At 31.4% G+C, this 72,089-nt stretch overlaps 2 protein-coding genes across 8 annotated transcripts in view; one reads left to right on the top strand and one right to left on the bottom strand.

Moving 5' to 3' along the window:
* LOC132723822 (myosin regulatory light chain, smooth muscle) overlaps positions 1-5,006 on the bottom strand; it is a 14,032-nt gene extending 9,026 nt beyond the window's left edge. Inside the window, exons 1-2 of one of the 6 annotated variants that reach the window (XM_060708606.1) lie at positions 4,851-5,006; positions 228-246 (exon numbers count right to left, since the gene is read on the bottom strand). In XM_060708606.1, the coding sequence (XP_060564589.1) occupies positions 228-239 (12 nt within the window). In that variant the 5' untranslated portion in view covers positions 240-246; positions 4,851-5,006. The remainder of the gene's footprint in view (positions 1-227; positions 247-4,850) is intronic. The other 5 variants (XM_060708605.1, XM_060708607.1, XM_060708609.1 and 2 more) reach the window with 5 other exon arrangements.
* A 26,098-nt stretch (positions 5,007-31,104) lies between these two features.
* Positions 31,105-53,015, top strand: LOC132723820 (CDK2-associated and cullin domain-containing protein 1-like). Of its 2 annotated transcripts, none has more exons than XM_060708604.1 (9): positions 31,105-31,211; positions 34,066-34,192; positions 39,447-39,555; positions 40,447-40,542; positions 41,095-41,197; positions 41,977-42,066; positions 46,801-46,942; positions 49,956-50,042; positions 52,318-53,015. In XM_060708604.1, exons 2-8 carry the CDS (start codon positions 34,068-34,070, stop codon positions 50,005-50,007), a joined length of 717 nt encoding a protein of 238 aa, XP_060564587.1. In that variant the 5' UTR covers positions 31,105-31,211; positions 34,066-34,067; the 3' UTR covers positions 50,008-50,042; positions 52,318-53,015. The 2 variants fall into 2 exon arrangements, with proteins under 2 accessions (XP_060564587.1, XP_060564586.1); XM_060708603.1 differs by lacking the exon at positions 31,105-31,211 and adding an exon at positions 31,218-31,425.
* The last annotated feature ends 19,074 nt before the right edge of the window (positions 53,016-72,089 follow it).

Here is a 72,089-nt window from a genome sequence, read left to right as displayed (position 1 = left end):
TTCTGCTTAACTACAAAAAATTGAATAAATTCAAGGTATTAAACAGAAAGTGGTTTTAAACTTAGATTTTAATTCAGACTGATCAGTTAAAATGATATAACTCACAAAGAAGTGTTTGTATATACAGTATACCCATTATTCTAAAATTTCAATGTAATTTGATCTTTACAAATATATTGTGTCTAATCACAAAAACCTGACATTATAAAGAAGGAAATATTACTTACATCGTCGGACATGATGACTCTGAAATATACAAGGAGAAATATGTTAATATTATATTATCCCTATATACAAACATTTTATATACTGTACACGTCATGCACATGTCAAAGGCTGACAATATGAATTCTGATGACTGTACAAAACATAATATATCAGCAAAATTTACATTTGTAAAATTAAAAATTTTACATTTCTAAAGCTTCATTTTGACAATCTATAAAACAATATTTATATAATTACTATAATCTTAAAAAGATTTTACTTTAGCTTTAAAATGAATGAACAATACCGATTTGATTACAAAGCATAACACATTAAAGCATTCTAAACATTACATAACATAACATTTTACTTAATATATTAGTTAGACAATAACAAACAAGGATTCTCTTTCGTTTTTTCTTAACTCTTTAATACAAACTTGATATGTAATGTGATTTATCAAATTATGAATCTGTCATTTAGCAATTGCCTATACGCAAAATAACGTTTTGCCATTTTAAATGCAATTGCGGTGACATGTTGTGGCATTTTTCGTGTAATGTGGCGCATTTTCTGCTAGTTAAGCATTATAAAGGAATTACTTTATGTATGTCATAATAGATGTAAGGTTTCACAGGTAAATTTTTCCTCCCACACATCACTCTTTACCTGGAAGCTGAACACGCAATAAAACCTCAATAAAAAGCACAGTTATATAACCCGACTATAAACTCTAACACACATCTTATCATAACATATCTGAATGGCGGTTTTTTGTACTTATCTGTTATATACGATACAAAATATCATAGTATCATGTCATAGAAAAAAGCATAAAGTTGGAACGCCGAACATTGACTTGAAAAACAAACTTTCTTAACGTGTTTAGTGCCATATTACATTTGATATTAACATTTTCATAAAGTATCTCTTAATTTGCAAATTGGTAATATTAATGTCCTTAACGCTTCGAATTCTGATATATAAAAGAGTTTCAACCAGATGCCATTTTGAACACAAATTACGCTAATTACTTGTATTAATGTAGAGACGAGTTGGCAACTGCACATTGTACATTTTAACTGGATGCCTGTCTTTGAAATACTTTCCAGGTAGTTAACATGATTGATGGCGTATCAGTAAATATATCTGCTCTAATGATCCGTTAAAACTGGTGGTATAGTTACAATAAGGGGAAAACAACATGAGTAGACCTTAGCCTGCTGGATTCTACCTATACTGCCAGAGGAGACCAAAATCAAAAAGAACTGGTCTACACTTACTTATTTTGAAATTACCGGTAACCCCCCCCCCCCCCCCCCCTAAAAAAACCATGGTTTTGCCCAGAGATGATCAAGTCCAATAGTCCATAAGATACTAAGCCCCGTTGTACATGGCAGACTAGTCGAGCTTAGACTTTTCATGACCTGACATTTACAAGTTCAAAGTTTTATTCTCTTTCTTTATATGAACGCTAACACGAAATTAAACGACACAAACAGCCCAACTAAAGCTTTAATTACAGTTCAATTATCATTGTATATTAGTATTCTCTTCTTACAGTACTCAATACCTTGATTACAGATAGAAAATTACGAATTCTTATTTTCAACAAGATTCTACATGATTAGTTGAAGATCGCTCCTTGAAACCGAATAAAGAGCGCATCTTACGTAAATTAGCTCTAGGCAACTAAATAAAGTAGAAAAGAATTACGTTGAAGATTACTTGTATTTTCATCATGAGTTTAAAAGCTTTGTAGATTTGTAATAACAATTAAGAAAACTGTGATTCAGCCAATATCAAATTCAGATCCGGGCTGTAAGAAACGTTAGCAAGTCTTTATAGCCAATAATGAATCAAGAACTGGAAATATCATTTTAGAAAAATACATGCCGTTCAAACTAAAAAGTATTAAAAGTATGTGCCAAGTTTAGATTTAGATAGAATCACAAGTGTTGCAGATAAATTTCTGTAGCCAGGAATAAGGTTTGGAGATTTTCCAGCTTACAAACTAAAGGTATGTCGGATGTAATCTATAGAAGAAACAGTCTTGTGTTTTTATACCTGCTATATTATGATGTTTTCCATACATCCATATTGTCTACTCAGCAGTTCATTTGTATATTATTTGTTCCAACTTGTCAGTTTTATATCAAATATTTCTTTAAACGACCAGACTTTTTTAAAGGCCTAGTTAGCCTGTATGTTAAGTAGCCTGTGTATTAACATTACACAGAAAGTAAGCCACACGACTGCCAAAAGATGAATTTCTTGAAAGAAACCAACATATAGAAAAAACAAAACAGGCGTAGGTTATGATGAGAAATAATTACAGAGGCTGCATAAACATGTGCCTAACACTAATTTTCTTTTACGATTTTTTAAACGTGTACTTTATTGTAATTCACTCTTAGCAGCTCAATAAAAAGTTTGCAGACATACTAATATTTGGTGCTGTTGTCAGCTTATTCTTCATGTAACTACATTTTATATCTAAACGACTGACAAATTATCCTTATTATGAACTGAGTAGATAACAGCACTAATTTCATCTTAGAAGTATTGCCCTCCTTACGTATGTTATATATTTATTTACAATCTATTCTATATTGACATTTCGATGCATTTATTGACAACAAACAAATAATTACACTTGATGAACTTACATGCCTCACAGAGAGGACAAAATCTGTCTGAAATATCATACTGAGATTGTTTCATGCGAACTATATAAACGAAACCCTTATGAGACATTTCAAACTTCATATCACCTTAGTCTTTGCCCTACTTTTAAAATGAAGGTAAAATGCATTTCTATATTATCTTAAACTGCACCTCTCTGTTATGAGAAATATTAGGCATATAAAACGCATACTTTGAAATGGACTATAGCGTACATAATCAGCACCTGGAAAATCAAAAATACTTTGGCAGTACTACTTCGTTGCCAACGTTACGCGGAAAATATACTACACTGCTTGAAACAGCAGGGGCATCGCCATTCAACTACTGTTCTATTTACGAGAGGCCCGTCACCGTGTGAACTTTTATACATAATCACTCATATTGTGGTATCAATAATTTTCCTATATTATGATTTATCAATTATATTTAAAACATAATATGTTGTACACCCTTTAACACACTATGTATCTACTTCTTAATCGGGTGTGTCAACAAACTGAAAGAGTATTTTATTTGCTTCGAATAGAAAGTAACGCTATGACTGATTTTTTTTGTAAAAATAAACACGTTTATTAAAATTTTATGTATCATTTTAAAAACATCAAGACCTGAAGTTTTTAGGATGTAAAACATAGGATATAACCAAAAATCCATACATGAATCGTTAATGTGTGTAAATAATTTAATTTATTCTTTCGTCATTTGATTAGATTCGATTTAGTAATATTTTTATTTTATTATCTTTCTTTCAGCATCAGATCAATTATTGAACATATGTTGGTTAACCAATCGCTATATGATAGACGTGTGATCAATCGATCGCGCAGGAATGTATCCCGCCATATCGCTTATCAGCAAACTAAACAGTTGCAGGCTTTCATTAGCAGACTATCATATTTTTTCTCTATACGCAGGTTTATCATTCCAGGAAAAATCGATAACATGTGTTCTTGATTTACCTATTGTCCCGTAATTACGCACAGGTATATATGTGAGTATATACATTACACCGAACGATCTCGCGAGAGTTCGAAATCTCGTTCTATATTCTTTTTTTAGAACAATGTTACGTGATACCTGTAAATCCGACTGCTTTTCCCAGAATCCCTCATTCATGTTATTTTGCTCAGCGTTTCTTTTTATTACTTTATGTAATAAATTATCACGTATAAGTACAATACAAAGCTGAACTCATTCTTATATCTGTTCTGTAACACTATGAGCCAATTTTGTAGCAAGAAAATCTCGGTCATTAGATTACAGTCATGCTGAATATGATTTATCAACGAGCGCAGTAAATTGTTACAATATGCTACATAACAATGTATCAGTTCAATTTGTTCTATAGATTTATTGTGTCTTAATAACGTTGTGTCTTAAGGAGAGATCGGGCCTCATAATGCACTGCGAGTAGTATATATAATTCCCGACATGCATTGTAAAGTGATCTACCTGCAGTCCGCCATTTTGAATTAATTAAACAGGTGATTGCAGAACATCTATGTTGCTCAGTCATGTATAAGATATAAAAACGATTTACTCGCTCTAAGAATGCATGCTTCCCGAGATGTAAGTAAAATCTAAATAGCTTATGGCAACAGAATTCATAGCATAGGTTACAGTTTTATATCAAACTAAGCGCACTTGTAAACATAAAACGTTTCTTATTTTTAAAGATCATAACTAAATCTCGTGTAAAGATTAACTAAATGTTGATGTTAGTTTAGTCAGTTTCAGCAAAACAAATAAACATATATGTGTTACTATTGTTTCAAAAAGCTTATACATTATACTAATTCATAGATTACCAAAAAGTTACAAAAATAGTCGAGTTCATCTAAGATTTACCATCAATCGACCAGTAAAGAATTTTATACAATAATAACACAAATATATTTAAAAGCAAGTGTCATGTATAAAACAATGTTTTACAGTATTATTATAAATATTCTTACCTTTTGTTTAAGTTACCCTAACAGAAAAACTGACTAACAATCCAAGAGCAGCCTCTCAACTAAACACCTCGACCGAGCTACACGAAGATAACTACGAAAGTGAAACCTACCATCTCATTTATTTGTTGATACCTACCTAGTGTGACGTCACAATACCTACCCCAAGAAGGTTGGCTGGCGCTATCTACATTTACCATATAGGATAAGAGTAATCTCTGTGGGAGTCTGCAAATTGAGGCGCCTGGCAGGGAAACATTATGCACAGCGTCTCACCGGAAGTCAGCTGGTTCACGCGCGTGTGCACAGTAGGACATCTTTTCTGTCGATTATCTATGATTGGGTTAATTAGTTACGTCTTATTGACTACGATTAGCTTAATTGAAATGTTAATCGGACAATTCTTGCATCAGAAACAGATGTAATCTTTAACAATCTGTTCCCCGTTGGACGTCCCATGAAAAGTTCGACTGCAGCCATTTTGAATCACATGTCAGAAATATAGTCTTTTTCAAAGAGAAACGATTCATTGATTAGACTGTCGAGTCGTCTGCTCTACATGTTAAGAGCGTCTGTACTATTAATTAAGCAACACATTAAAATATAGTAAAACAACTTGTTCAAAGTTCACCATTCTTCATATACGAGAATGAAAATGAAAAGAGAACTACGTTTTTCTTACGAAATAAAACAGGTTTTTGGTATCTTAGTTTGTTATAATAAACTTCGCTAATGAAGTCATGACTGACCGTAACCATTTTTTTTTAATTTAGAATATGGCCAAACGTGAACTGTTACAATGAATACTTTTGTAGTACTATTCTTTTAGACGTGTATGTTATTATAAAAATCCGTAAGCCACGACAACATAAACTTGTCCAATCTGTAAGTATATAGATATTTTTTTTTACTTCTGTAAAGGTATTAAATATATGCGTTACTTATTATACATACATAAAGGATAACCCTACTAAAATATAAAAAAATCTAGCCAGAAAATGTGTATTTAATACGATGTATGTATTATTGTATATCATTTCTTTCTTTTTTTAAATTACCGTCATTTACATGTACCTATCATAAGCAAATACTTTTTGAATATAGCTCTGTGACATTATATATTCATTTGTGGTATAAAGCACAAGCAGGTTTCTTTATTTAGATATATGATTGTTTTCTTTAGAATTGTGAATAATCTGCCTATGTTCGCAATCACAAAAGTACACCAAATATTTGTGAATATATTATATCATAAAATAGAACCGTCTGAAATCAAAAGTAGTACTTAATTTCAAGATAACCAGCATAAAATTGATATGATTTTATTCAGTTGAGATTTCATTTTATTAATTTACTTATTAATCACATAAACATATATGTAATGTGACATTGTGATTATGATTCTGTGAACAAGACAGATAGATACTTTTATTTGCAGCTGAATAGCAGATTTTCTATGTACACATTAAATGATAAATTTCTCCTATTTTCTGTTACATCATATTTTGTGCAGATATCGGTTATTACATTTGACAATAAATAATTCTTTTTAATCCAAGGTTAAATCAAAACATCATAAATCAGTTATGATTACTTTATATAAAGCTTTGTTTTCGGCATCCGTGGAATTGTATATATATTTCTTCATTTTTTATTTTCTTCATTTTTTTATTTTAAATTATAACAGGGATGTAGATAACTATGTCTCTGATTATAACAACAGTAGGTAGTATCTCAATACAGATATTTGCATTGCAAATTGATAAAAAGTGACATTTCTAAAACCTGACGTGTTATTTACATGTATATTAGATAATACTCGGTGTGTGTTTAGGTGGCATATATCTGCCTACGGCGTTAATCCCATGATAATTATGACAACTGGACATTGAAATTTGGTACAATAATTTCGGCATTGAAACATAAGTATAAACTCGATGCAGAGATGCTAAATAAAACAAGATCTGTCAAGTCCACAGGTGTCTAGAAATATAATTAAAGCAGCATGTACACAGTAGCCATTTGTGATTTTCAATCATATTTTCTGATCTTATCCTGCCACAAGTGAAAACAGTCGTTTGTCAACGCCGATTCTTTTTACTGATCAACTTCATTGTATAGAATTTCTTCGTTTTTTTGTTTTTTTGTTTGTTGTTGTTGTTGCTGTTATTCTTATTTCATCAATGATTTAAAGTGTATAAAGCTATATATCTGATGCAAAAATTATTGTTAAGATTTAAAAAAAAAGAATGCTTCCAAAATGCTTGTATGAAATATAAATGGCAATAAATTACCTAAAAGCGAATGGCGCGTGCACAAAGTCATGCTAAACGGATAAAGCCCTACTTGAAAAAGCAAAATAATAATTTGTTCCGGAACATTTGAATCTGTTTACGCACATTTTTCATGTGTGTTAAATAACAGAGCCATTCTATGTTACAACTATTTTGGAAATCAACCATATAATAATGGAACCAATATAATTTTACTGTTGATAAATTTTATAAAAAAATTTCATAAGATATAGATTTATACCCTTAATCAGAACAGAAACAAAATGTAGTGTTTTACTGAGCTTAAAGTATTATCATTCTTATCACAACCATGTGGTTTTATGCAAATACGTTTCTTATAGGATATTTTTTGCAAAGAAACCCATTCTGTGCATTGAGAAAATGGGACACATCACGAAGGCACTAACATATATTTTGTAATAATGGAAAATGTAATCTTCGTGTGCAATGTTTTTACTAATTCTCAATAGTTCGTAAAACCTACACGACGTCATAGAAGATGGTTTCTGCTGTGCAGTTATAGGTAGAAAGTAAATATGGAACAAAAAATGGTAACAGAAGATCGACTAAACAGATATCATATCAAGAAAACACATAATTTACATTTGCAGTCGTCAATACACTTCTTTATAGTGGTTGTTATTACATGATATCTCTTTAATGAATGCGCGCGTGGTTTGATACTAATAAAATAAGTGTGCGGGTTGTTACTAATAAAATTGATACGTGATATGTTTCGCGAAAAGATTTAAAGAAGTTCCGCTTTCAGTAGCCACTGAATGGCTACATTTAGTTCTATGATTCCAGTGGCCAAATATAACAATAAAGACTAGATTAAATGAAGGGGAGTCAATGTTTATTTTAATAGTATTTTGCAGGAAGCATAATCTTTATTAATATTTATTATAACAAATTTAGTCCTGATGTATTCACGCATGAAGTATGTTTCCATATTGGCGAATCTTCCTCAAAGGTCAACTTTTAATGATCTTTGCTTCCCCTCCTGCAGCACATGTACGTTTGGGTAGGTAGATAGGTAAACTGTTACATATAAAAACATTTCTGTTACTGAACATAATTATTATATGAATCTGAATTATATGGATTTAAAAAAAATGTGCATGCTTAAAAAATTAAAGCCAAAGTTTCTAAGTTTAATTCAGTTTTTATCCCATCTTGTATATACATGTATATACAATGTAAAAAAAAACATGAGATAGATATAAAGATGGGATTCTGATTGACAAAATCTGCTTCCATGTATAGTAAACAAATAATGATGTTTTGTTGTTGTTGTTGTTGTTGTTTTTGTTTTTTCTTTGCAATGAACTATTTTTGGTAGCAGTGATTTTTGAGGTTAGGTACAGTAGCGAAAGGGGAAACAAACAATATTATATTTTGTGCCCAAAGCATTGTATAACATATTTGGGGCATGTAATGCCTTATGAATGTAAAACCTGGTTTACGAGACAATTAGTGAGAAATTAACAAGTCAAATTTCGTTTATGCACAATACTTAACGATTGAGAATGCTATATGCTTAAAGATACCAGGGGGCATTCACGGTGTACTGCTGGTTATATTGTTTTGTTTATACTAACAAACACTTGTTTTGAAAACATAGACAGGCCTCAACAAATACAAGAAATCATACAAACTATTTACAGAAATTGGTAATTCTGGCAGTGTAAAATGCTTGAATAATGAATTCATGATCACCTTGAAAGGATTGAAGTGTACTGACGTAAGTGCAAAATGCACTATTATATGACGTATCTGTAAGACGATTGACAATATAATGTATATATTTATAATGTTTCTTTCTTTCTTTTCTTTGCTTTTATGTATTTGCTCACTGTATGTATTTGGACTAAAAACTGTTTTCAAAAAATATCAAAAAGGAAAATACACTCCGGCGTTTTCGTTTTAAAGAATAGTGTAAATAAACAAAATAGTAACATAATGTACTTATTTTATTATAATAAATCAAAAGAGCAACAATAACGGTGATACGATGACCATTTAAAAGTTTGTTCAAAGCGACGGCATAATTCAAACAAAAACACTAATATCGTCACTACACGTCATATTACTACATGTTATAACATGTACTACACGTCATTACGCCGAGTACATGTTATTACACGTACTACACGTTATTATTTCGCACATTTTAAAATGTAACCATAAAACTTCAAGAGTTTGCATCATGTGATCTATCAAATTAATTAAATCTTATCGACTAAGCTTCTTTTTCATTTCCAAAAGTCCATTTGATCCATAACAAATAACTTCTGTGCTCCATCTTTTAAATTGATCTATAATCGAAGGTCTGTAATACAATGAATAAATAACATTATAGTATTCAATATTAGAAATGATAACAAATTAAGAAAGAATTATATATGGAAGTTGTTGACAAGACTTTGTGTAAGATACATGATCAGATATAACATATATTTATAAAGCAGATAGATCTACTAAAATGTTTCAGAACAAGATATTATTATTCATCAACTTAAACAAAAGTGTTTTTACAAGCAACAATTTTCTAACAATATCCAAATGATGCATTCTTTTTTCTTTTTGATTTTATTTTTTATTTGTTTGTTATCGATATTCGAAATACATTTGTAAATATGGAAAATGTGCCCATTGAAGACCTATCCACTTAAAATAATTTAATTAAATATTGGATCCAATCTAAATTATTGAGCTATTATTTTTATAAATAACCGACGCAAAGATGAATATAAGTAATTAACTTTGAAGTTTTCTGCATTAATGCGTTCAGGGTATTCAAATTGAAGGAGCCTGATGCATTAGAGTATTTAAATGTGTTTGAAATACTAAAATGGACATATCTATAAAAAGTTGGCTAGCGCAATGATTTAAGAGCTGAACTCCTTATTAGGAGGTTATAAATGCGAGTTATATGGGTCAAATATAAACGCAATAAATGTTTCTGATCATATTCTACTCTTTCATGAATGTGATTTCATGTTATGTCACTCAGAAAAGCATTAATTTGACTTAAAGCAGTAATTTTTTGATACGTAAGACTTGATTTAAAATATTAAGAAACTATTCTGGACGTACAACATTATAATGATTCAAATGTGCACACATGTGTATTAGCATACATGTGTATTAGCCGTCTGTTGGAAGTATCATCAGACGACATTTTTATCAGTTATTTGAACAGCAGGGTGTAAGAGATAAAATTCTATTACCCGTCAATTACATAATATTATATATTTGGTTCCATGCACCTAATTATTTTGTCAATCTGGTATGTGTCTAACATACGGACACGTTTTACTGTTAGTTAAAAATATCATTCAACCGGGACCTGTTATTGCCATGACACATAGTTAATAACGTACATGTAAATTATGAAAACGAAATTTGAATAACTTTTACATATTATCAGTCTTTGGAATTAAATATGTTATATGACAAATTATGTAGTGCGCATTTAGTTTTGAAAATGGTTTACTTAAAGATATATAAAATAATCAAATCGGCCTCTTTTCTTGCTAATAAGTAAAATTCGAGATTTTTCCATGTATATTCCTCACCATATTTTTTTTTTCTATTTCTTTAAAGGCGTTTTATAATAATAATAATAATAATAATAATAATAATAATAATAATAATAATAATAATAATAATAATAATAATAATAATAATAATAACAACAACAACAACAACAATAATAATAATAATAATAACAATAATAATAATAATAATAATAAAATATTGCCGAGTGTTCTTCATCTTTAGTAACACAAAAAAACCTAATTTTATCCCCGACAAACAGTGGTAACTTATAGATGCGCTCCATGCAGTTAACGCACTTTGCATGATTGGTTATACGATATAACTCTGAGCCATTTTCAATAGAAAGCTCTCCGAACTAAGTTACAACATAAATGTATTTTAAATGAAATGATGTGTCATGGTAGTTGTTAACATCTTCTTAGTGCTAGTTACAGTGATCCTATATAAGAATATTTCGCCCACAATCATTTAAAATATTGAAAGAGGCCTATCCAGTAAAGTTATCGTAACTTTTTTCCTGAATCAAACTATGACAAAAACTATCAAATAAGATATTTTTCATGAATATTCAAAAAAAACTTTTAATTAATGCATTTAACTCATAATCAATGTGACCATATTTCAGTCAAACCCAGAGACATAAGCTAACAAAAAATGCTTTTTTTATTGGTGTTCTTTAAACATTAAATTGTGGATACATGTACCTTTACACTTATTTCAACAAATTCAGTTGATAAAACCTCTTTACTTCTAAGATCGTTTCCAGTTTTAATAATAACATATCTAAATAACCACGGATTTATATTACATATAATATAAATCCGTGAAATAACTTAATAGATTTACAAGCTATGTATTTTACCTCATCAGTTACTATAAGGTTCGTCCAGGGTCTCTCATTCTATTTGAAAGACGATCAGCTCAACTGACTAATACACAGGCATATAAGTTTACAAAAATGTTCTTTAGAATACTAGATCATATTTTGGTAGTGAAACAAATAATAAGGAAACTGATAGTGTAAAACAATAAGTTTACACTAAAACAATTATAAGGAAACTGTTAAAATTGTATACTGTTGCTCAGTCTCACAAATGAAAAACACCTTATACCATTGCTTTTTTCAAAACTGCACCATTTTTCAAAACTCATTAAAACTGAACCGTCACTAAAACAGGGCATCCTTTCAAAAATATGATTCGTTAGAATCTAAAACTTACATAGATGGTACCGGTACCGTCATATCATGTGCCACAACCCCCCCCCCCCCCCCCCCAAAAAAAAAAACAACTACAACAACAACTATTTTGTTTATAAAAATGTCGAAAGAATATATTTTATTGTGTTTGAATTGTCTGATAAATATATGTTAAAGAATGTGTTGACGTGATAAGCATCACACTGACATGTAAATTATTTCAATAATTCAATGAGTTCTTTCCTCAGGATGTGAGACGTGTAGATTTGACCTTGTCCGTGCCGCTATCACACTGACATATTGTGTCACTGTTGTTCGTCCGTGGACTGACGAAACTGTTGATGTGCTGGTAACCATTTCTACTTACATAATGGAAAGCAGTTCTAAAACAATTAATACTTATTAACTGTAAAGAAATCAAGTTTAGTATGCACGGATCGCACACATGAGATTTGGGCTTTCGATTCGATAAACGCATAAGTCAATCGTCAATGGATAACGCTGACACTCGCATATATGGAAATCCAGCCTTAGTCTTAGACTATAATCAATGTATTTTATGTACCGTTATGATACTTATGAAGTATTATCAAATTATGATGACGCAACTATAGTTCGTATGTGTAACTATAACGCGCAGTAACAAAAGACATCCGGTTAGGATATTAGTTGAGATAACATAAAAAGGGATGGAAGACGTTGCCATAACAAAATGCTTATCTTTAGAGGCAAAGAAAATTGTGTGATTTCGTGCAATTTAAGGTGTTTATAAACAATCACAAGAAGAAAAAATATCAATGATGTAGTATTCACTGATTAGCGGGGTTTTTAAGCTCGTTTATGTCTGCATTATATGAAACAGTGTATTTGTAATGGAAATACCATTTGTATATCCCTACAAGTATTCTATACACTCATAATTGTTCCATCAGAACGGTCTAATTGCTAGTGCATGTACTGAAAAATTAGATGTTTTTATTTTTTTGTTGTTGATTATATAGATATGTATGTAATGTTGAATATGAATGTTTTTTCCATTAGTTTAGGTGAACCTGCGTCGAATTTATTACAAATCAGCATAATGGCGTCACTTACGTGCCATAGTTGACTGTCGGTGAAGATCTAAAGATGTTAAATTAAATTATAACTTAAAAGATGCATTATGTCAACAGTATATTGTATCCGACATTGAGATTGACAGATTTGTAAATAATTTGTAATAATATCGGTATGTCTATACCTCTTTATGTATCTCTATTGTACAGAGTGACCTTCTCATACAAAGATAAATATAAATATTATATGATTTTTTTTTCTTTCTAAAAGGATTACTGGTAGAATTTGATAGCAAATGACCAGTTACACAAACATTATGTCATGTTAATTTATGATTTAAAAAGACGTTAGATGTGTTGCAGTTTCAAATTATCTCTTAAACAGACTCAATCAAACTTTGTCTGCAATATTCCTAAATGTTTTGTTATTTTCGTTGCTTCTAAGTGACCACCCTTTCCAGAATTTTATAAATTACATTGTTTGTGTGCTGCTGTAAATATCATGAAAAGGGGAAATATATTGTTCCAAAAAACAAAGTGATCCCTCGGAAGCATTAATCACAACAAAATTACAATCTATACCCCTATACATCACCTTATTTTGTATTCTGCACTAATTGCAACTTTATCTCTTGAAGTCCTGTGTAAATGAACGTGTTTCTTTGGGTACGTTATACCTCGGCTGAATTCTGCTTAAGCCGGTGCTAGGGGGCGTGGACGGTAACTTGCACTTTCCAGTACCGTCCATGAACAGGCTCAATCAAACTGAGTCTGCAACATTTTCAATTTTGTCGTGTCGGACTTTCTTTAGCGATTCTGTTTTCTCTATTTGATTACCTGACATTTTATTGACTGAAACTACATAGTTTCGAATTCTCGTCATATACACAAGCATGTTGTAAATACATCAATATATGAATTATTATAAAGTTCATAACTGCTAAATATTCAACAGGTAAAAATTTCACATTCAAATGAGGTCAGTATTTTTCAATAATGACTAGGCAAACTTTTAAAATTTAAATTGAATGCTTATAAACTAATTGATGGTTATCTACAAAATATAGAGGATCTCTTGAAGTCATCTTGCTGAATTTTCGCACAGATCTGCATAGATATCATAATATTTTTGAATTGGAGTCTAGTATTTTATAGGAACTGTGTCTATATCTGTACAGAAAAAAAAACACCATTTCATTGCGTTTATAAATGCATACGCCATCATAATAACCTCTGTGCAGAAATCAATTCAATTTTCTTAATATTAATGCACTTCTTTAAACTGATATACTTTGATTTGATTTGAACGCTTACATTATATCTGATGTTATTGAAATATGCCCAACAAAAGCAATGAAATTTATCTTTTTGTTTTATTTAATCTGATATAAAGATGTTTGTACTGATATATGATAGTTTAATAGTAAAAACAAACTCTTCTCTAAAACAATTTTCATAAACTTAATTTTCCACGTTTTAGATAGAAAAACATAACAGTATATAAACAATATATAAAAACAATGTATAAAACAATAAATAAAAACAATTTATAAAAACAATATCAAAAACGATATATAAAACAATATGTAAAACAATAATTATATAAAACAGTATATAACGACTCGGATATATCCGCCTGCAATGCTGTACTGGTTACATGAACTCGCATATTCTAGTTGTTTTTGTCGATAATATTTTCCAAGAAGATCCTGGTAACCAAATTATTTCTCTGTTAATCAGATACACCTTCTCAAATATTTAAAACTTGTAAAATAAACCTGTTACAATAACATCAAGTATAAAGGTGTTTACTTTTTTCCCCTCAGCATCTACGTACGCTTGTCTTAGCATCAGAATGACGTTGAGGGGAATATCTCACATAGTTTACTTTAACGTCAATGAATTTGCTTACTTATATTTTCAGAACGGATAAACAGCTTATTTTCTATTACTTATATCTTTATTTCCTATCCCTAACAATCGTTACAAGTGAAATAAACTTTCGTCAAAAGGGTAGGAATTTTAATTATATTCTTCCGGCGCTATGAACTGAATTAGATATCCATTATATATCATTATGTGAAATGATTGCTGTGGCGGGTGAAAGATATTTCTTACTAGAATGTAAATTATATGATTAAATAAGACTTTCTCTATTCAGTGACCAGTGGTCTGATAGACATTTTTTCCTATTTAAAGTCGTATCCTACAGTTACATATAGACGTATAGCAGAATGAAAACTACCAAAAAGAATTTATTTAAAAACTTTGCAAGATAATGTCATTTGATAAAAATTGGGACACCGACCTCATTTCTGCCAATTTTGCTTACCGGTATTTCAATGACAGATAATTCATTCACAGGATAAGCAGTCTTATTATTTCCTATTATTCAATTATTTATTTGTTTTCTTTGAATTCTTTATCAGTTACAAATTATTTATCATTTTAGTGTGCTCTGCCTTGTGCCCTGTCCTGTTTTTGTTTGGGGTCTGCCTGGGCTCCCTGCCACTGGTTCTTGTTGTTGGGTCATGTGGGGGTTGCGTTCATTGAACGCCGCCTTTCCTTGTTGATTTTGTTTATCATATTTTTCGCATTAAATGGAATAGTTTCTTAATTTTTCTTTGTTTCTTAAAGCTATGTCATTAACATTTTTTAAAAGAATTTATAGTCTACGTAGTAAGAAATCAGGAGTAATTTTAAATGTTTACTCGGAACTTAACATTTCCATAGCTGTGCATGTATCAGTGGCTCTCTAAATGGAGGTTAGAAAGTAGAAAGACAATTTTTGACATCTGCTAGTTATTTTCAAGAAATTTTAAACATAATATGACTGACAGTTTATTAGGCGTTTTTGTAATTGTAAGTGATTCTACAGTGGGTTGGTATATTATTTAGATGATTTTACCGAATTCTAGAGTATTGTGCATAAAGTTCATATTGTTATGCTTGGATGGGTGTAATGTCATTTTTTTTGTATTTGAACTCTGTTTTCGGTCACTCGTACTGACTTAAAAATCGTTAGCTCCAACAAATGCGAAATACTTTAAGTTTGTTTCCAGTTAGGAAACAGTTAAGCCGAACCGTTTTCTTCAACTTCATGTTTATTTCAATATCAAAATTTACTAAGTACCCACGATCTGTATACCAAATTTTATTTAATGCTAGTTTGAATACGTCTAACATTTAGTTGTTTTTTTATGTGTATAGTATGCGTAAGGTTTCAGACCTTTACCTTCCTGCATCGAGGGAGGGACAGTCACGCCGTATCATTCACTATTTGAAGTCCTTTCCTCAAGTGAGAAGCATGGTTTGATAATTGTGAATGTATATAGGAAAATAGATTTGTATATGCAAACATATGGAAACAATAGCGAGAAATAATATTTACAAAACCTCATCATTCCTGGTATGTACAAACGATAATTTTCTGCGGGTAAATGTTCTCTTTCTTCCAGTACGCCAAGGTAATTAAGTTGTTATTAGGTTGACTACTTTACTGTTCGTTACAAAGGTTAAACTGTATTCTGAAGTGGGATACCCAATTACATATCATTTGTCTTTAATGCTAGTTTTAGAGTTACCTTTTCTAACCTAAATATCTCATGCACTTCTCCGTCTTTCAATTGGGACAAAACCATTCATCACTTTGGAAGAAAAGCTTTAGAATATGTAATATGTATTGAAAGGTACAGACCATGACCAGACAGCACGGATGTGTGCCGGTTGATCTTGGTCTGTACATATCGCTAGGGTAGAATCAGGTGCTGCCCAGTAGGTTGAAGGATAAATAGTAGTCTCTAACTTTCTAAACCATCATATACAAGTTATAAGGTTACCTGTCAAAATACATTACTAGTACATGTATTACAAATTAGCATCGTAAAATCAGATTTAGCTGTAACATGCACGACATAATTTTGTTCACTTTAACACGGACTATATTTTTATCGTTGCGATTATTATGACCTGGCCATAGTTCAATTACTTCTACTTTATTGCATTTTTAATCTATTTGTTAAAATGTATACGTCATCTATTTTATTCCCGAAATAAAGTATATAAAGTACTAGCGCACACATACGTGTATAAACAAACTTGATTTGACTTTGAAATTCGCTGGTAGTCTGTGATAAGAAACCAATTTTAACCCCTGAATGAGGAGGTGAGGTCAAATATTCGGATTTTTGTATCGTTATATTAAAAAAAATCTTGAATTTCGTGTTTAAAAAAATTATTTGGCTGAATTCGGGTCATTTACCAGGGGCTGCTATTTTTTGACCAGATTTATGTTAAAAGCTTCTAATAGTACGATCTATTAGTATATCATTCTGATTGTACGTTTTTTATCGTTACATTAAATAGTTACCGCATTCCAAAATATGTTATGAATAAACTATATTTATTGCATTGTACAATTATTACTTAACAAAGGGCCATTCAACTCAACATTACTTTACTTTTTCTGTCCCATATTTTATATTCTCTCAAAAACTTAAACGTGCAAGTATATGAGGATAACCATTGCCATGTTGTAGATTTGTATATGTAACAATTACGGCACTTTGTATATGTATGTAACATCAATCAGCTTATGCCATTCCCACGTAAATGTTACAACTTCGTTACGATACAATTAAGAACAATTTTATATTGGCGAAGTGATCCGAAGACTTGGCAAGTTAGTTATTAAATCTTACACTTTATCCTGTGATAATGCACGAGCAAATCGTTCACAATAACCATGACAACATTTACAAGAAAAGAGTTGTTTATTTCAAAGGGAATATTCCAGGAGTGTGATTTTTTTTTATAGTTTCTCGTTGTTTTTGTTGTTGTTTTTTTTTCGCTCGAGTTGATTGTGCAAAGTTGTACAATTCCGAAAAATAGCAAAATTCATGCATTTTTCCGTTTGTTATTATACATCCCTTTTAAAACAATAAATTTTTTAATAAACAGAAGGGATTATTTTCGTATTAATATAACGTCAATACACATTCGTGACGTCAATTTCCGATCAATACGTGTTGAATACCAATACGGAAAACTGGCCGCATATTCATTAGAAGCTTATTCATTTTTTTATTTTATTTATTTATTTTTTTTTTTTTGAATTTTCTATATATTATACTGAGAAATGAGAAAATAACAATAATTTTGAGAGTGGATAGAATCATTATATATTGCGGCGTTATGCTGAAGCAATGATATTTAAATTGAGAAACATGCAAATAAGAAAAATGCAATTACATGTATTATCATAATGTATGTTTGTTAATCTAAATGCAGGTCAAAAAGCTACATAAGTCACAATGATAGATATACTGTGAGTGAAAAGGATTTTATTTCGCGAATATAATCCAGTATTTTACTGGTAGGCAATAATGAAAGGTAAAGCCATAATTGTATTGAAGGAATACGTCCAAATAAAGACCACAATGGAAAACAAGTCACTAATGACCGCCATTGTTCACAGTTAGTTACCTTTTTTTAATAGACACGTCAATATAGTAATCCGTCATCTTTAAAATATCCCAAGCCTGGTCATCACTTACGGGTTCAACTGTATATTGCAATGAATATCACGCCTGTAAGCTTTATGTGATTGATATAAAAATATTTTACTTTCATCCGTAATCTATATATCTGTATGAAGTATATGCAAAATATTTAAACAAAAATAAACATTTAATGTTACAGCTTTAAGGAACTTCTCTATAATTGACAGATGGGAATAAATCTAAGAGAGAGGGAGAGGTGATTTCTTGGAAACCTATATTATTTCAGCATAATTACAGCTGTAAATTTACATTGGGAAATATGCAATAACATGAACACTATTTTCGGTCGGCTGTTGTTCTCGCTTCCCTTAAAAGACAATAATGTGACCCACTTCGTAATTAAGTACTATGCAATACATATACATTGTACTATAATAATGAATGAATGTTCAGGAAATCATAATTTCTCTTAACCAGTTCTTATCTAGTATAAATAACACGCTGAATGTCATTCCATGGTTTTCAGAAATTGTATTCATCTCCGTTATTAATGACTTTACATAAAATACGAAATTGCCGTTTATTTACGCAAGTCGCTGATCGGAAATATCAAGCAGGACTATCTACTGTGTACATCTAGATGGAAGGTAGAAATTCCTCGTTGTCGATAGTTTTTACATCTGATATCAATTATATACACAATCCAGCTCTTCATGATTTATCTCTGTAGATATTTGTGGTAATAAAAACCTAATGTTTCATATTATATATAACATATTCTCAGCAATATATGTATAAGGCCAAAGAAAAAAAATCAAACATTTCTTCCTTTTTTGTAATGGACCAGCTTTGGCAAAAATAGAATAAAGTTAAATGACTTTTGAAACGATGGCAATTAAAGAAAATTAAGTAAATACAATGTACATATCTTTTGGTCATTTTAAGGAATAAAATGTATTCCTTGTGTGTGTGTGTGTGTGTTTTTTTTTGTTGTTGTTTTTTGTTATCGGAACAGATGTTTCTTTTTCCCCCTAAGTCTTAAAAAAGGGCATTCAACAGAACCTGTAACATCTTTTCTCTAGTCAAAACTACACAAAGACTATAGATTTGAGAGAATGGATAAAAAATGAAGATATTGCATGAAAACCAAAGATTTCCGAATGCATTGCCTTGGCTGTTTGATCAGTGATTGATGCCTGAGAATGCAGAACAACTAGCATAGTAAATAGTTTTGATAGTAGGGGTAATTAAACGTACAACTACGTATTCTTTGACGGCGTTCCATAGTATGATATATGTTGGTAAGTAAAAATTATTCAACCGTTGAACGGGTAAGTGGGTCGTTCCAAAATAACGTAGTCTTACTTTGTAATTTTAGTATTACGTAATATTTTTTAAAAAAGTTAAACAATTAAATGCTACAAACATTTTTCAGCATGTATGTATATTACGTGTGTTAGGGAAATAGTCAGTACTCAAAGAGATATAATCAAAGCACAGAAGGCGCTGAATTTGTTTGGGTCTCAGAATGTCAGAAAGGTGAAGGTTGTGAGATTATAAACCAATTTGTTTTTGTATAGTGCCACCAATGCTTTCCTGCCCTCAAATTGTAGTAAATTGGCTATAAAACTAATTGCAACACTGATATTCAATTCAATGTTTGTTTGACTTAAACAATTTGAAAAAAATGAGTTGCCTTAACTGGGATTTGAACTCCAGACATCTTGCTTTCTAAGCGAGGGCGCAAACCCCTCGACCACGATGAAGTTATATATTAACGGCCTGAAGAAAATCATATTAATACACTTGTTACTATATATAGTAACAAAATTGCCTATGACTTCAACTGATTATGAGTGTCACATGACCTATTATGAGTTTGCGGCCCGGGGCCGAGAACTAGTTATCAGCCCGCAGAACATGTGCATGTGTACAAACTGAAACAATGACGTCATATTTTACGTCATGAAACAGTTAACTGTAAAAGTGAAAGTAGGTTGTCAGCACGAATCGCTTTATTTTTATTATGAGAGCTTAAAAGCGTATTTAGTACAAACACATTTTTGTTACTATTGAAATTTGAAGAAATAATACGACAAATTCATTCCAAAAAAAAAAAAATGAAAATAAAACTTGCTTCTAGATTCTACTGCTTTGAACACACAAACAGTAAACATCTCTGTACAGAACAGTAGAAGAGTAGACAAGAATTTTGAAACGAAAGAACTTTGTTGTTGGTTTTTTTTTTTTTTTTTTTTTTAAATGCTACTGTTAGATCTACCAAGTGTATTAAAGACATTAATACACGTCAGAGTAGGGCCGGAAGCTGATAATCGGCCCGCAAAATGAATAATGGACCCGAGGGCTTAAAGACATTAATACACGTTTAACCTCTTATTATTCTAAATTAGGGTTTGTAACGACGCTAACTGTTGTTTAACACATATGTAAATAATCATGGAACTTACTATAAGCATGTATATCTATAAAGAATAAAACAATATAAGAAATCTTCGACCATTCGGGAACTATTTTGCTTGAAAATAAATGCGCCTGTCATTTGACCATCTTTACGCAGTGATCTCCCCTGAATTTTTCGGCGTTAGTGTACATATAAAGGGAAGTAACCGCTTCAAAAAAGCGGACTACTTTCGGCATTTGCAATTAACAGTATCAGAGTCTGAAATTTCGCTATCAATATTTGTTTGGTCTGACGACCCAAACAAATAGTAAAACCTCTACAAGACTAGATTATGGATACTGTCAAACTTCTCCAAAATTCAACGCTCCTCAAATTTCAACGCTCCAATCAGCAAAAGAAAAGAAGAACTTTTGAGAAATTATGTATAAGAGGGACGGTTCAATTATCTATTTGTTGTATTAATATATTAATGGCATACAGTTTCTAACAACGCTCTATTTTGACGGTAGTCACACATTATGAAATTGATATGTTTTTATCCTAATGGTGATAAGAACTTACATTTGACTTCCAGAAGGTATACGGTAGTTTTAAAGTGTTGAAGGAAACTGACAAATTGTATGGCGTAAGTGAATGTATGTTTTTTGAAACAACCCTCGTAGGAAATTTACATGTCATTGTAGATCTTCAAAATGTTACACTAAGAGTGTATACCACACATGTAAACACTTTGTTTTAAGTGACATTATGCCCATGTTAGGTTATATAGTGAGTAAACTGGTGAAAGTAAAAAAAAGTTTACATTTTACCATAATTCCTTTCAGTTTTATTATTAACTTTGCAAGATAGATAACTGACGTGGCCCAAGGAAATGTCTTTAAATAACCATCGGAATTTACTTGTAACGTTCAAAGGCAGTCTTTTTATATTTTGGCAGATTTATATTCTATCCGTAACATTTTCCATTACTAGTATTAGCTGTTGGTCAATTACCATTATATCAATCAAGACAGTGAAAAAAGCATAAAGTCACTTAAAATAAAAATAAAAATGCATATGAACTCAAAATAATGTAAGAACTATTCCGTAAGATTTCATTGACAAAGTAGATAAAAGAGGCTATGTATAGTTATGTTAACACTTATGTATAAGGGACAATGAAATAATTCAATATACAGAACAGAACAAATATTTTATTTGGCACAAACATATACATGTTCATCGCCAATACGTTGTGACAATGTATGGCGGTAAAGAGTAACATAATCATGAGAAAAGTATGACATAATTTATCACATCAATATAAAACATTCGAAAAGCTGTTAACAAATTTATATATACAAACTATAATACGGGGCATACATTACATATGTTAATTACCAGTATATACATGTACATACACATGTAAGTTTGACAACAAGGCTAGACTGTATACATATTGTATCAATATAGGTATTGAAGGGGGACACAGGTAGACCTGAAATCTATTCAGATAAAAACATTGCACCCTATTACCCGTGCATATCTTTATTGATCTCGCACATACGTGTCATCAATTAACACGTGCAGAGCTATAGTTATGTTTGACTGTTCATATAGTGATAATATCTATAAGTGTCGAGTTCGATAGATAAAACATATAAAAAAACATCTCGGTCATTATAAACGGTCATACAATCCAGGAAATATACTATGCCAGGTGGCTTATAATTATATTAACATTGTTTTATTCTTTGGAGATATCATTAAAATTAATGTGGTATCGTTATCATTATTCCTTTTATCTTATTAAAAACTTATTACATTTAAGGCATAAACCCATATATTAATTCGGAATATTGTTTCATTTAAATATTGATACCATTACGGTTACATTAATTATACAATGTTGAGACACATATATAATCATAGTTATAAGCACAATGTTGTCGGAATTCCCAACACATATAAATAAAACAAATTCGGCATTATAAATGTAAATGTAAGCATTATAAATTATTATACTTAAAGAACGGTTGAGATATCGTCATATATAGTGTAAATAAAATCTACAGAACAGAATAGAACATGATTTTATTACATAATACATCACCATACACAGTTCATCAAATCCTTGCCCCCCCCCCCCCCCCCGTCCCCTTGTTGTATACCTTCTGTTAAAGATATATTATGTTCAGATTTGATATTTGAAAATATTGAAAATTGCTTCAATGTCTTTTTGTAAATATTACATTAACATGTTTCTACTTTACACAAAGTATATATGTTATGTTTTAAACTCTACTATAGGAGGCCACAATATGAATACTAGTATATAGACTTATTAAAACAAACTGCCAGTATTCTAAAGGACCAACAACACTTGACCTGTAATAGGGAATGCAGTTTCCAATAGATAGTTTGTACATTCTTTTATTCAAATAAGACTTATTCAGTAAGAATTTCATAGATTTCAATAAATTATTTTTATTGAAAGATTAGCATAGTAAACTTGTTCAATCTAATGTCGTTATGTATTAGTTTCAGAGTTTTAAATACAAATGAGAACCACTACGAGCGTACAGTTTTGTCTAATTATTATTCTTTAAAGATGAAATCTGGCAAATTCCATCTCACCATCTCAAAATTACATGTTTTTTTCTTTGGCGGGGTGGGGGAATATAATTTATTTTACACATTGTTATACATTCACAAACTTGTGCATGTCACTGGATTGAATATGTAAAAAAGAACACAGAAAAGGCAACGAAAATGAAAATGTATTAATCATTTTAGTTCTTCAAATTTTAAATGTCGTCACGTAACAAAGGAACGAAAAAGACATGCTCAGAAATTTAATTTATTATAACTAAAATATACTTCTATGTATTATAGCCTTCAAATCAAAAGTGTGTTATGTGAATAATTACTAAGACAATAAAAGGAAAAGAAAAAAGATATGTATTTTTTATACGAGTTCAAAATGATTTATAAAAAAATAATATTTTTACGGACATATCGCTGTGTTTTAAGACATTTTTAAAAGCTAATCATACATGAAAAAACTAGCAAGAATGACTTGCTTTAAAGTTTGCTACGGAACGCTTTTAAAATGTCTGATGTATTAATATAACGGTCAGTCTTCAACTAAATTGCACACTCTATTTTATTAAAATAATAGGCCGGCCACCAGTAAAGTAAACAGTTTTGACACCTACTGTGTATGCTTGTTGATCAAGAATAAGAGCGGACATCATTCCATTATTTTGTCCGACATGGAAATAAATATAATTCTATAGGAAGGAAATATTCAGCAGGGTACCGGTAATAGACAATTGGGAAAAATGTCAAAAATTCAGTAATAACTTATCTATTGTCAATGAAATGAGCCGCGTCACGACAAAACCAACATAGTGCGTTTGCGACCAGCATGGATCCATACCAGCCTGCGCATCCGCGCAGTCTGATCAGGATCCATGCTGTTCGCTATCAGTTTCTCTACTTGTAATAGGGTTGGTAAGCGAACAGCATGGATCCTGATCAGACTGCGCGGATGCTCAGACTGGTCTGGATCCATGCTGGTCGCAAACCCATTATGTTGGTTTTGTCGTGACGCGGCTCATATCTAGTGACAGAATATTATACAAAGGTTTCTCGTAGTGTTTCAATGTCCAACAAATGTAAAATAACAAAACAGATGTTTTGACATGGTTGAAAGAAAAGCGTATTATAGTCATCAGAACGAAGATTGATTCTCATCTGTTAAGGAAATTATATATTTTGCATAACTATGACTATAACTATCTCTCAAGACATTTTATGCATATATGTGTTGTGTCTTGTTTTACAAAAATTAATTTTTAATATATTAACCAAATAATATACGTGAGATGCACTTTTCTGTTCAGTAATTTGCTAATTTGTTTTTTCTTCAGAATAAAAATTACGCCATTAGATTTGTTGTCCTATTTTATTGCTTTAAATAAAAACTTTCAACAACAACAACAAAAGCAGGGTGTAGTCGTTATGAATATGAATTTTGTAACATGTACAGTACTATTTTGGCCACCATTTCAGAAAAAAATATTTTATCACATTAACACATTATCTACCTACCTACTTATGAGTGGCAACAGATGCCTAGATAATTACCATATTATGTAATTATCATGAAGCCGTATGTCTATCCTAGCATGACATATGACCTCCAGCATCAGCATCTATGTATCCAGTCACGTGATATATAAGTCAACGGTTACTAGTACTATGATCTTATCATTATACTATTACAGCTTTGATTATCATATCATGATTAGACTATTGGAACATGGAAAGCGATTGTCTGGACAAACGTCAGGGAAAAACACAAGATTCAATGGGATATCAGGTGATTAGATAAAAAAGGAAATGTTTTAAGTCGAAACTGATTAATACTACGCTGTTTTTAAAAGAAAATAGAATTATTCAGAAGTCTGTAGGATAATTTTTCATTTGGATATTTACATTTATAAAAGTATATGTCAGTCCTGTTATAAGCAGGAAATTTTCAATTAAAAAGCTGGGTAATCCTCTTTGAAGTCATTTTGGAAAAAAATAAATGAGTGGCTTCCCTCTATATAACAAAGATCATTATATGTTGGGCATTTCATTCTTTAAGAAAAAAATCACCCCTATAGCTCGAACACTCAATTTTACGGTATTTTTACAGACCATTATTATGCGGAATTCAATACGTTAGCCTAACCAATCATAGCCGATGTTGGACGAAGGACAAATAATTCTCGATGAATTATTTATCGAAATTGCATTTACAAATTAGAAAAGTGTTGTGGTTCTGGGGAAATTATGGACATATCAATACAGACCCTTCTATATAACCTATTATAAATGTGCTCTAAACTTTAATTGAATTACTGATTGCTTAAAATTATTACTTTCCTCTCTCAGTTTTAAAGATGGTTTCTGATTTAAACATATTAATTTATTGATATTTTCTGGGACAAAATATAATATATAGCAGTATACTAGTATTATCATAACATTAAGATACAATTAAGTAGGGAGAGGGTTGAACCATGAGTTCTTACAACATCAAAAAATCCTTCTTTAAATTTCCTGTAATATCGAAAAGACTCTAGTTCAATAAGACAGTTATATTCACTCTTTCCCATCCCCCACCCCATAAGAAAGATAAAAACAAGAGGGCCATGATGGCCCTGAGTCGCCCATCAGAAACAACTGCTTTTCAGTAAGATGTTTAAACGTATTTCTATTTTTAATTTTAGAAGCCCCTAAAAGGGGCTAATCAAATAAATATGAGCAAACTTAATAAAAAACAACCCAATAATGCTACAGACAAAGTTTGGTGATCATCCATCTATCAGTTCTGTAGCAATAGACATTTAAATGTATATCTATTTTTAATTTCAGCGGCCCCTAAAACGGGGCCAATCAAAATAATATGAGCAATCTTGATAAAATACTACCCAACAATGCTTCAGACAAAGTTTGGGGATCATCCATCCATTAGTTCTGTAGAAATAGACATTTAACGGTATTTCTATTTTTAGCTTAAGCGGCCCCTAAAAGGGGCCAATCAAATTCATATGAGCAAACTTGATAAAAGACTACCCAAGAATGCTACAGACAAAGTTTGGTGATCATCCATCAATTAGATCTCTAGAAATAGACATTTAACGGTATTTCTATTTTTAGCTATAGAGACCCCTAAAAGGGGCTTATCAAATTAATATGAGCAAACTTGATAAAAGACTACCCAAGAATGCTACAGACAAAGTTTGGTGATCATCCATCAATTAGTTCTCTAGAAATAGACATTCAACGGTATTTCTATTTTTAGCTTTAGCGGCCCCTTAAAGGGGCCAATCAAATTCATATGAGCAAACTTGATAAAGACTACCCAAGAATGCTACAGACAAAGTTTGGTGATCATCCATCCATTAGTTCTGTAGAAGAAGATGTTTAAAGGTTTTTCTATTTGTAGCCCTAGAGACCCCTAAAAGGGGCCAATCAAATTAATATGAGCAAACTTGATAAAAGACTACCCAAGAATGCTACAGACAAAGTGTGGTGATCATCCATCAATTAGTTCTGTAGAAGAAGATGTTTAAAGGTTTTTCTATTTTTAGCTCTGCTGACCCCTAAAAGGGGCCAATTGGAATGACATGAGCAAATTCAAGTGTGACTGTCACAAGGATGTTTCAGACCAAATTTGAAGTAAATCTGCTACGTAGTGTCAGAGAAGAAGACGATTGTTGACGCATGACGACGGACGACGGAGCATCCCCCTTTGATACTAATAGCTCACCCTGAGCCTTCGGCTCTGGTGAGCTAAAAAGAGCACTATGGGAGAATTATGCATTTAAATTGTGTAAAAATAAAATATTTAAAGATACAGTTCAATTTCTATGGACATCTGTGCATACTAGTTGTTGTATCCACGGTATATATCAAATACGAAGGAGGTCAGAATAAATATTGGAACACTTTTTGGAGTTTTTCCCATTGAAGAATAATTTTTATCTTTTCCAAATGTATAAATACAATGTATTGACAATCCAGGTGGAAAAAATTGACATAAATAACTATTTTGATAATTATATGTCTGAGTAATGGCTAAGTAATTTTGTCGTAAGTAAATACCCTACGAAACATTCTGACAGACAACATTTTTATAAATTTGAAGTTATTATAAAAAATAACATGGATATGGAATAGTTTAAAGTTTTCACTGTAAGCCACATTGAATTTACCAGAGAACAAACAGTTCAGCCACCGCATCTTTCCTGGGCAGGTTGTCAAGCAGTTTCACTGTTGTACAGTATTACTAAAACATCGAAAACGAAAGTAAAAGGTTAGTTGATGTATGACCACTATGACACATAGTACTGGAAAGTCTATACAGAAAATGCGTTTTGCGTTTTGGACTTGATTAAATGTCAAAATCGCTAGCAAATTTCAACAAAAACGCTACTACAATTTATCGCCAAGTTAACAAAAAGTATTCAATCTGCAGAAAAAAACTCTGCTCTAAAATTGTTTTGTTTGGGAAAATCGATTAAGTTATGATGTAGAACTACGTTGATGTAGAACTACGTTAAAGCATTACCACGCCCGTTTAACTCACAACGAGTGTAAAATGTCCATCGGTAAAAATATTGTGAGCAACTTCCGTTCCTCGTTGTGAGCACCCATCTATGACGTGTGACACGATAAACAAGGTGAGTTTTTCATAATTTTTGAAGATTACAGACATTTATGTAAAAATATCGGAATGCAGTTAGCTAGCGATGTGTTTTCCGAGTATGCACATGTAAATTTATTGCCTGTTGGTGGACAATTTGATGGAAATACCGTGCGACGCAGTCACTCGGGGTAGCTGGAAAACTGGAGACAACTTCTCTCCGGACCAAATTTAACATTGAAAACGTCAATTCTGGTGACGTTTTGTGCATTCTAACAAAACAGATGCCCACAAGTCTTCAGCGTAAATAATTACCTGAAAATCTTCATAGAAACGAAGATATAGGTACCATTTTTGCTTTAATCCTCGTTGTGAGCACCATAACCTTGTTGTGAGCAAGACAAGTGCAGTGCTTGTCTGGTTTTAATATGTAATTCAGATGGTGAAAATATAATTTTCTATCTACCAAAGCAATTAAAACGTTTTTGCACAGCAGCATTTCTTTGCAAGACGTAGTGCATACCCCGAAGAGAGACATATTAGTTTTGAACTGTCCGTCCGTCAGTCCGTCAATCCGTCCGAAAACTTTAACATTGGCCATAACTTCCTTTTTAGTTAACGGATTTGATTCATATTTGAACACAACATCCCTTAGCACAAGACCTGTATTTTTTACCTTGACCCCTGAATGGCCTTTACCTTGAAGGTCAAATTGTCCAAAAACATTTAAGTTTGGCCATAATATCCTTATTAGTAAATCAATTTAATTCATATTTAGGCACAAAACCTTTTTGGACAAGGCCTTCCAACTGACCTATATTCTTTTGACATTGACCCCTGAATGACCTTCACCTTGAAGGTCAAATTGTCCAAAAACTTAAAAATTGGTCATAACTTCCTTATTATTATACGGATTCTACTCATATACCTACGATTTTGCAAATGTTTTGCTGTTCGTGCAAATGGTGGTGAACTAATAAGGGGAGGTAAATTATGTATTTAATTGCATATACTCCGTGTTGCCAGAGTTAACATCGAGGGCAGTCTGTGTGATATAAACATGCATGTATTTATCCTGAGCTTCATTCATGTTAGACTGGCCAAGTTATGTAGAAAAAGAAGAACTATTGCAAAGAAAAACTATTGTGCAAAAACGTTTTGATTGCTTTTGGTAGATTGAAAATTGTATTCTCGCCATTTGAATTACATACAAATGTATTAAAACCAGACAAGCACTGCGCTTGTCTTGCTCACAACGAGGTTATGGTGCTCACAACGAGGATTAAAGCAAAAAAGGGTATATCTTCGTTTCTATGAAGACTTTCAGATAATGATTTACTCTGAATTCTTGTGGGCATCTGTTTTAGGTTAGAATGCACAAAACGTCACCAGAATCGACGTTTTCCATGTTAAATTTGGTCCGAGGAGAAGTTGTCTCCAGTTTTCCAGCTACCCCGAGTGACTGCGTCGCACGGTATTTCCATCAACTTGTCCACCAACAGGCAATAAATTTACATGTGCATACTCGGAAAACACATCGCTAGCTAACTGCATTCCGATATTTTTACATAAATGTCTGTAATCTTCAAAAATTATGAAAAACTCACCTTGCTTATCGTGTCACACGTCATAGATGGGTGCTCACAACGAGGAACGGAAGTTGCTCACAACATTTTTACCGATGGACATTTTACACTCGTTGTGAGTTAAACGGGCGTGATTACCCTGGGACATACGATAAGAATATGTTATCGTATATCCCAGCTTAGGTGAACTCGACATAAACCTTTTTTTAAATTTCTATGTTTTGAGGGGCTATTTCCAGTGAACGCTGTATCTTCTGTACATGCCAGCGCAGAGGTACAGTGCGAATGACCGTAGAAAGGATTTCATGATCAATCACAACGAAAATGACCTGCACCGTCCGGGAATTTAACCGGGTCGCCCGATTCACAGTCCAACGCTCTACCTACTGAGCTAACCGGACGACTTTGAAGAGTACAGTCACTGCTTATAGAGTGGTAGTGTTGGTAGTTTCATTCTGGATCAAGGCAGTAAGCCACATTGAATTTGAATTCACCAAAGCACAGTTCAGCCACCGCATCCTGCGTAAAAAACATATCTATAGACTTTATTTTTATATTCAGAACTAATTAATGGTGGTCAGACAAATCACCCTTTGTACAATTCCCTAGTGTATATTTTGGCTGATTTTTGTTATCCAATTCCCCATTCACAGGACTGACAATTCAAAAATAAAACTACAAACAACATCGAGATGAAGTACACGTAATACACTAGTTTCTTGCGGAGAATAGAGCGTTTTTTTTTTTGGAATTGTCCGGTGTGAGAAAATAACAGGCAGGGTATTGTCTTACCTAAACAAATAACGGGAAGGGAATTGTCCGAGGTTATAAAAAGAAAAACCTGTGTATAGATCTCCGTTGCGGAATATAATATATTCGTTCTACATATAGATCTTTTTTTGATTAATTAAACTTTCAATCTAATGAACAAGTCGTTGTTGATAACAAAGATTAACCTTGCTGTGCTGTATACTAATAAACATGTCAAATGTCATTATTGTCCAATACACAGTGTCAGCTATAATTAATGCACGGTTATAGACAACATAAATTGTATGCAGGGTGATAGAAAATGTATATTGAATTCTGAAAGAAAACTACTAAGAATACTATCCTTTTTGGTATTATCTCTTTTTTTCAGTACACCGTAATTTTACCGATTTTTAAATTAGCAGATTATAATAGTACCATAGGGGACCATCCTATATGAGATTACGTGATATTTTTAAAGACCGCACACTCGGATTTCAGATGTCGGACAAACAATGAGGTGAGTAGTTTTGGGCGAATCGTCAGCGGGGCGAATAGTATATTATTACCGGACACTGTAGGGCCGGTACGATGACGGAAATATGCGGGGCAGTCTGCGGTCCAATTCTAAAAATATATATATATTTTTATATCTTGTCGATGTTATTTTAGAAGAAATGAATATGCAACAAATTGTAAATGGTCATTTGAAGTGTTTTTCAGTACAAATGGTATTATCAAATTAATGTACCAGTTTAAAATACGGAATGAAGCGGACGGAATTTATTGTGTAGATGCCGTAAAACTTATCGTAAGTTAATCTGTCTACTTCCGGTTTAAATTTTTTATTTTCTTCGCAGAGTTTTAAACTTTTGCGTACAATAAAGTTATTGTTGACATTGTAAATGCAGTAATGGATGAACCAATGGAAGAAACGTGTGAGGTTGATTCCACTCAGCCTGACATTGAAGTTGAACAGGCGAAAAATCAGCCTACAAACCCCTTGTTGCGTCCTGGTAGTATGGGTAACCAACTTTTGCTTTGATTTTTACAATGTGTTTAATAATTTTTCCAGAATATTATGCTTGCGTTATTGGAAATTAAAAAAAAAAATCTTCTAAGACTGTCAGATTAGTTCTGCTACAGTTTTTGAATGATAGTCATATTTTTTTTAATTTTAGGAAGTGGCTAGCCGTACGGGCCCGTACGGCTAGCCAAAAGTTCTAGCCGTACGTGAGTCACGTACGACTAGCCTGGACACACTGTATTGGCTAGCCGTACGGCACTTTTCAAAATTATATGGAAGTCGAAAATGCATATGTTATTTTGTGTCTTAACAACGAGTTTAATCAAATCTCCGCATTTGTCCTAGTAAGTTCACTTTAATAAAGATACTCTGCAATTTTGCACACACAAAAATGAATACGAGTAAGCGTTGTATAATATATCTTAATAAAATTAAGTGTCAAAGTTGCATGTTATAACGTCCTTAATTTTCATGCTTATGATTGTATGAAAGATGAATTGTTCAAGCTGTTAATTAAGCACATGGATCGAATAAATAATGATCGGAGGGGAATAAATAAATAAATAAAAAGAATATTAAAAAAAAAGTGAAAAGGAAAAATAATTTAATAATGCAAACTTTTAATAATGGACGATGGACAAACTTCTATACCGTCGGTAATTGGCGCAATTATCAGAGCCCAACAACAATTATTTTCGGTGTTTTTTGGGGTTGTTTTTTTTCAATTTAAAAATTAAACTTAATTAAACAAAAAATGATTATTATCAAAATTTTGTAAACTATTTCAAGTGATGTTATTTAACTGCAACCAAACGCTATTTTTTCTCGACGTCTTGAGATGACAAAGTAAATTCTTTACTGTAGCCAACACGTCGATTAATCTCTAAAAAGCAACCATTCTTGACTAAAATCCTCGCTTAAAGTCATTATCAACATATGCACTTAATTTCGCCTTCCATATATTTTTGAAAAGCGCCGTACTGCTAGCCAGTACAGTGTGTCGTGGCTAGTCGTACGTGACTCACGTACGGCTAGAACTTTTGGCTAGCAGTACGGGCCCGTACGGCTAGCCACAGTTTAAGTAGCTAGCTGTATCAGTGTATGGGACGTTCTGCCAGCTAAAAGCTTTAGCTGTAGTCTATAGCTGGGCAAGCCAAAGACCGGGCCCGCATCACGGACCCGGCCTTTGACTTCATGATATAGATTTTATTACAAATGTAATATGAAAAGGGCAAAGCCTCAAAGCGAGCTCGGTGAAATAATATAAAAAATAATCGTTCATTTTTATTTTACATTTTCTGTTTAAAAATTGTCATTCGGTATTTTATACACTGCTTCTGTTTATTCTGGTTCCCTGTCCTATGGTTCCCACATTAGTGTGCAGGACACCAGTCTACGCTTGCGTCTTCAATCAAAATACCTCCAGTTTTTATCATTATCCTGTAATTCGAAAAGTTGCGATGTGTCAATTCATTACTTCGGACAAAAGTTTTCAAAACCATCACTATCTAGCAGGTACTCACGTTACCGTAAAGCTAGCTTTGCGAGCAGGCCCTTTGAGCCAGCTTTGAGCTCACTATTACATAGATCTATATTGTCCATAGAAATAATTAAATAATGTTAAAGTTTATAAATTTCTCTTTGAATTTTCAGAAGAAAAGAAAACTTCTGACCATCAAAACGCTAAAAACTTTTAGATCTACATGTACTCATGGACTTTAATTACAATTAAAAGTCTGTGATCTACAGTCTACTGTAATTGATAAGTTTTCATGCTATAATATCTTTTTTGTTTTGTAAACATGAAAGTAGGCAAAGGCCAAAGGGAAGTCAAGTAAACTGAAATTCAAGGGATTGACTTTTTTTCTTAGGTTTTAACACATTACCGTAGAATTCAAATTGAACATTAAATTTGTAATTTGATTGTTGTTGTTTATGGACACAGTGTGTTCGAAGGGAACTGTCCCTGATCTCTTAATTTAAATGGTCTATTTCTGACTAATCAAATACCTTTATCAAGTATATTTTGAACTCAGAAAATTTCAATTTTTCTTAATAACCTTAGACCCAGAAGTGTGTATTTCAATGTGTATTTTTTCAAGTAGATCATTAGGGCCCATCATCAGGCTATAATTTTCACATGTTTTGTGCCATTTATTTGCCAATGCATAACCTACAAAGCTATATTTTCTGATAATCTCCAACATTTTGCTCCAGCATTTCAGTAATGAGAATATAAATAGTGTGCAGCATTTAACTCCCAATATCCCTTTATTAGAATAGTAGTGCAACATTACATAGTTTCAGTGAAACCAGATTGTAGAATCAAGATGCTTTATTGCATAAGTTTATTCAGACCAATTTACCTCCTAAAAATGAAAGGATAATTAATATAAAACATTTTTGGTGAAGTTTCATGAATAGGTCTCTACCCTAATTGAAAGATTATTTTGATTACTGAAACAAAGTTTTGTTCCGGTATATATTGCCCCCCTTTGTAGTGCTCTTGTTGTTTTTTGTTGTTGTTTCAATTTTAAATACTTCATAAGAGCATACCTTGAAAACTATATAGATAAATATATTAAATATGATATGATACTATATGATATTCAAGGATATGTTAATCAATTGTTTTCAGTGATGATGACCATAACAGTTGAAGATTATGAGACAATGTATTGGCCAAAACTTGAACAAGCTATAAATCAACTGCTTACCATGACACCGGGACAGTATATTCCTATCTCATATGAACAGATGTACAGGTAAATTTATAAATGATAAGAGTTATGCCCCATTTATATGCAAATTTTCTGTGAAAGTATTGCTTCGCTTAAATTTGGCAGGATTACTTGTTGAAAATTTTAATGGATCTATTATATAAAATGTGTTATATATCACAACACAGGTTAAGACTGATTTTATCAACTGATGATTGATATACATGTATTTAATCTTTTTTTATTCAAATTTTAGAGCTGTGAAATATTTTTGACTTAAGCGTTATGGCACTTTATGCCATTGTACCTTTTGAAAGATTGCATGTTTGAATCATTCATATATATTACTGTGTAAATGAGTAATGTTAAAGGATGTGCTTTTCTTAAGGTCAAATAGCCCTGACTGAAAGTTTTATATGCCTGTTAAAAAGGGATGTATAATAGTAATTTCCCTTGGTGGATGGACGGGTGGGCAAGCAGGGGGCATTTACACAGCATTTCATTTTGTCTGGGGCATATCAATTGCAAGCATTAAAGGATTTTAATATTGCATTATGCAAATGTAGGTAGGTATTCATGAGATGCGTTGTTACAGACATGAACCAGGTCTCTAGATCAAAGGTCAAGATCACACTTATAGGTCATAGAAGAATACTTGTCTGGAGCAAAACTTCTATTTGCTTTGAGATATTTTAATATGATATTGCTTAAATGTTCACCAGTGTGAGGGGTTGGATGGCACTTAAAATTCAGGTCCCAGTGGCAAAGGTCAACGTCACACTTACAAGTGAAAGGTTTGATTAAAATATGAAAATGTGTTTATGGACAATTTATTAATCTTGAACTGAAAAGAATACTATAAGAAATGTTCACAATTATTAGACCTAGTATTGTCAGCATAATTCAGGTTAATGTATGCAAGATCAAGGTCACCATATATGATTTATGTAAATTTGTTGTCTGAAGCATATCTCCTACATGTACATGAATGATGGAGGGATCTTAGTATTACACTATACAAATGTACATGTAATTGTTCACCACCATGAGACATTGTTTTTCACACATGAAGCAGGGATCTAGGTAAAAAATCATGATGTTGAGTGAAACATTCTGGTCCCTTTAGCCAAGGTCAATGTCACGAAGGTCAGATTAGAAAATGAAAATGTGAACTGATCATAATGTCAATCATAAATTGTGGGATTTTAATGTAAATTCTTACTTCTATGAGATAAAGTGAGCATTTTTGATGGGAATACTTTGTGACAAATTGGCACTCTTGTTTTTCAGTTATTTCTCTTTTTGACTTTTCTCTAAAACTGACCAAAGATATTCACTTCAGACTTGAGACACATGTTTACTATGAAATTTTTATCCCATTTCAAAGGACAGGTGGTCCTTTACATTTTTTTTTACTCTGACATTTATTGCAGATTTTTTTTTACTTTTACAAAAAATGTTATAAATATCTCAAAAACCATTGAAGACATTCATTTTAGATATAAAATACTTCATTGATGGTCAGGACTTAAGTTTTCTTCTTAGATATACATTGTATTAAAATCTGATTGTCCTGTTACATCTTTCTATTGCCAAAGCACTGTGTATAGATTTTCTGTTGAAGTGAATATATTCCAATACTATCAAAGTTAATCAAATATTTCATAATTTTGTCTATGTATCAAATGTATTATGTCTATGATGGCTTGTGTCTTTAGACAAGGGCAGGTAAATTTACCAAGCATGTTTTAAGAGTTAGGCCCTCTTTCCACTTCACTTTAATTATCATGTCTAACACTAACAAAGTTGAGAGGAATGTTTTATTTTATAAAGTACAAAATTAATGATTATAATGATAATAATAAGAAGGAAGCAAAAACAAGAAGCTGTTTTCATGATTTATTCTATGCACACATTTTGTTGGTGGAACATTTGGCAGTTTTGTTGTTGAAAAATTCTTTAAAAATAATTTATGCTGAAATAAGTGTAGCTTTTACTTCACATACTGACAATTAGTAAAGAAAAAAACAACACTTTTTGTCATCTAGAATGCCTAATTTCATTACCACAGGTAACTTTGTAGATTGTTGTTTTACTATTTTTGACACTTCGAAGTGTTTTGGAATGTAAAATTTATTGCATATTAAGTATATTACAAATTATTTTCAAAAAATAATTTACCACCTAGAATAACACTGCTGAAGGTTGTGTATACATTCTGATTCTCTTTATTCTATTAAGTAATTCCGGCCCTGTGAACACTTGTACTGGTTCTTTGGTGATTAAGAATTTCTACAAATCTTTAAGATTTGGAAATTAAGTGATCTCAAAATGTGTATACCTTCTCTGGGGGTTGGAATGGGAAGGGGGTTGGGGACTTATTTGCCCTTGTCTTGCTCTCATGCCTGTGGACTGATTAAACTGTAGAATATTGGGGCATCTGTATCCTATGTACAAACTTCTAGATCTGTTATAACTTATAAGTGAATTTTCATGATTTTTTCCCCCATTTCATTTGTTAAAAAATCTGTGAGAGATAGTTACATTAGTATGAAATATAAATTCAAATAAATACTAAAAGTCCCTCTCTTTTAGCTCACCTGTCACAAAGTGAGTCATAGTGACATGGTGATGTTTTGTGATCGCTTTTCATCTGGCGTCCGTCCTTCGTCCGTTCATCCGTCCGTAAACTTTTACTTTAAACGACATATCCTCATAAAACACGAAGCCAATTTCATCCAAACTTCACAGGAATGTTCCTTTGGTAGTCAACTTTAAAAAATTGTTCAAAGAATTTAATTCCATGCAGAATTCTGGTTGTCATGGCAACCGAAAGATAAAACCTAAAATATCTTCTTTTAAAAAAACGAAAGAGCTAGAGCTTAAATATTTGGCATGAAACATCATCTAGTCAGTTTCTACCAAGTTTGTTCAAATAAATGCCTTAGGGTCAAAAGTGGCCCCGCCCGGGGGGTCATTGATTTTCTTTATTTTTATATACTATAGTAAAATCTTAAAAAATCTTCTTTTAAAAAACTTTAATAGCTGGAGCTTAGATATTTGGCATGAAACATCTTCTAGTGGGTGTTTACCAAGTTTGTTCAAATAAAAGCCCTGGGGTCAAAATTGGTCCGGCCCGGGGGGATGGGAGGGGGGGGGGCATTGATTTTCCTTATTAGTATATAGTAAAAACTTAAAAAATCTTCTTTTTTAAAACCCAAATAGCTTGAGCTTAAATATTAAGCATGAAACATCTTTTAGTGGGTGTATACCAAGTTTGTTCAAATAAAAGCCCTTGGGTCAAAATTGGCCCCGCCCCAGGGGTCATTGTTTTTCCCTTGATGTATATAATAATCACTTAAAAAATCTTCTTTTAAAAAAACCCCAAGAGCTAGAGCTAAGATAATTAGCATGAAACATCTTCTAGTGAGTGTCTACCAAGTTTGTTCAAATAAAAGCCCTTGGGTTAAAATTGTCCCCGCCCCTTGGTCATTGATTTTACTTAGATGTGTATAGTAAAAACTTATAAAAAATCTTCTTATAAAAAACCCAAAGCGCTAGAGTTAAGATACTTAGCATGAAATATCTTCTAGTAAGTGTCTATCAAGTTTGTTCAAATAAAAGCCCTTGGGTTAAAATTGGCCAAGGCCAGGGTGGGTCATTGTTTTTCCCTATATTTGATAGTAAAAACTTTAAAAATTTCTTGTAAAAACCCCTGAGAGCTAGAGTTTAGATGTTTATCAGGAAACATCTTCTAATGCAGTGTTTTTTTTCTCCAAAATATTAGGGGAAATTCGGCCCCATTCCTCCTCAAAATAGTATGTTCTTTCCCCCCTCAAAGCCTAAATTTCCCCCTATATGGCAGCCCGAATTTGCCTGCAATAAATATTATTTTTTTTTGCAACTAACTGCTGAAAAATGTTTTATTTAATGCCTGTAAGAGTTACTGTTAAGCAAGGTTGTTTACAAATCGTTCTCTGGTAGGTAAGGAGAGCTACTCCCAGGGTCCCAACAAGTTTAACATGCGACACATCAAATTTTAGATCCATATATTAAGAAAAAGAGACATATTTTAAACTTGTGTTGCAAGAGTTGCTCCCCTTTTCAGTCGCAAAGAAAACAATATAAAATAAGTAAACAAATAAAATCCCCCTCCTATTGCATTTTTCCCCCTCCAAAGGGCACCGACCCCCTTCCCCCAAAAGTGAAAAAAACACTGTAATGGGTGTCTACCAAGTTTGTTCAAATAAAAGCCCCTGGGTTAAAATTTGCATATGCCCCGGGGGCCTATATACAGGTGAGGGATTTCAGGGCCATCATAGCGTTCTTAATTGTCTTAATTATGCTGCTACAATATGTTAAATTATAATCAATGTGTTCCTATTTATCTTCTAGATACAATATAATTGTTTCAAGGACATACATAAGGAAGTTTTATACTACACAAGTGTAATTTTATGGGGCTTTCGCTGTAATACTGTCTAAAATAATTCTATGTTAATGACAACAACTCTTGAATAAAATGAGATAATGGAAATTAAAAACGCATCCTTCATTGTATACAAGTGTGTAAAGTATTAAACAGGTGCACTTAAGTGGTGTTTCTTTTAGAAAAAAAAATCAATTTTTTTATTGCAAAATTCTGTAACTGTGCATTAATGATAATTTTATATTTTTGTTTTAGTGCTTGCAGAAATTAATGAAAATTCCATTCCATCCTGCTTTTCTTTAGAAACATATTTAGATTTAAGATTATTAAAGAAATGATTTTGGTATTGATAAAACATCTTTCTTTTCTCCATAAAAGAATGAATGCATAAAGAATGTCACATTTTGTTCTGTCATCAAGCATTTTACATGTTTTTAAGCAGCAACATTTTTTTAACATTTTATAATTGTATTAATCAATAACTCTGTAACATCTATGCATATAAAGAACCAGTGCTTGTTGTTTCCCTTATACCATGGTTATAATTATGTCATTCTTTCATATATTCTTTTTTCAATCTCTTTGTAACTTATTTAGCAAATTTACAAACAGTGTCTGTTTTTAGTACAACAATAAGAGGTATCTGGTAACAAGGTTGGGTCATGTCATGTTCTACTATATATCAGAAATTTTATAAACCACATGTTTCAACAGCAGCTGTTTACTTGACCAAAGTAAAAATAACGAGTATAATAAGACTTAGAGATGCATATAATTAATTAGTTGATAGAATTAAATATTATAGTTGTTCAGATATTGTTGTTTGTACATGATACTTTTCACTGAAATAATTGTTTCTTATATTTACAGTTGTGTATACAAGTGTGTTTGTAAACAGTTTTCAGAGAGGTTATACCAAGATCTCCTAACTTATATGTCCAATCACCTAGCTTCCATCTCAAATGAGTTACAGAGCTTAGTATGTACTGATATACTTATATATTTCTTATTATATTATTTGATCAGAAATTTAAAGCTAAGACTAGTAAATCATGTTCCATCTGATGAATGGACCTTTCCAGTGTTTACAGTTTTATGTAAATTGGCTAATTTGTTATCCAATTGAAACACTGAGATAATACATAGTCACTGGTTGACCTGGTTTGCACAAAAGAACACATGGTTCTGTTTGTGATACTGTTTGTGAGCAGTTGACCTAGCAATGAATGGAAAAGGTGTGGCTACATGTTCCGCTACGAAAAACCGGAAAGGTCCATTAGTGGCAATGCAAGCCCAAATTTAATTAAGAACAATAATCTATAAAATCAAAATTTGTCAATTTAGGTAATGTAAAAGAGCTACTGTTGTAACATTTAAACTAACACATGCTATCAATAAAAAGTGGCTGATATTTTTCAACATTCTTGCGTCAGTTTTTAATGTCTAATAAAGACCTTAGTGTGCTATTAGAATTAACATTTCTAAGATATATATAAATTAAAATTTTATTAACAGTGTGTAAATCATTTCAAAAATGATCACCAGGTTTAGTTTTTTAATTGTTTTCCATAACAACACATGTATTGCAATATGTATTGGAAGATGGGCTGTAATGCTATACAGGTTTACTGCATTAAAATGCTTCTTAACTTTATTGTAATATAGTTTATCTGTATTGCAATATGGATTGATTGTAGTCAATATAGGTTAAATGTATTTGTTGACTGTATTGCAATATTAGTTTACTGTTTTGCAAGAAGTAGCAAATTATTACTTTCTTATGAACACTAATGTAAAACATGTAGCAGTCTTCATGTTTCTTTCAATATATCATTAAAGATATTCACATAAATTACATTATGTGTTTCAGGTGCCATCTCCAAACATGTTTATTGAAAAGTTCTCATATATATTAAACCAGTATATTCAAGCCTTGGGTGGAATAGTACCAATATTTAATTACATGGTATGTATAACTTGTTAAATCTACATGTATTGAATCAAATAGTATTTGTCACCATTACAGAGCCAGGTCTGCTTGCAAATCCATGTGGTCATTCCAGGCTCTGCATGATGGGCTGACTTACTTCAAATTTTCACCTTGGTATCCCCAAAATTAATAAATAATGTGGAAAGCTGGACAAGTCTTGTCATGAAATTTAGTAGATTTAAGGTTGATTAGAAAAAAGTTTAGATGAGCAATAAGAAATATTATCAGTGTAAGGGAAATCTTCATTAACAATTTTTAAGAAATTTATTAGAAATTTAAACTAATCTATGAAATATATATATCAGGGTAGTTAATAAGAATGTCTATTATCCTAATTGATTATTAAAGGCCGATATGTTGATGTAATGTATTTAATTGCTAGCCATCATTTTAAAACCATGACAATGAATTTATTGATTAACCTTTTCCTGTGACATGAAAGACAATAATTTATTGAAGGACAAATTATATCCTGTGTTTTAAATGATACTGTGCTAATCATTTGTCTATTTTTGATTGTGTTTACAGAACAGATTTTATGTAGAAACAAAATTAAAAACAGATCTGAATGAAGAGTTGTTAAAGTTGTTTCGGACCAATGTTGTAGATACACAGATAACATTTTTATTATGTAAGTAAAAAATATGATCTTACAGTTCATTGCTGGTATGTTCTTTGTACATGTGTGAATGCAGATGAGCACAAACCTCTTACTTGTTGTACTTGATCACATGTTAATATTCAGTTAATTTTTCTGTTAGAATTATTTGGAAGCCTCCAAGGTCATTAAATTTGAACTCCTATGAGAAAGATGTCCAGCTACTCCATGGAAAGTTGGTGGTTATACTCGGATGTTTGTTTGTGCCTGAAATAATGCACTTGGTGCTTGTGAGATTTTTCTCTAGAATAAAAACCTAGAAAGTCACCACATGATATTAACATTGTTCATGTGACATTGTTAGTTTGATTTAATGGCAATCAACTCAATTTAGGCAAATTAGGGCATCATTCTTAAAGCTATGCCCCTTTTTAACTTGGAATTTTGTTTGAATGGTTATTGAGAGACAGTACCATTTACAAATGTGTGTTAACACTGCATTAGGTTCTTGTTATAGTTTTATATTTTCTAATTTTCTAAAAAAATTAAGATATTAATAATTAAAACTTGAAATACTTGTTATCAAAGGCAGTTTTGCATTCTTATTTGCTTTTATTTTACTATTAAGCTCAGAGAGAAGTAAAACATGTAGCTACTGAGACAGCTCTTGTTTAAAAACTCTTGTTTGATAAATATTAATGAAAAAATCAATCAAGCTTATAAAATAAATAATTTGCTCACAATATAGTTAAACTTATATTTACCTCTATCCATATTTGATATATTATTGTGAACATTTAGTTTTATTGCAGCATTATTAGAAGAAGCCAATGCCAATCCATTTACAGTGTCTCCCCCTGTCATGTCCTGTCTGATAAAGAATTTACATTCACTTAATAAAGGTAATCTTGTTTTATAAATGATGTATAATCCAAAGTGTTAGGAAATTATTTTATCTTAAAGGGACTCCACTGAGGTTTTTTGGCATGATGATGATGGGAATGAAAATATTTTTTCCAGATGAATGTACCATTTGATGTAGGTTTAGACCACAAATCTTTCTGCAAAGTTTCAGATCATTTGCGCACTTCATTTTTCCAGAATATTTATTCAAATTGTAAAAAAATGACGCAAAATGAAAAGCGTTCAAACACTTTTCACTCAAATTGGGCTAAGAAAAGCATAAAGATATGATTTGCAATTTATTTCAAAGTATATTTCTTAACTATCTTTGCATATATTTCTGTTTAAAGTGCCCCATCTCATTTATGTAAGAAATTCAAATGTTGCGTTTTTAGGCTTTTAAACCTCAGTGGAGTCCCTTTAAAGGAGTTCCACTGAGGTCAAAATGCATAAAAATATAATTTGAAATTCTTACGTAGACCAAGACTAGTGAATCTCTTAAAAATGAAAACTCTGGAAAGGATGATAATGAAATATGCCCAGAATTTATTTGAATATCAATTTCTTGTGTTATTTTTAGCCCGATTTGTGTAAAAGGCATTGCTTTTGATTTTTCGGTCATTTTGCATAATTAAAATGATTATTTTGGGGAAAAAAAGGTGATTGAATGATCTAAAAAATTTGCACACAAGTTATTGGTCCAGATCTTCATCAAACAGTACATGAATCTCGGGGGAAACTATTTTTCTGGACCGTCATGTCTAGAAACCTCAGTGGAGTCCCTTTAACTGAAGTTAAATTAAAAAATATTTTCACTAATTCAAGTGAGTCCTTACAACTCTTCCACTCTTCCATGTTTCAATATAATTAGGAATTATGGTAAACAATTTTATACATGTATGGATAAAACTGTAGCAATATAAATACTAGTTCATTTTCAAATGTAGCAAGTTTAAATGAAGTATATGCTCGCACATATGGTTCATACCAGTGGCAAGTGTGAATAAACCACACAAACAAGGAAAGAAAAAAAAACAGGAAAATGAAAGATGCTTCAAGTTAATTAGGAATGGCTTAGTAAATAAACAGTGTGTGGGATGATGATAATGTCACTTAAATATAAATTGTCTTATATTGATTTAATTTATTTATTTACACCATATGTTCCCAAATGAAAATACTGCCATTTTTTTGAGGGCCAGTCAGTTAATTGTTGGATAATTAATAAAAATGTCTTCAGTGACAAGGTATTAGAAAAAACCTGTTTCAGATTAAATTTCTAAGAAAATTCACATGTACGAGGGATGATCCGAAATAACATAGATATTTGCTGCTTCTATTATATACAACAATTTATCTAGCACTAAATAATATCAACATAAATGGGAATATGTTCAACATATATTTATAAAATGTTAAATAGAAAATAATCATTCTTTGAGAAACTACACACAAAACAAAATTGACCCTGTTTTCTCTCTGAATCATGGCTGTGCTAATTTCATTACAAATTATTTATGTCATCAACTAACTACATGTGATACATGTATGTGCAAGATAACTACCTGTTTACCTTTTGTTAAAATAATGTCCCTTTTACATCATCATTAATGACAAATCAGTTAATGAAAATGTCATCACACCACTGTAAGTCTAACTTAACTACAATCCTGGCTGCTTGTAGTTATCTAAACAGAATGGCATTCCTTTTAGTAACTTTTTTACGTGTAGAAATTTGGTAAAACCCATCAGGGCTAAGTTGAATTCAGGTTTTATGTTATATATTATGCTTTCATAAATTGTTTGTGTGTTGGAACTAAAGGTAAACTATCACGAGTATAGATTCAGGCGAGGTCCAGCCGCACTTATATATATACAGTATAACCACACTTGATACTGTTAAATGAAGAAATTGATTATGAACATTTGTGAAAAATGAAACCTCAGCTAATCTATTAAAGAAATACAACAGTATAAAAGGGTTAATATGTCTCATTTAAATTATTACTGTCTAATACAATTATTTACCGATAGTGACATACCAATCATATATAAGATGATAAATTCTTGTGACTTAAGAGCAGTAATTATGGGCTGTAGAAAGCTCTACAGAAAGCTTCAAACATGGTACATATCTCATTATTATCTTTCTTAATATTTAAAATTTTCTTGAAATAAGGTGCACAAACCTTGGTTACAAAAAATACTAGTACTCTTTACTCAGTTGTTACTGACTTTGTATAAAGCAAGCCACTTACTATGATTTTCCTTAATCTTTTTTCTACTGATTTACTTTTACCATGATTGTGCACTTTTTTCAAAATTTTCCATTGGCTAAAACAGTTTGGAATACAATAGCATAATAGAGAAGACGTTTATGCCAAACATTACTACTTCCTACGTTAGGATTTATGAATTTAATTTGAAAAATTCTTCTCAATACTGAAAAAGATGTTCTCATATATTGCCACCCTTGGCAAACTTACCAGGAATTTTATAACTAGCCCATATATTAGAAAATTTAATTTCTTTAACAGTCTTACTTAATGCATTTGAATTTCCTTATTGGTTTAACAATAATACAGTAATTTAAGGTTCCAATTACATTTTGTTACAGATATTTAATGTCATATAGTTATTAACAGTGAAAGGTAGCAGATGTTATTATACTGAGGCACCAATTGTCTGGTTGTACTTAAATTTGAAAAGATAGAAAAACCTGAAAATGACATGAACTGTAATTGGAAAAAAAATATGTTATACAAATTGTGACCATACATCCATATATGTATATATAATAATATAATTATAAGATACAAATTGATTTTAGGTTTACGTTTTATTTTTTTCAATGGTATACAATATTTTATATGTAAACAAAGTAATAAAAGGTATATCTAATTTCATGTAGATGTAAAATTACCTCATAAAATCTAGATGTAGTGTGGAAATAGAGAATAATAGGTTGGTGCCGTGGATGGAGAAAGTTTATCTGGCGAGGCGGAGGAATTTATTGGGTGAGCCGAAGGCGAACCCAATAAATTCCGGTGCAGAGCCAGATAAACTTTCTCCATCCACGGCACCAATCTATTATTCTATTTATCCTGTCACCGTTTTTTCAAAAGAATTTTATAAGGCAAACTACCTTTAATCACACTATCGGAAATGTTTCTATATAAACAAAGAAGGCCCGAAGCGTGCATTATTCTACAACAATGCACTCGCCGTTCTTATTATCTCCCTTTGTATTTTCACATTGAGGGCGCCATTTTGTTTGAAAAATGTGATAAATAAAAACAAGTTTTTGTCGAATTTTGTTGTGAAAACTATCTAGAATGAAAGAAAATGGTCTAACTAAGAAAATGAATTCGAACACCAATATCTTTTATTCAGTCGTTAACGCTGTACAGACGTTTAAAGTATTGTTTACGTGACGTCACAATGTAGCGCCAAACAGCACGTGCAAAACAATCAAATCAAGTACGCTATTTTAATGTCGCAAACGAGTTAAGTTTTACATTTTTTTCACTTTTAATAATTTTTATTTCGCTTGAAAAATTATAGAGTGAAATAAAATAAATAAACAAAGTTTTATCAACGTTTCCAAAATTCGTTATTCTACACACAGAAGATTTGACGACAGTTTATATATTTTTTCTTAAAAAAGTAGTCCGGCAAACATGCATACCACGTGATCAAGTGCCGTAGATCAGTAAAAATATACGGCACCTTGTTATCGGGCCGAAATTGATACAAGTGACAGGATAAATAACAATTCTATAGTTATGGATGATAAAACAACACTCATTAAGTAACAAGTTTTTAGGCATTTAAATGTAATAGTGTTGTATTCCTGGCAAATATGTTTCAACACTGTTAAGAAATGAATACTACCCATAAATGTAAACAATTGCCCACATGTGTGTTCATTAATGGAGAAGAAATAAATAATGGATGAAATCATGCGTGAATGCTCCATTGTTCCATGTTTTTCAAGAATGCGGTGCTCAGGGATGACTGCAATAATGACCCTTGTAATTCCATTAACAAAAGTGATTTTTTTGTGCATAAACATCTGCAGAAGCCCTCAAACTTTACTAAATTCTTCAAAATCATGTTTTCTTCTCTGTTATTGGACACTTATGTGCATAATTTTGATGCAACAAAATGTTTCATACTTATGGCCCCTATGCAGACTTATAGTGTATTGAAAAAATACTTGTTGAATTCCTTTAATGTTAGTAAAATGATAACAGGACCATGTCATTATTTGGTCATCTGTAGCAAAATGGTCTTTAACTCACTTCCCTCTCAAATCCCTTTCTTTTATGGATATATGGATATTTTTTTTATGTATACATGTATATGGAAGCTTTCCAGCTAGGTAACAGACTGTAGGTGGTTCTACTCAGCTGCCTGCTTGTGTCTGATGATTTATTAAGGGGCAACTGAAGTCTCTCTCAACCTGTAAAGTCACTTCACAGTGTCTGTGTGTCTTAAAACACTAAAATAATACTGCCAGCACAAGCAAGGTCAGCTCTTTCTTACTGTTAGACTATTTACTTTACTGTATAGTCAGATTTGATACCTTTATACTGAAAACTTGTGGAAAATAACCTGTTTTAATTTTACACTGGTTTAAAATTCATATACAAACTGGTAATTTACATTCATTCACTAGTTTTATAGATCACATTATTATTTGAAATATTTCTGACTTTTTTCTTTTTCAGAATATGCAAAAATGAATCCACAATTATTTTCTCGGTACATACCAAATATCAACCCCCCTACACATGTATCAGAATTGGACAAATATGTGGAGGAAACCAAACTTTTACAACAAGAAATCCATAGTCTACCTGGCTTTGCAGTGTGAGTACACAACCTTATGATATTTAGCTTGACTAGAAAGTAGAGGAGCTATCCTATCTATATGTCATTGTTATTGGTACAAAGATGAAACATCATAAAATATAGGTTTAGTTCAAACATTGCTTCAGACCATTTATTTTTCAAATAGTTATTGTGGCGGGTCAGAGTTTGAGTCACCTTTAGTGATTGGTCTTGTTTGATTTTGGTATCTTTTCGACTATTCGCAGAATAATTGAGCTAATGCAGTCACCCATTTGTCGGCGTCAATGTCAGCGTCCCTGTGGTTAAGTTTTTGCGTGTAAGCTGGTATCTCAATAACTACACAGGTAAATATGCACCACATGTTAAACGTATGTGACACACATGTTTTACATATGGTAGAAACATATGGTTTCTCCAAGAAAAGTACCCCATATGTTTTACATATGGTGCAAACACATGTTTTTCATATGTTTTTCATATGGATACACATGAATAACATATGTTTTTCATATGGTAGGAAACAGTGTTTCTCCAAGAAAAGGACACTGTATGTTACATTTATGGTATAGACTTATGTTTTTCACATATTTTTCACATGAATCATGTTTTTCATTACAAATGGTAAATTGTGTTCCAATTATTATTATTATACAAAATTGAAAAAGAAACCAATGTTTGGCAATTCCATTTCAAATTCGCTTGTTAAAACCTGGAAAGAATGTTCGTGCATGTTTGTCATGCATACAGAAAATATGTGTCAGGTATCAGTCCGAGTTGCATAATCTTATTGATCAGTCAAGCTCATTTTTAATTTTCACCACGATGCATATAATGGTGTTCAACAGCACATGTAAGTGAAACTTTACATGTATATATGTATATAATTATGCTTGTAAAACAATTTTCAAACATTGAAGAATATGTTAAATATGTACTGCAAATATTTGTACATATAATATGTAATTATTAAAATATATGCATTCATTTCTTATTGAAAAATTTGACTTGGACTTTATAGAAAATAAACTTTTTATTACCTCCCTTTATTTACATGAAATGTAAAATTCAGTATTATTATTTTTAAAATGTAATATTATTTTTATAAATAATGTGTTTTGGAACTTACAAAATTGTGAGCATATAATTATGATATGATGGTCACTCCCTACGGGTCACTTCATTGTTCACTAAATAAACACTAACATTAACAAAAGGAAAAAAATCATGAATGAAAATGAATGGCAGACTATTCTCCCCCTAACCATAAGTTGCTTGAGATGCATGAACCAAGAATTTTTTAAGAATTTATGTACAATCATTTAGAATCTTATAGAGACTGTAAAAAGTGTAAAGCTTGCAGAATATATGATACATAGATTTGTCATATGAAAAATACATGAACTTTCACATATATTTCACATATGAAAACTTATTCATATGAAAAACATGTGATAACCATGAGTTTAACATATGTTTGTTGACACATGTTTTTCATATGGTCCTGTTTACATATGTTAATCTTACATATGAAAAACACATGTTCTTAAACACATGTTTTTCAAAACACATGAAACACATATGTTTTACATATGGAAAACATATGGGGTACCAAACATACAGCAAACATGTGGTGCATTTTTACCTGTGTACTGAAGGAAATGGATTGAAACTTCACAGACTTGTTCTCTGTGACTATCTAACATGATTGGCACAAGTCCCATAACTTTGATTTGCTATTTTGCATAATTATGCCCCTTTTTCGACTTAGAAATTCTTGGTTAAGTTTTTGCGTGAAGCTGGTACCTCCAACACTTCTGAAGGGAATGGATTGAAACTTCACACACTTGTTCTCTGTGATTATCTAACATGATTGGCACAAGTCACATAACTCTGATTTGCTGTTTTGCATAGTTATGCCCCATTTTCGTGTTAGAAATTCTTGGTAAAAGTTTTGTTTGTAAGCTGGTATCTCCATAACTACTGAAGGGTTTGTGCCTTTTTTGGGACAATTTTATGTATTCATAATAATAAAGCAGTGATTTATTCGATAAAACATCTTAATAACAAGCCTTTGTATCTTTTCGGACAATTTTATGTATTCATATAGGTAAGCATTATTATACATGATGAAACACCCTTGTGACAACTTTTCGAATAGTCCAGCGTTACTGTCCTCCGACAGTTCTTGTTAGCTCACCTGTCACAAAGTGACAGGGTGAGCTTTTGTGATCGCTTTTTGTTCGGCGTCCGTCCGTCGTCCGTCCGTCCGTCCTCCGTCCATCCGTAAACTTTTACTTTAAATGACATCTCCTCATAAACCACTAAGCCAACTTCATCCAAACTTCACAGGAATGTTCCTTTGGTGGTCACCTTTAAAAATTGTTCAAAGAATTTAATTCCATGCAGAACTCTGGTTGCCATGGCAACCGAAAGAAATTTTTTAAATATCTTCTTTTAAAAATCCCTAAGAGCTAGAGCTTAGATATTTGGCATGAAACATCTGCTAGTGAGTGTCTACCAAATTTGTTCAAATAAAAGCCCTGGAGTCAAAATTGGCCCCGCCCCAGGGGGTCATTGATTTTCCCTATATGCATATAGTAAAAACTTAAAAAATCTTCTTTTAAAGAACCCAAAGAGCTAGAGCTAAGATATTTAGCATGAAACATGTTCTAATGAGTGTTTACCAAGTTTGTTCAAAGAAAAGCCCTTGGGTCAAAATTGGCCCCGCCCCAGGGGGTCATTGATTTACCCTATATGCTTATAGTAAAAACTTAAAAAATCTTCTTTTAAAGAACTCAAAGAGCTAGAGCTAAGATATTTAGCATGAAACATGTTCTAATGGGTGTTTACCAAGTTTGTTCAAATAAAAGCCCTGGGGTCAAAACTGGCCCTGCCCCAGAGGTGAGCGACCTCAGGGCCATCATGGCCCTCTTGTTGAAAATATTGTCAAAATGATATTTCTATTTTGTCAATTAAAAACAAAAGTGTTTATGTTAAATAGTGACAACTGTGTTTATTGTTCTGTCAACAGCTGTGATAGTTCAACAAATAGAAAAAGACCAAATGAAGAGGATGTGAAGTAGTACAATGTTGTACCTCTGTGATAGTCACATCAAAGGTAAGTTCTTCAACAAGTTATAACACAAGCAGTAAACAAGTTGGTGCACATACATAATTGTGTTTCCTGTATACAGTACAATCTTGGCATAGCAGCACCCTTACATAGACAAAGATATTGGTCGTTGCCAATGAGTATTGCCCCAGAGAGATTAAATTTATTGTGAAGTCTTACTTCAGAAGAATTGACACTGTTATTGTAAAGAGGTTTAAAGGGAATCCACTGAGGTTTTTTGACATAATGGGACTGAAAATATTTTTTCCAGATAAATGTATCATTTGATGTAGGTTTAGACCACTAATCTTTGTGCAAAATTTCAAATCATTAGCGCACTTTGTTATTCTAGAATAATTATTCAAATTGTAAAAAAATGACCAAAATAAAAAGCGTTTAAACGCTTTTCACTCAAATCGTGCTAAGAAAAGCATAAAAATACGATTTTCAATGTATTTCAAAGTATGTTTCTTAACTATCTTTGCATATATTTCTGTTTAAAGTGCCCCAGCTCATTTATGTAAGAAATTCAAATGCTATCTTTTTAGGCTTTTAAACCTCAGTGGAGTCCGTTTAATGCTTTGCAGAGGACTGCTGTACAGACATTGCTCTGTATCTTCATCTCTATTTATAGTTCTCCTTTATATGGTGTTGCCCTTAGGAAAAAATGTTGTATAACAAACTTCACTGATTGTCATTTAACACCAGAACTTTTTTTTCTGATTAAATTGTGGTCATCTCATAAATACTCCTTGATTATAAATGTCGGAATTTTTTTTACAAGTTAACATATAAACATTGTAGATGTAGGTTATTACAATGTGGGCTATGGAACAAAAAAATGATGGAACTACTAAGTTTTCTAATTAAATATTAATTCACATTGTGCTTTGAAAAAAATGATGTATAAAAAAGTATAGAATGTGTCAGGAAATTTTAATACATAATAATGAATTCTTTTTTTTTTAATTAGAAATTTTGTAAAACAACTGTTAGCATGAAGCAATCAGTAAAAAACAGTTTGATTATTAGCCTAACACACCTGTTATAATAAAGTGATAACAGCCTCTGAAATTATCTCCACCACAACAAATTACTCCTTGAGTTATCACATTTAGCCAGACCTTAAAAAAAACATAGTCATTTTTGTATAGAAGATTAATTAGTCAGCTTTTAAATTGTATTTATATTGAATCTAATTAAATCAAAACAAGAAAAAAATAAAGGATAGGTAAACTTTTAAATCTTAATTAATTTGAATTAGTTTTTTATTTATCATTGAAGGTTTTAATTAATTCTGTGACTAGATCTGTATATTGTTCAAATGAAAAATGATTTGTTAAAAACAATGATAGTGAGGTGGGCACAAGCATTTTTGCCAGGTTATTTTCATATGGGGAATTAATTAAAATTATATTGGTAAAATCTGATGGTCAGATTATGATATGTTGTATTTGATATATGATAACATGGGCATTTTATTTCCAGTACGAAGATCACATTTAGGCTATTTTATAGAAAATATATAATCCATCTGTCTGGAAATTGTATTTTTTTAATCAAATTTGCATGGTTACCAGACTTTTATTAATTTTTTCATTTTTGAAAATGGAAACTGTAAATATTTGTTGGAAGGGGAAGTAAATATCATCCATGGCTAGTGAATGTATCTGTTTTTCTGTATTGTCTTGTATGAAAATTTATTTGAAAATTGTTTCCACTAAAATAGCAAGAGATGTTAATAGTGATATTCTTGCAAAATGTAAGTTTTCCCAGCTTATCATATGGTACAAAGAAACAAAGCTTCACATGGCACTATCCTTCACAATAAAGTGATCAACTTGTTGCTGTTAATATCAATTTATTTACCAAATTGTAAACCCTGGAATTAGATGAGGAAATGTCACATTTACCAAGTTCTGGATAACATCTTTTCAAAAATTACTTGGAAAGTTATGTTGGTGAAAGGTCAAGTCTTAATAAAAATAACTTGGAAGTTTATGTAGGTGAAAGGTTAAGTATTTCCAGCAAAATCCAAATAACTTGTAATAACATGAGGGATTTATAAATATATCATTGATTTTATATTGATTTTGAGTGTTTTTTTTTAAACTTATTTTGTTAAATATTAGCTGTAGGTTTAGTAAAAAGTATGAATAATACATCTGCTGATTTTTGTGTCAATTGTAAGAAGCAGGAAAGTAAGACAATGGTCAGGGTGTTTTTGGAAATTTTGATATTGCAATATTGAATGATTTTTCTTTGTTCTTTTTTTATTCAGGGTACCTGTTATAATACAGATACAGGCCATGTAATACATGAGTTGTTACAGTGGAATCATCATCACTCCAAGCTTTACTTGTGGATTTTGTACTAAGATAATGTGATAATGTTGTGATATCACACACCTTGGCATCTTTGATAGACTGTAATCGTTATAAATCCTGCTAGAATATTACCATTTAAATCATTTCTAGCTTTAACATTGATATCTCTTATTAATTGTAAAGTTGCAATACAAAAAAATAACTAACTCAGATATTTTTGTTATATATTACAAGTAATTAAGACTTTTGATAAGAGAAAATGGGCAGTATAACTGGTTGTAAAATAATGTAATCGAAACTACAGGACAATGGTTTTGTAGGAGGCAACTGTCATTTATCATTTTAACAAATTTGTGTAACTGCATAATTTCCTGAATCAGAATAACATGAAAATTGGTTAATGTTTGTTGCAGCTGTATTATATAGATTTCATATTAGTTATGTTTGTTGAATGAAAATGTAGGTTATGTACATTCAGCATTTAAAGATGGTAAATGAAGTATATAACAGGGTGAACCCATAGACTAAACAGCATATATTATGTAGACAATTATTATGGATAAGAATTTTGTTAATTTTTCTTCACGATACTTTATTAAAGTGTCTCCATTGAGGTCTTTTGTAATGACAGAAAAGGAAAATATTTTTTTTTGACAAAAATGTACCATTAGTGAAAGATTTATGAAATTCGCTTGCTCAATTTTTCAGAACAATTATTTTATGAAAAAGGACCCAAAGATCTTACACTAAAACTATTTTCAATTTATTTATGAGTACTGCATATTTCTTGATTTTCTTTTAATTATATTTCCGATTCAATTGCCCAGGTTGGTCTATGCAAGAAATTCCTTTTTTAGACTTTTGTTTTTCAGTGGAGTTCATTTAAGATTGCAAAAAATATTAAAAATTGAGGACAATTTTAGCATTTCTCAATGCTTTGCTTAACCCTCAATCTAAAAGAATCATTGATATAAAATGATGTTTTTGAAATACTCTTGTTAAAATATGTCACTGATTGACACAATATGGTTAACTTACCAGCAAAGATGTGTTATAAAGAACTAAGTGTCATTGTAGCATTTACTTAGCATTGTAGATAATGAACTTGTGCATTTAAATAAAACAGTATTGGACTTCTGATCTTTCTATGAAAGTAATCAAGAATTATGATTGAAATAAAAATGTAACTACATGTACCCTCTTCTCTTAAATGGTTTCTGAAGTGTTGAAGGTCGCTGACTTTCACTTACTTGGTGTCACACAGTTTGCAGCTAGATAATTGTCAGATATTTATTACATAAAATTTTGAGCCACGCCATGACAAAACCAACATAGTGCATTTGTGACCATCATGGATCCAGACCAGCCTGCACATCCAGACCAGCCTGGGCATCCACACTGTCTGATCAGGATCCATGCTGTTCGCTTACCAACCTTATTAAAAGTAAAGAAACTGATAATGAACAGCATGAATCCTGATCAGACTGCGTGGATGTGCAGGCTGGTCTGGATCAATGCTGGTCCCAAATGCACTATGATGGTTTTGTCATTTGTCAATGTTCATAAATGTTTTCAATTAATTAAAGTAGTTCCAGGCTGCGGTTGATTGTGTAATTGTTTAAATAAATCACAGTTGGTAATTAACACCTGATATACACATAATAAACCTAGACTAAAATAAATCAGATTTCAGAATTGAAATTTATAGAGACAATAAACTTCTGTTTTTTTAAACTTACAAGACCTAGACATATTTTTGCAATAAGTTATTTAATTTTCATTTTTTTATCAGTAAACTATCATTTAGTGTCATAATATAAAAGTTTGTCAGTTAATTCTTAAACATGGTAAAAGATACATGTGTTAGAAAGTATTTTTGTCCAATAGAATTGCAGTATTTCAAATTTAATTTGTAATACTCTTGGTACAGTCTTTTGACCAATATAATTTAGTAAATGCTTATTAATGACATTTACACAATGTTTAAACAGTTGATTAACTAGAATATTTCATTGTCTGTTTACCAAAGTTAATGTGCAAAAATTCCTCTGAAATACTGTTATCCTGTTGGACAAAAATAATTTCAAACGTTAAATTTTGTAAAAGCTTATTATAATGAACACTAACCTATACACATACTCATTACATACAGGTTTATCTGATTTTAAAACAAAATGAATTGTGTTCTTATAAAAAAAATGTCTTAATTTTAAGTATGTATTGGTTGTAAAACAAATTTTGTCTTGTAAAGTAAATTAGTAATAGGGTTACTGCATGTAATGTTTACAATGCATTATACGGGTAATTGTACATAAATGGAAGTTTACATTGGTGATGATGTACATTAAAGATAATGGATGCTGATGGAGGCCTTTTAGAACTGTTTTATAGTTCCATGTCTTTATAATGTTGATAGGTTTGAAGAATTTTCTCTTTTAAAAAATTAAACACTGAAGTTGAAGGTCAAATTTTGTGCTACATTACAACTACATGTATATTTCTTTTATTCTGTTTTGATATAAGTTTTTGTTTTCATTGTGAAAAGGAATAACCGTAGAAGTCATTATTTTATATTGGTTTTTAATTTTATGCAATGGACAACATTTTCATGGAATAAATTGGGAAATGATTACTCAGTATATTGGATTTTTTTTGTAGTGGAGGGGATAGTTGCCAACTTGTCCTTCAAACTGTCCTTCCAGCCCTGCATCACACTTAAAGTTGCATCACTTTTGTAAACTGTTGGATATTTAGTGTTCTTGGTTCCATTAATGGCTACCCTTGGAATAGGTTTCAGATCGATTAGATCAGGCACTCAAGGTCACTGAGTCTAAAAATAGATCTTCCTATTTATCAGAGCAACATGGGTGTCTGTTTTGTATGTTCTTGTTCTAATGTGTTGTGGGTACATCATGTTTGTGTTGAAATTTTAAAAGGAAAACATAATTTGTAATTGTTACTATGTTTTTTGTTGAGGTACATGTTTTTGTGTAATATATGTGTTTTTGTTTTGTTACTGTTTTGTTTTTGTATTTATTGCATAAAATGCGGATTCACGTAATAATGATGTTTTGCTTATTTTACTATAATAAACGGCGCACTAACACACATAGGTTTGTTTTAACTACTGATTTGTCCATTGTATATAATTTACATTTTATAAAGTTGGTTTTTATTTAACAATGATCATACTTAATCCATAACCAGCTGAACGTTTGTAATATCTTTGCCAAGCTTTCAACTTGGAACTTTCCATTCCACGTTTAAAGGCCCATTTAGCCTCAGAAATGCTATCATTTGTATTTTTCATAAGTTTTTCATATTGATGTCCTGTTAAAGTTATGAAAAAGTTATTCACTGGCCATATAGCTGTGCTATCTTTGGCTTCTTTTGCGTTTTTAGCAATTAGTGAAGTTATAGTGATTAAGTATTTTGTATGGAAGTCAAAATATTATTTTGTTTACAGTTTGCTACTTGTATGACAAGTTATTTCACATTCAGTACTATTTTTTTCATGTAACAAGCATTGTGCATGTTATGAAATTACATTATTACAACATTATAAAACACATAGTCCTATTTGTCCTTCCTGAAAAAGGAAAAATTTATTAATTTCTGAGGCATGATGTACCTTTTAATGGATTTCATTATAAAATTAAAAAAAAACTATTAACTAAGAAAGCCTGCTCAGATTCCATGGATGTGCAGGCTAGCCTAGCTCTATACTGGTTGGAAAGGCTCTAGCAGGTTAGGGGTTAAGATATCATTAAATACTAACTTCAACACATGTTTTATGTTTTTAGCTCGACTATTCGATAAGAATAAGTAGAGCTATTGCAGTCACCCGAGCGTCGGCGTCGGCGTAACCACTTATGTTAAAGTTTTTGTAATAGTTCAAATATTTTCAAAGTCCATAGACATATGGCTTTGAAACTTTGCACACTTGTTCACCATCATGACCCCAACCTGTAGACAGGAGGAGGTAACTCTATCAAGCATTTTGACAGAATTATGCCCCTTTTTCGACTTAGAATTTACGTTAAAGTTTTTGTAATAGTTCAAATATTTTTCAAAGTCCATTGACATATGGCTTTGAAAACTTTGCACACTTGTTCAACATCATGACCCCAACCTGTAAACAGGAGGAGGTAACTCTATCAAGCATTTTGACAGAATTATGCCCTTTTTCGACTTAGAATTTACGTTAAAGTTTTTGTAATAGTTCAAATATTTTCAAAGTCCATTGACATATGGCTTTGAAACTTTGCACACTTGTTCACCATCATGACCCCAACCTGGAAACAGGTGGAGGTAACTCTATCAAGCATTTTAATAGAATTATGCCCCTTTTTCGACTTAGAATTTACGTTAAAGTTTTTGTAATAGTTCAAATATTTTCAAAGTCCATTGACATATGGCTTTGAAACTTTGCACACTTGTTCACCATCATGACCCCAACCTGTAAACAGGAGGAGATAACTCTATCAAGCATTTTGACAGTATTATACCCCTTTTTCGACTTAGAATTTACGTTAAAGTTTTTGTAATAGTTCAAATATTTTCAAAGTCCATTGACATATGGCTTTAAAACTTTGCACACTTGTTCACCATCATGACCCCAACCTGTAAACAGGAGGAGGTAACTCTATCAAGCATTTTTTTTACTATCAAGCACTTAGAATAGTCGAGCGTTGCTGTCCTACCGACAGCTCTTTTTATTTTGCAAATCATTCAACAGATTCAGAAATTTAATACATTTTGTACAATTTTATACAGAAAGGAAAAATAAATTATTAATTTCTTTTGTTGAAAGTTTCGAGGAGGAAATTTTTTATTGTCCATGATGTATGAAACAAGCCTTGACCATTAAATAAGATAGAATATATGTGTTCTTCTTGTAACTTGGCTGGTTTTATCAGAGACATAAGAGTTTGAATCTTTCTGTGGTTGAATATTGAAACATTGTTTAATGAATTTTATACTACATTTTTTTGTTATGTATATGTGAATTTAAATTGACATATGATGATTTGAAATAAAAGAATACTGAATTAATCTTGTTGATTATTATGTTGCAAATGTTGCTGGCTGCGTCAGTCCAAACCCTGTCAAGGACAAGCCGTTGATTCCTTGAACAAGAAACTACACTTATTATTCACTCTTATCCAGTTAGGAATTGCAAAAAAATTGTTTTTGCTGGCAGATTTTTGTGCCCCCCACTTTAGGGGGTGCAATTAGATTTACCTGTACGTCCTTCCGTTCTCATTTGTAGCTCAAAAAGTATTTGACCTAGAGTCATGAAACCTTACAGGAATGTTGCTCAGCATGTAAAGTTGTGCACCTGGGTATTTTCGTCTGGATTCATTTTGTATTTTAGAGTTATTGCCCTTGACTTAGTTAAAATTCACAATTTTTAACTTGTGTCGCACGTAACTGAAAAAGTATTTGACCTAGGGTTATGAAATTTTACATGAATGTTGATCAGCATGTGAAGTTGTGCACCTGGGGTTTTGCCTGACGATTATTTTGTTTTGTCAGAGTTATTGCCCTTGACTTGTTAAAATTTTGCAATTTTCAACTTGTTTCGCACATAACTCAAAAAGTATTTGACCTAGGGTTATGAAATTTTACATGAATGTTGATCAGCATGTGTAATTGTGCTCTGGGTATTTTCGTGTGGATTAATTTAGTAGTTGTAGAGTTATTGCCCTTGACTTAGTAAAAATTTGCAATTTTCAACTTGTGTGGTGCGTAGCAGAAATGTTGATCAGCATGTGAAGTTGTGCACCTGGTGGCACATGTAGCCCAAATAATATTTGACGTAGAGTCATAAAATTGACAAAACAGTGGAGTGAAGGGGCACCTGTGTCATATGGACACATTTCTAGTTAAATTTTAAGTTCTCCCCGTGATCTTTGCAAGATTTTCAAATTATATATTTTAGGCTTTTGGTCCGCCGTGGAGTTTCTTTAATTTTAAGCATCTGTCATATCCTTGCAACGGCTATAGATATAGATATACCCATTGTTTTAATTTGGTTAATGAAAATTCAAACCTTGGCAAGTTCATTACATATTCCCAGCTGAGTTAGATTTCTTACCGTTTTTGTCTTGGCACATTATGGTTAATCCCCCGATTAATTTTACTTGGCACTCCTTACACTATGCTCCCTAATTCTGTAAAAATAAAAAGATTTTATCCCAAAAATATCAGTGGAGTATAGAAATACATGTCAAATAACCTCTCAAATCAATGAAGTCAACAAATAATGCATTTGATTTCTTATAATTAATTACCTTTTAAAAGACTGCGCTAAAACTGAAGTGTCCTCAAAGTTTTGACCGTATCGGAAATACAATATTTGTTTCACTTGATTGATAAAACAAGCTTTTGGTAAATTTTACACAAAGAAAAACAGCTTATTTTAAAAATTACAAACATCACGAAATTATGAAAATAAATCTGTAGATATATTCTATGATTAAAAATATTGAAGACAAATTTTCAATCATACTTTTTGTAATCATTGTGACATAGATCTTTAGTACACATTCGCATCTGATACAAAATGAGACTAGAATCTGAAGGGTACTTTTATAGTTGTAGGCAAGTATTTCGTAATTTGAAAAGATAAATAAAATCACACATTATCACGACCAAATAAAATGAAATAGGATAAAAAAAACTTTGAATCAAGTAATAGGAGAAGCATTTTTTGAAAAAAAACAACAAAAAAACAACACATTCTATGGTGTATCGTGTATACATTTTTAGCAAAAGGTATTTTTTTATATAGTAAATGCTTGTTTATAGCTGTAAGCAAACGTTTCGTAATTTGAAAAAAAATCACACTTTATCACGACCAAATACAAAGAGATTGGAGGAAAAACTTTTAATGAAGTAATACGAGAGGCCTTTTTGAAACCGAATACATTTTATATATACGAGTATACTAGCTAAAGCTCTAAGCTCACATTTATACAATAATATCTGTTTTAAGTTGCTAATGATTCTCTCGATTCCGTTTACGTGATTTCATTTTATACAAATCATCTATAGCAATAAATGAAAGATAATAATAATGATAGTAATAAAAAATAAATAACCAACTAATAAAATGAGAAGCCGATGACTGAATTTAACATAAGAATGTACGTTGAAGGGTAGTTGTTAGATAGCCTAGTATGTACTTCTGATTATATGTACGGAAACGTATAGCGACCACCCCTATATTGACATTTTTTATAGTTTTATAGTATGTTTGTTATATGTAAATATGATTTGAGGAAAAAATACATATTTAAAAAGATGTAAGTGTTTTTTTTTTCATTTTGTCAGAAAGTCAAAAGTAGTTTATCTTGCATTATAAGATAAAAAAAACGTACGATAGATTACGAAAAAATAGGTATTTTATATGTTTATTGTTTCCTTTACCAAATACAAATGTCTTGACTTTTCTCGTGTAACACATCATATAAGACGAAATATCGCTTGCGCTTTGGGATCTCTGTTTCTTTTTTAACATCAACTGGTCGAATATTCCTTTTTATATAATATTTATCATGTACCATCCTCTGTACATACATACAAAATGGTAAATTTATCAGAAGTTATCGTTTTAAGCTATATATATTATATATCTTACAAAAATATAATGTTTTCTATGATAAGTAATTTACATCAGGTACTACTTCACTAGCATATCTTATGCTTATTGATAACTAACGGAATTTGTCATTTTTATATAATCTTTATCTTGTAACACTATCTGAAGCACAATTCTTTAAACATTCCTTAATCTTTGATATACAGAAAGCCTCATACAGATGGTTCATATATAATCTTTAAAAAAGCTTTGTATTGTGCGGGATTTTTCTGTCCTCATTTTCAAATATAAATTGTAAAATATGTTATATTATATTTTATAATAATAGAGGTATGCGAATAAAAAACCTCAAATATATATAACTAAAACATATAAATGAACAGAAAAATGTCACATTAATTTTAATCCAACATTATTCACAGCAGATTGAGTAAATGATATCTATTCAGGATCAAATGACAATGTAAATATTGGTCAAATATATACCGTGTGTTAAATAAATTGTCTTTAATTCTGTTTTTACCAACCTGCAGGGGCGATAGATATTACTCGATAAATATTTCAGATCAATTAAGTTTGTAAAAATTGGTTAGGTATATAATATATATTAAATAAATTGTCAAAAATTCTGTTTTAACTAACATGTAGGGGTGGTCGCTATACGTTTCCGTAAATATGTTCACTTGAAAGTTGTTTATTTGATTAATAATTTTATAAAAGGACTCAATGGCGTTCTACACTGTAATATAAACTTATATAAAATCGACAGCAATACAATTTTATATAACAAACGATATATTCTTTACACAGGCATTTAATAAATACATAAATGAAATGCAAGTTTGTGAAAGTAAAACTGATTAGGTAAATTGCTACTATAAAACATAAAGCAAATCTTAATTTGAAAACTCAAAATAAAATAAAGATGAAAAAGCTGGTTGTCCTCCCTCCCTATTACAAAAAGAAAATGTAGGAAGACACATAACTACCATAGAATTGCTACCGTTGCTATATACACAAAATACAGGCACATTTCCACTAAATCATATTCATGACGATGTCACTACATTCACAATGAAAACCCCATACACAACAAGGCGTATACGTATTCATGGCAATTCATCTTAAAATGAAAACAGGAAGTCTAAGTCCATGTACATTTGCCTTCTACCTTTATAATACTTTGGAGCAAAATGTGTACCAAATGTATTTCAAAGCACATTTAAATGATGTGTAAAGCAAAGAACGTAACGCAATTAGTTCTCTAGAGATGACAAAATGATATTTTCATTTTTTAAATTGTTTTCAATAATGCCAGCATGAAATCCTATTTAAAGCATTTATAATGTCACGCGAAATGATGTTAAGCCTAACATGATTCTCGTAATTGTATTAAATATGTATTTTTATCTTCCGGAAATATCACTGACATTCGTTAGTTAGTTATTCTTTTTTAGTCAATATTTTAGGTATTGAAAAATTCTATAAGCTTCAAAGTCTTCTCATGCATACTCCTGAGAGATGCAACATTCCTTTACTGTATTTATATGTTTTATATTTTCCTTCTAAAATAGAGTTTGTTTCTTTAATTTGCTAGTACATGTAGTATTTTGGAAAAAAAATACTTGAGGTTTTAATATCTTAAGAGCGACAAAATAATGTAAATTTACGAGTACCATACGCTACTTTTATGCCCTTTCTTATTTAACCATATGAATAGTTTACTCCAGAATATTTGTACTGTTTGTACAGTTTTGTCAGAGATACTCTTTTATATCCATAAAACAATTAAAGATTCGGTAAGTTTACATTGAAGCAGAATTTTTGTAGCAATGTTCTTATGTAATAAATTATATTGACAGTATTATAAAATGCTATCTTTGAATAGTACAAAAACGTTTTCGTAGGTATCTTGCCAAATTGAAATTCTTTTCGGGAAAATCCCGTTTCAAACAATTTGTGATTTCGTCTCTTATATTACACAGCCGCATTTGCTTTTGAGTAGTTACACTTTTAACAGGCATTGTTTAAAGAACAGAACAGAACAGAGTTTATTTCATAACTTGTACACACATAGGTACATCGTTATTACAAGCATTTTGAAATATAATTATAGGTCACATATTTTACAATTACACATAAAGAAAAAACAAATCAATACAATACTGAGCAATGGGATATTTAATACATACAATGTAATACATTACATATACTGACAAAACTCCATTAATCAATTATATATTCATATCTTTAAATTACTTCTGTAAATGAATACTGAAGAGTACTAAATTTAAGCGGAGAACAAACTATAACTTCGCTTTTAATCGAATTTGTTTGAGAAAATATTTATATAATATACAGAAAGTACATCAAGGTATATATAATCAAAACAGCTTCATAATACTATTGAAGATTTCTAAAGTAATCATCTGATGTTTGCCTTTTTTAAATAATAACATAAGTTTGTAAGTACTTTATGGCTTTTAGATTGTAGTAGTTCTATAAATTTGGCCATACTAGGCCTAATGTAAAAATAACGCTTAATATATTGACTACGTAGATTTTCATAAGCACTGCATTTTTAAAACAAAATGATATTCGTCTTCGAGTTCGTTAGCATTACAGAATTGACAAGTTCTTTCGTGGCGTTCTACACAGCCTCGATCATACCTTCCGGACTCAATTCTAAGTCTGTGGGAGGACACTCAAAGGCGTGTAAGAGCGCTTCTAAATGATTTACAATTAATCTTATCTAAATATAATTCATAACAGAACTGTTCTTTTACATATAAATATAGATGACTGAGCACACCATTACTAGATACATCTGCACGCCATTCTTGTAAATAACAATCAATAAGTCTTTGTTTAAAAATAGGTAAGAACTGTTTCAACAATACACTATCGGGAAAATTCCATATTTCGGCAAAACCAAGTACCGCAAGCAGTTTTTTAATTTTACATGGCCAGTTATTTGTGCCATTTTCACATTTGTCACGGGCATTTTCGTAAATGCATTTTAATATAATGTTATCCGTATTCAGTAATTTAAACCAATACTTTATTATATGTGTGTACCTAGTGATAAATAACGGACACCTCTCTAATTCCCCGTAGACCGATACGTTACTTGTACTTAATTTAACGCCCAATATCGTTTTACAGTATTTGAGATGTACACGTTCTAACTCTTTGGACTTAGTGAAGCCCCGACCGGGCAGGCATAGTTTAAAATAGATCCCACAAAAGCATCAAACAATTGAAGCGATTTCGAATGGCTAAGTTCATATTGTTTTATATTATTTAGCAGTATATTTGAGGCTTTTAAGGCCTTTCCGACTATGTACTGGTTATTTAAAACGAATGAGCCGGTATAATTAAACACCACCCCTAGGTAGTTGAAGTCATTAACTATTTCTAGAGGCACATTATTGAAATGCCAGCACTCATTACATTTTAGTCCACCCCTACGACGAAACACCACTATCTTAGTTTTAGATGTGTTAACTTGTAGGCCCAATACTGGAAGAACTCGTATAATTTGTCTTAACTGGCCTGCAAATCTTCAACAGAATGGCCAATAATTGCCATATCATCGGCGAATAGCAGTATGATAAGGCACATATCATAAATAGATAAACCTGATTTAATGGATCCTTTCAGGAAAAGTTCCAAGTCTTCAAGAAAAAGGGCAAACATTAAATCAACGAAACAAAAAGGGCAGCATTTACCTGAATTGGAGCACTGTCAAAGTTCCGTTATAACTGTTTTTTATGGTCCACAATGATCATGGTCAAAAATTTAATCTTTAAAGAAAACAACAACAACAAAAGCAAAACAAAAACAAAAACAAAAAACTACTAGTATCTTACTCGGAGAAAATAAGAGCACGGTACTCGGAGTAGATCCCTTGTTTAATAAACGTGTACCGGAACATAGTCAAAGTTCCTTTTTCGTGAACTGTTTAATAGGTCAACTATATATTAAATTCTTATATCCGGGACATTACTTCAAACGAATCGGTACTAAACCGAAGTTTGCTAATGTTTTATTCATTTACAAGGTTAGCTTTTAAAAAAGCTAGTAGCGACTCGCTTCGTAATTTCTTTCCAGGGGCGTGTTTAAATGTAAAAATGACAGTTCTGTTAGCTGAAAAGACTTCAGCGAACATCAAAATAAAAGTGACATATAAAGTTAAGGAAGCCAGTTCTCTCAGTTTAACAAAGAGGAATATGAGTATATATGAAGATGCATGTAAACAGTAAGAATGAAGTCCCTATGTCTATGCACATTTACTATATGACCTGTTGACCTTGACCAGAAAAAAATAGATAAGTAGAATTCATAAAAATGTCTCTTTATACGAAGTTAAGTTGTAATATGTTATTTAGTATTGGAATAAGTGACAGATACAAGTCAAGTCAAGTCAAGTAAATTTTATTTACAAGTCGGATACATCAACAATAAATATAAGCTCTGATGAGCTTTTTACACCGACTTCTATAATAGTTCTAAAGTAAACACAAGTTGTCAATCAATTCAGCCAGAAAAGCCGGGATCCTATTAAAAAATAGGATCCCGGAAATTGACCAGTTCAAGAATATAGTTTTCAGAAAAGCCGGGATCATATTAAAAAATAAAGAGATCCCAGGAATTGGACAGTTCAAGAATATTGTTTTCAGAAAAGCTGGGATCGTATTAAAACATATAGGGATCCCGGGATTTGACCAATTCAAGAAAATAGTCTTTGATTTTTCCAATTAATTAGGCATATAATTATAAGTATTGTGATTTTGTTAATAAATAGCTCTAAATATATCTATATCCTAAGTTAAATCAATTAAACTTTCATTACATACAATAAAAAAACTTAACGTTTAATGGCCTTTCATTACGACCATTATCAACACAAATATAGTTTATTAGTATTTTCTTCTATTATCTTATACGATCCCGGATCCCGGGCGTCCCGGATCCCGGCCAGTAAATACATACACTATATACCGGAAAGGATGAAATGACCGGAAAAAAGGAAAAAGAAAAAAATGCACAGAACCAGATGTCGTTTATGTTAATTAACCAAACGAAAACTTACTACAGAGTAAACAGGACTGGTGAAATCGCTAAATCAAAAGTCAATGTAAATATGATTTACTGAAAAGAATCCATGAAAACAAACATTTTAATCATCATTATATCTTTGCGCTCAAAACAATACTTGCTGCTTTTTAAAAATGGCGTGAAAATTGAAGGTTTTTTGACGCTATATAAGATCAAATTTGATTGGCTAAATAATTTTGGATCCTAGCCCTGATAGATAAATTTTGTAGAAAGCTGGAAGCTAAGCTTCGATTAAATTTTTGGATGGTTTCGGAGTTTTAGGTTGTTTCTCAGTAAAATCCTAACGTAATACCGGCTCGCCGTGGCGAGCCGGCATAAGAAACCAATCGGACAAAATGTGTACGATATATCTACAGATCTGTTACAATAATTAAATATGTGTTATATACATGCCTACGTTTAAAATGCAAAAAAACAACAAAAAAGACAACAACAACAGTACGTGCATTAAACGCAGGGCTCAGACATACTATTAACCACTGTTTAGATTTTCTATAGAGTTTGTTTTGAGAAAAACCCTAATAATTTACTAGTTTAAGATTTTCCAGAAAGTCAATGTGAAAATAGACAGCTTATGGTCGGGAGGAGAAAAGAAATCCAACGCTCACTAGTGCCTAACGCAGATTAATTTTTGGTTGAAATTATCATTAATTTTTGGTTGAAATGATATATTAAGTATAATTTCGTGGTAGTTTAAACATTTGAGAAGTTCACGTAAGACAGAATGCCATGTGGTTATTTACATCATTTTTTGTTTAATTTATATCAATAAATAAAATAAGAGGAATTAACACCAGAATAATTAATGACAGTGTGTTGACATGTCTTGTAGAGGCAATAACCACAATATCACGTACCTCGTTAAAAATCAGTTTGTTTTTTGTGGACTGTATTTTAAGCATTAGACAATGTTTTATTGGTAATCTTTAATATATACTTAAATATAATATCAATTTCTAAAATTACTTAATTTATCACCGAGACAGGAATGCTAACACATAATGGGCATGGAGGTTTTTAAGTCTTTTTTTTTAAGAACAAAAAATCTGCATCTAAAATGGAGGTTTCTGATGCTGTCCGTCTATCTTTTAAAAAGTCCAGACTTTAACTTGTATGCTTTCCTGAAAAAATATATGATGGCTACTGGTGCATTTCAGGATGCACTTTTAAACATAAACGTTCAAACTTGGTACATTTCCACTTCCCTGACCATTTTAGACATGCAAAGGTGTTAAATACTAACTTTTATTCGGAATTTCACATGATGTACTATCAAGACAAAGTCCTGATAATGTTTTGATATAAACTCTTATTTATATTCCTTTGTTTTATGTTAACAAACAAGTTCAAAAGTAAGGCACTAGCGGCATAAACTGGCAGTACATCACCATCGCATTCAATGGGCTATTTCTAATTTACCAGTAGATCTACTAAAGGCCTCTTTTGAAATTGCCTGAAGGTATGCAGTGTTTTGACTGACAGAGCTTATGACATGAGCCCAGTAGGGGCCCAGGCTCCAATTAACAATGATTTAGTGAATAGTATTTATATTAAGCCTGTATTTGCTAAAATATTTTACTCATTACGTTTTTTTTTTGAGAGGAAAAAATTGAACAAGCCGGGTCCTCATGGGGTTATTCCGCCTGCTAAGCCCTCTCTCCCTTCCCGGTGGCTTCGTTCCCGGGCATTTGGAGAATGCGTTCGAACATTTTATCAAAATATCAATTTACAATTTGATTTCTTGAGAAATAACATGGACATTACATTAATAGATAATATTTTCGCAAGTTAAAGAAAAGATGTTATCTTTATGGCTGTTTTCTGTCTCTTTAATCCATCTTGAAAGGTTTCATGACTTGTTATAATTATTTTCATTATTAATTAAAAACTATAGATATTTAATGGAAGGGGAAGAATACACAGCGTCGGCGACTTTAATCTAGACGTTGGATTGAAATTGAAATAAATACATGTACATTTCTTCGAAACTGCTTCTGATGGCAAGTGTTGAAGGTCGCTGAATTTCACTAACTTCTTGTCCAGAGAACGTTCGTAGCTAAAAAATGTCAGTTTTTTTTTATTATTATATGATTGTTTATAAACGCTTCCAGTGAATTTAAGTGCTTACAGACTGCAATTGATTGTCTGGGGTTTTCAGTTAACCACAGCTGGTAAGTTCAACTAATAAACACAGGATGCACCTAGACCTAACTAAATCAATTTCCAGGATTGAAATTTATAGCGACAATACATTTTGTCTTTCTTAACTTGCATAATAACTAGACATATTATTTTCACTACGGTTATTTAATTTTGATTTTTGCATCAGGAAACTATCGTTATTTACAGCATTTTATCTTATCATATTAAACTTTGTCACTAAATCATGAAACATGATAAATGACACTAGTGTTGAACAAATTATTGTTCACAGTATTTTAAATAATTTGCGTCACATTTGTTTTAATACGCTTAAAGTAATACAACTATTGCTGGACATTTGATCAATTTGCACATTGTATATGTCCTTGCTGTTACTTGACTGGCTTAGTAAGAGAGATTACAGTGCTTATACTTTAGTGATAATTCGCATGAAATATATACTATATTTTTTGTTATTTTTATGTGGATAAATGTAGACACGTAATGGAATTGAAATAAAACAGTTATTTTATCTTGTTAATCATTATGTTGTAATGTTTGCTAATGTTGCTTTTATTGTTTTATAATGCAAAACGTACTGCACGGTGGTCTTTAGCTGAAAAGTCGTTAAATGACCTTTAAAGTATTGGCGCGACATGTAAAATCCCCCCACAAAAGATTCTTTTTTTTAAAAAATTGGTAACATCACACGATTTTATTATAAAACTTTTATATATTTGTTGTTAAAATAATATCATTGTGATAATGGATCGTTTTTGATAGTTCACATCTGATACAAAATGAGATTAAAATCTGAAGCGTTTTTTTTTTTGTTTGTAGTTATAAGGATGTTGAAAACGAAAAGAAAAATCACACAAGATCAAGACCATATACAAAGATATGATCAAGTAATACGAGAGGCCTCTTTGTAAATGAATCTTCGTAGCATATCGTGACTATATTATCTTTTTGTTATTAGATTGGTATATGTATGTCTTTAGCTATATGTCTAAGTCCACATTCTACCAATGAATACCTGTTTAAAGTTACTAATGATTCATTTTCTCCCATGTGATTTTATTCAAATCGTTCTTTTTCAAATAAGTAAATCAGCTTTAATAAGAAACCGATGGCTAAATTTAACATTTTAACATATCTAGAAAATAGCCTACGTACTTTTGATACGTTCACCTGCTGCAATAAATATGCATAGCGCGGACTCATTTTCCTCAAAATCATATTCATACATGACAATGTTACTACAGTCACGATGAAAAACCCATATAAAACATGATGCACATGAGTACGATCCGTTCGCACGATAAATGTTTTGAATATTCATATTCTATCATGACAGGTCGGTGTTTTAGACTTGCAAATATTTCATTTATAAACTAAATCATTCGCACTTTAATTTTTTAAGACTGCTCTAAAGCAGACTCAGTATTTCATAATTTATTTTCGTGACAATGCAGTTGCAAATGAAAATATTTAGTCTAAGTACAAATATTTGCTTTATGTCCTTATAATATTAAGGAGGAAATGTTTACCATTGTATTTGAAATGATGTATAAGACAAACTAAGTAGTACAATGGTTTCTCTTGAGAAATAAAAACAGATTTTTTTTTAGATATTTTTAAATAATTTTAAATTGTTTTCAATAACGTGAAATCCTATTTATAATATTTCATGTCACGCGAAGTGTTGTTTATCGTAACATGGTTTTACTAATTTTATTATTATTATATTCCTAAAATATCCCTGCTATTCGTTTCCAATTTCAACAAATTGCACAGATACATGATGTGACGTTATCATGGTAATATTAAGCACTCTAGATAAAAACATGTTGTGATAACATTTTAAAAGCAAAAAAGTTATATTCTTTTTTATATTTCACCTTAAATGTTCACATAATTAAACACGCGTTTACAAACTATAGTCTTGCAGTCATTGTATTATTTATTTTATCACCTGCTATTATCAGCCAAAAATAGCTAGGCATCGTTTTTCGAACCTAACATGTTACTATAATACAATGGGCTAAGTAAATACAAAATTTTACGATCAACGCCAGTACAGAAACAGTACGTGCATAAAAATGCAGGACTCAGACCAACGATTATCATTTTGTTCATTCATATGAATATCAATAATTCTCTTTTAAATTTTTATATTTTTTAAATGTTTCCATCGGAATATACAGAGCGCTGTCAATTAAATATTGCTTGCACATGATATGCCTGCCTGTAAGAGCATTGAAATACTGTGTATTTACGATTTGTGAGAGCTCTTTGCCTTAAACAGCAGATTATTTGAAACTGATAATTTTAATTATGTATTCTAAAACACTTTAAACAGATGGATGGATGGGTGGGTTGTGTATGTGGGCGTGTGAATGGATGGATGGATAGATGGATAGATACGAGTAGATAGATAGATAGATTTTAAAAGTTTCTAGAAAGTTTAAAGGATGCAATTTTGATAGTCAATAATTTTACATGATAATATATAAATAACACTTGGGTTTGTGGGTAACAGTAAAAATATCATCCCTCGTCAAATACTGTTACCCGAGGAGTAGCCGAGGGTAACAGTATTTGACGAGGGATGATATTTTTACTGTTACTCACAAACCCATGTGTTATTTATTTTATTACCCCGAACAAAAATACTGCGATGATCTGAAATTGTCAACTAAATCTAACTGTAACAAAAATAAACCAAGAGTAACAATGATAACTTAACTGTCCTTACCTTTCAAGTTTTATGTGTACTTTAGGCCTACTTGAGAAGTTTTCTTTTTCTTTTATTCTTTATGCAAGTGATGATATCTACAAATCATAAACATACAATAAGCTAGGTTTTATTTAGAAAACAAAACACTAACCCATTTACACGGTTATGATCTGTGAAATCTGATCCTTCTGTTTCCAGAATATTCTTAGCATGGTTTTTGACAAAAAACGATGATATCCTATGTCTGTCCACCATCTCTGTAAAGTTTCACTGATTAAAATTGTTAAATAATCCTTTTGTTGCATGCTTAAATCGTCTGCATGTTCCAGTTTGACAATTAATTATTTACATTGCAATTACTTCCGTTGAAAACGGATGTTCACTTTATGACAATTCAACAAAAAGATATTTTATACACGAAAAGCACACCAGGGTGCGAACTACTAAATTTTATGGGTGTCATAGATACTCCAGAGAAGATATTGATGTCCTATCGGGGTTTAACGACGAAATAAGAATGAATCGAGAAAAAAATGACGGCCATTTTATTTCATTTTATTTAGAAAATAGACCACGTGACCAGATTTTATACTGTTAAAAAATACTGTTACCTATGTAACAGTACAAAATTCTTAGTCACTTGGTACACTTGCATTAACAGAAAAAATAACTCCCAGAGGCCTATGGGAAATTAGCATTACGAAAAAAGTGAGGGGTAATAACGCGAATTGTTTCATGCAAATGTACTTTTACTGAAAAGTTTCTTTTGCAATATTAGGCTTATTATACAACCTTTCAAATACATGCAATTCGGATGGAATCTTCACGTTTGCCACTTGTGAACAGTCTTAGATTAAATAATAAATACTTCACACATTTATAATGTTTAATCTTTTCTTCAGCTCCAATAGATTTTTTAAATAAAATACGTATAGAAAATAAGTAAAACAGACATTGATTGAATATGTATGTATATGGTCTATCTGTTTCAGAATCTATCATCCAAGACGAATGCATATCTATGAATAAAATCAGGTCTTGATATGAATGTATAAGCAAACAAACAAAGTCTTTACAGTCAGTGACATTAAATTCCTTTCTGATATGAGATAAACGAGTTTAGAGAACATTTTAGTGTATTCACCTGTTCATGTCACATTGTTTTTCCTCTGTCGGTGTAACCTGATGTACGATTTCTTTATTTCTAATATTACAAAATCATAAAGGCGTGAATAATGTGTATTAAGATATTATTGTTTTTAGGGAAATGTAATTGAACCATAGTTTATTATTACATATCCACATCTGATGCTAACTGATTATAAAGCACATGTTTTTACTCCAATTGCCATTTTATCTGTTATCGGGTGACTCTTCCTAAATTTATATTAAGATCACGATTTAATATAAAAGAAAAAAGTAAATGTAAATCTTGACTTTCACTTTTCGATTGTATTACATTAAAAACACTATGTATTCTGATTAAGCGTGTAAACTTTAAAGTCCACAATAATGTATAATAATGTACATTAATACATCTAATACGGCTCGTAACAGTTACAGAAATGAAGATGCCGGGGGAAGTCATATCTAACTCAATGTCTTAAATACCTTTACTTTATGGTTCTATCTCTTGTTCTCAACTCTATTTACAGTAAATACAGACGAAAAGAAATAGTAGTTTGCTTAGAACATTTTTAAACTAAGAACAAAATTTTGAGTTATATTTTTATGAAATCTTTATGAAATATCTCCATATAGGATTTGACTTCAAAAAAGAGATGCTTTTCTCTGCAATAAATATCTGGAAAAAAGTGATCCCTTTAGTGAAAAGCTTTATCTGGTCAAAGTGCAAAAAGACAAGCCCAGACAGCAGTATCAGTATCTCAATTTATGTTTCAAAAAGAATCAAATTTGTTCCCATTGTTTATGACTTGTTACACATTAAAATCAGTTGATGGTTTACAGCAACTATTTTACAGCAAATTTTTACGTTTGCATCTGGCTAAAAAATATTGGTAATGAATACAGCGTATCAACTGTCATTTTTAAAGCATAAAAACAATATATGCACTGGTCATATCCATAAAGTAGCGAATGAAAAAGGAAAATTAGCC

This window comes from Ruditapes philippinarum, unplaced genomic scaffold (assembly GCF_026571515.1).
Source record: "Ruditapes philippinarum isolate M1 unplaced genomic scaffold, ASM2657151v2 ctg175_1_1_1_1, whole genome shotgun sequence".
Taxonomy (NCBI): Eukaryota; Metazoa; Mollusca; class Bivalvia; order Venerida; family Veneridae; genus Ruditapes; species Ruditapes philippinarum.
This window is presented reverse-complemented; position numbering and strand designations above follow the sequence as displayed.

Bases quoted from the DNA above. Each gene is read 5' to 3' on its own strand.
- LOC132723820 (XM_060708603.1), top strand. From the start codon at position 31,314: ATGGATGAACCAATGGAAGAAACGTGTGAGGTTGATTCCACTCAGCCT. The intron at 40,543-41,094 runs GTATGTATAACT...TTGTGTTTACAG, and splicing joins TACCAATATTTAATTACATG to AACAGATTTTATGTAGAAAC. The intron at 42,067-46,800 runs GTAATCTTGTTT...TTTCTTTTTCAG, and splicing joins TTTACATTCACTTAATAAAG to AATATGCAAAAATGAATCCA.